Below are 72,089 nucleotides of genomic sequence, written 5' to 3'. Positions count from 1 at the left end.
CTCGCCAATATCACAGACGGAGCTGTAAATGTTTTCCTCTTTCTTGAAGGCATAGTTCAACACATTTACATTTGTTTGCAAACATCTTTAGCATTTTTTCACATGTAATTGAATGCACATAATCAATTATTGCTGTCCTCAATTCTTCTACTCTCTTTGGATAACTTTGATACACAAATGTTTTAGCCACACCCCAAAAGGTATAGTCAGACCGAGACAGACTTGGTGAGCTGGGGCCAGAGACCTCTTGTAGTTACTCTGTCTTCAAAGATTTGATCTAAAAGTTGTAGGTCCTGGTGTGCCACATGAGCAGTAGCATTGTCTTGTTGGAAAAATGAATTATTGATCTCATTTTCATTCAGCAGAGCAATAAATGGATATATGTTATCTGGGAACAATATACATTGGAAGTGATGGTAGTATCAAAAACGATTCGCCCTATAATTTGCACTTGCATTATTGCAACCCACTCTCTGATTTCCTCTACATACAATACTGTTTCTCTTAAGGCCTGTGGATTTTCTGATGACCGAATTCATGAATTTTGGGAATCAAGGCTCATCAGTGAAAAAGGTTCAATCTAAAACATCAGTTCCATGTCAGTTAACAAATCACTGAAACCATTCACAATATGCTATTTGTTTCACATGGTACATATAATGTGACTGTTGCACAGCAGCAATTTTATACCCAGCTCTTTGATTACAGCTGTATGTGCTGTTGTACAAGATGCTTTGTTCTCTGGTGATAAACTCCTCACCTTTCATTCTGTCAAAATTGTGAGTCTACCAGTTCATGGTTCATCATGAACTGAACCTGTTGTCTGGAGTTTGCGAATTAAATTACATATAGTGGCATGGCGTAAACACTTCAAAGCAAGAAAACGCAGTCTAAATTACCATCTCACATCCTCCATGAAGTTTCCTCCTGCTCAGAAAACCTCTTCCAATGAAAACACTCTCTCTATAATGTAACCATTCTCACTACACTCAGCTTACACAAGAACTAGACAACAGCACAACTAAGAGCTGCAACACACATGCAACACTACTACCCCCACCCTACCACTGCAGGTCCATGGGACATTTGCACATGAGACTTAAATGTGCTGCCAACCCTACAAGGCCAGACACATTGGGCCAGGACTTTGCGGACACACAGTATTATTCAGCTGCTCTTTTGTCATACATTTTTAGCACAGTTTTGGCTTTACACAGACATCCAGTAGCTGGATATGTAGAGCTTACTGACAATGTCAAGATCTGTTTAATACAAACATTATAGTTAAGCTGAATTTACATCCTGAAGTTCAAATATTCTGATAAATTATAATGAGGTATTTTTTTACTGTTTACTTTGAATTTCCTGCATGATGCCTACTAGCACTTTTGCACTGAAGGGAAACTCCAATCCCAACCCCTGATAGGGTTGCATAGTTTATAAGGAAATTATTTTTACTCTTAGGCTGTGAACAGCAAAGTTCATCCCAAATTCATTTTTGTTATCAACCACAATTAGTATGAAGTATGTGTATTGGAACACAAGGGTAAAATTCCCTAGGTTCTTGAAAAGGCTCGTGCAAGACTTATGGCTATAAATTTCACACAATATTCTTATTGCATCCTTCTGTAGAAAAAAAGTCATTTTTGATCTTTGTTGCACTTCTCCAATACATTATTCAATAGGACAGTCTTGAACAATACCCTGTGTAGTACATAATCCTGTCTGCGGGCCAATATCATGAGAGAGACAGAGAAAGATTTCTAAGCCTGCATCATGCATAACTGAGATTTTTGGTTAACTTCTACTTCTACATCTACATCTACGTGATTACTCTACTATTCACAATAAAGTGTCTGGCAGAGGGTTCAATGAACTTATCCATGTTGTTGGTGCCAGCTCTGTTTATCATCAATCTGGGAGCTCCACATGTGGAGCCTCACCCAGTGAGCTCAGTACTTACTGTACTTGTAACTCATTCCTGTTTGTCTGAAACTACATAGACTGTATTTTGATAAGTTTGAATGTGAAACTATCAACTGTGAACCACAGCATGTGGTTGTGTGTGAGAATGTGTGTACTTTTTTCAGCAAAAGTGCAAGAGCTCAAAAGCTAGAGTGAACACCATTTCCTGTTACATGTCTCAATGCCCCACACATAAGACTGCTATAGCTGAGTGGCTGCCTTTCCCTTATTTCACATACTGTTGCATCCAGGATTTCTCAATTTAGTTATGAAACTTTATCTTTATGCTGTACTGGCATTTAACTGTCAGTAAATTGCTTAATACTATTTGTGTTTATTCTAGATAAATTTAACCCATTAAAATAGATGGAAAGCTGGTAATATACACAGAAGCACCAAATAAATTTGTTTAGGCATGCATATTAAAATACAATGTAAACAGGCTGCTGTTGGGAAAGCCTGTATAAGTCAAAAGTGTCTGATGCCATTCTTAGATTGGTTACTGCTGCTAAAACGGCAAGTTATCAAGATTTAAGTGACTTTGAACATGATGTTATAGTCATTGCGCAAGCAGTGGGACACAGCATCTCCCAGGTTCCAAGGTAGCAATGAATTGGGGATTTTCCCATACTACCATTTCACGAGTGTACCGTGAACATCAGGAATCCGGTAAAACATCAAATCTCTGACAGTGATGTGGCTGGATAAAGATCCTGCAAGAATGGGACCAATGACAACTGAAGAGAATTGTTCAACATGACAGAAGAGCAACCCTTCTGCAAATTGCTGCTAATTTCATTGCTGGGCCATCAACAAGTGTCAGCGCGCAAACCGTTCAATGGAACTTCATCGATATGGTCTATCAGAGTTGAATGCCCAGTTGTGTACCCTCAGTTACTGTATGACACACATCTTTATGCCTTGCCTGGGTCCCTCGACACTGACATTGGACTATTGATGACCAGAAACATGTTGCCTGATCAGATGATTTTTGTTTCAAATTGTATTGAGTGCATATGTATGGAGATAACCTCATGAATCCATGGACCCTGCATGCCAGCATAGGACTGTTCAAGTTGGAGCAGGCTCTGTAATGATGAGGAGCATGTGCATTTGGAGCAATATGGGACCCTTATATGTCTCTATACGACTTTGACAGGTGACACTTATGTAAGCACCCTGTCTGATCACCTGCATCCATTCATGTCCACATGTCCAGAATAGCTAAAGAGTGGCTCAAGAAACACTCTTCTGAGTTCAGACACCTCCACTGGCCACCAGACTCCTAAGACATGGATATTATTGAGCATATCTGGGATGCCTTGCAACGTGCTATTCATGAGAGATCTCCACCCCCTTATACTCTTAGGGATTTATGGACAGCCTTGCAGAATTCATGGTGTCAATTCCCTCCAGCACTACTTCAAACATTAGTCAAGTCCATACCACACCATATTGCGGCACTTCTGTGTGCTCACAGGGGTCCTACATGATACAGGCAGGTGTACCAGTTTCTTTGGCTCTTCAGTGTAAAAAAAATGCTGCTTCCTCAGTTATATTACACAAATGTTATTTATCTTATATTGGTAGCATAATTCATTGATACCAGTGCACTGGTTGAGTAACAGGGTGGTGTCACAGTAAATTTTTCTTATGTGTCAATCAAGTGATCTGTCAAGGTCTCAGAACTTTTATTAGCTATCTTATCAAGGTCCCATAAATAACCAAATGGACCTTTTTCCTTCCTTAATTATGCCAAAACGTCATTTATGAGTGCAATTATAAGTTCCACAGGAAAGAAATTACTACAGATGCCAAACTGAGAGGCATATTCTGTCCTTGCTAACATCCCCAAAAAACTTTCACAAAGTAGGAGTTGTATGGACATTTTTCAATGGGCACTGCTAATTACGTGTTTCAGTCTTACAGGATACTATTAGTCCTACTGTGTGAGTGCAAGATGGCTCATTATGTGTCAAAATAAAGTCAGCATAGCAAACACCCACATAACTAAATGAATTAACATTTTCAGTTATGTATTTATTTTGACACCATTGAAACGTCTTTTACAGTAGTAGTTTCTGAGTGAATCCATTATATCTACATTTTATTGTTCTTATTTAGTAAAATTTGGCTCTGACAAGATGTCTTCATGACAAATGGTTGTTTCTCATCCTGGAACCTAAGTGACTTGCCATTTCTTTTGAAACTTCCCAAACCTATCCCTCTTTCCTCCCTGACGAAGCACTAAGAGTCACAAAATCTAGGCTTCATGATTTCACTTTTAAGTGTGTATCAGTAGTACAGAAATCCCTTTCCTGTAGGTAAGCAGTGACTAGCAGTTCTCTTGCACTGAATTTTTATAGTTTTCTCCAGTGAACTGTCCTTTCCACCTACAAGGTGAAACATAATTAACAGTAAAAAATGACGTGACTGAAAGTAAATGATATCTCATAAAGCATTAGTTTATGGAACTAAGTGCACTGGAACTTTTTTTCTTCTATTATTATGTACTTGTGATGGTTTTTGTTACTACTTTTGATAAGTCTTGTATATATCATTAACCTATACAACACTATTTGTACATACTTGCAACATAATAGAATAAACAGATAAGGTCACACAAGCTGCTACTTCCTCAGGTACATTAAACAGCTGATGCATATCTCAAATTGTGCCCTTTTTGCATATGTGCAAAGCAATACGTAAGTAATCTGGTAACACTGATAAGTGAACTCAAATAAGAAAAAAGTGGAAAATGAACCGTTTTTAGACCTAAAAAAAAGCTAGCATGTGAAACAAGATTACAAACATTTTGAACTGAAAACAACAAACAAATATGATACAGTATAGAACAAGAGAAATGATTTCACATCTCCAAGAAATACCTTGAAGAAGCAAGAAAATACTAAGCATTTGCAAATGTTTCACCAAGTGAGAGAAATAAGAAAGATGATTACATATTGTCAGCTAGCCATGGAAGAGGCTTAGCAGGTATTATGGCCACTGTGCCAACTAAATTAAAAGTAACAGGATTTACCCATTATGGCACACCTCCACATGAATTGCTAAAAGACTAAGAAACAACAGTAACAAAACTTCCAAATGTGTTATTACTGGTGGAGGAAATGACATAATTATATAAGAATGAAAGTGTCAGTGCAACCAGGGCTCTAAGAGATTTTTTAGGAAAACTTAACACATTATGCTGTTTATGTCATAAGCATTCCTTAAGAGGCACGGCCTGATTCAGCTTCCTGTGTAAATAAAGAAATCATCAGTGCAAACAGAAAATTCGGGAAGATATGTAGCATTTTCTGTAATGTTACATTTATTGAAGAAACAAGCTCCATGAAAGAACATTTCACACAGCATGGCCTGCACAGAAACAACTATGGTGGAAAAATTCTGTGCAAAAAAATATCAGAAAAAAATAGTAGCCCAAAAGAACAGGTACGTAGACCTATACCATGGTCAATGAGTGAAGAAATAGAAGATACAATACTGTATCCAGTAATTTAATTAAAACAGCCACAAGAGGAAGGAACAGAAGAGAAAACACACTCTGCCCTGCAAAGGAAGACAAAAGAGAGTCATCGCCAGCAGAAAAAGCAACAGCATCATCACTAGCAGAAGAAGGAGTGTCGTCACCAGCAGAAGAATCCATGTCATCACCTGCAGAAGAGTAAGTTGTGGCAGAGACCCTGGAGACAAGATCAAGATGAGGAAGAAGAACAAAGAAGGAAAAACATCTCAAAGATCAGAATTTATTGTACCAGCACATAAAAGGAAAGCAGAGAGTACAATGTGGATCCAGTAAGTTGGAACAGATAGAAGTAAGAGTAGCTGCAAAGTTACAAAATATATTTATTATGTCAGAACATGAGCTAAAGGGAAATGAAATTAATGTTTACAACATACAGGAATATTTAAAAGTTGCTAATTTCTGCAGATCTGCACATAAGGACAGAGGGGTAGCAGTCTATGTACACAGAAAATAGTGGGTATCATTACATAGTCAGTAGGCAACTGTAAAGATATGCAATTTGAAGCTGCAGCAATACAGACAACATATAATGGGGAAAAGCGTTTGATTTAGAGCTCTCCAGATCACCAAACAGTCAGGTGAATGGATTTATAAAGCAGTTGGAAGCACTGTTAGCTAAGACAAGCAGGGAAATCCTTCATATATAATTGTAGTGGGTGACCTAAATATTAACGTACTAAAAGACAACTGTTATACAAAAGGTTTTCAAGATCTGTTTAAAATATGTGAACTTAATTTAACAGTAGACAGTCCCATGAGGCGCTGTAAAAATACAGAAACATTAATATGTCATGTAATCACTAATATACACAGAGCAGGCAGGCAGTACAAGCCATAAACACTGAAGAGCACTACAGGGTATTAACTGAAATAACAGGCAACATAGGAAGGATAGAAAAAATATTTGAAGAATTTAGAGAAAAAAAAGCAAACAAACACAGATAGGCTACAAAGGTTATCAGAAACCAAGGGCTTTAGTGAAGTATATTTAATATTAAACCTAGATAAAGGATGGATATCATTCTGCAATACATTGGGACATGACATAGATGTTACACATCCATTACTATGTAGAATAATAAAGAAGTATAACAAAAATTGGGTCACAATAGAGGTAAAAAGGAAGAGGGAAGAGGTGAAAAATATTTATGAAAACTTTTGGCTAGGACCAACTCAAAAAAAATAGGGAAAAAGAAGAAACCATGCAACAAACTGATAAAAGAAACTAAGTCAAGATATTATGAAAACAATACAGAACCTCAACAAATATCACTAAGACCATTTGCTCTAAAATAAATGAAGAGAAGAAAGGTGTGTATGTGTGGAAAACACTGATAACATAGCACTTGGGAGGGAACTCAGGGATAGACAAAATGTCAGCAATACTTTAAACAAACATTACACTGAGGTTGTGGATAAATTAATAAATCAAAATTATACTTCCAAAAGTAACACAATAAACATTCCTTATGGGACAAAGTGCTATTCCTGACCTTAACAAATGAGTCATAAATCATTAAAAGAATACATAACCTGAAAACAGAAACCACCGAGGGACTAGATGCTAAACTAAGTAAACGCTGTTTGTCGGCAGTAAAGCCATTAGCCTGTTAGCCTGTCTGATAAACTTATCTATGGAGCACAGAACATTTCCAATGTGGGTGAAAAGGAGTAAAGTAGTGCCTATACATAAAGGAGGCTGAAAAAAGACCCAGGCACTTACATCTGTACTCCCTAAAATATGAGGGTCACTCCAAAAGAAATGCACACTATTTTTGTAAAAATACAGTTTTCATTCTGCATGTGTGAAAGTTTTACAGTGTGTAGATACATCCTTCCCGCTTGTTTTCAAACTTAGTTCAACCTGTTCCCATGAGTGGCGCCATCACAGCATGTCTTAAAGATGGCTGCTACACTTGACGTTCGTCAGAAGCAACATGCTGTCACAGAATCCCTGTGCTGTGAAAACAAGAAAGTGGGAAACATCCACAAGAGGTTGAAAATGGTGTATGGCGATGCTGTCGATTGCAGTACAGTTAGTCTGTGGGCAAGCAGGTTACGTGATGAAAGCGGGCACGGCAATATTGAGGACTGTCCTCGCAGCGGCAGGCCTCATATTGCACACACTCCAGACAATGAGCAGAGAGTTAACAAATTGGTGACTGCTGACAGACACAGCACAGTGAATGAATTGTCACACTACTTTGGGATAGGGGAAGAAAGTGTTTGCAGAATACTGAAAGTGTTGGCGTTAAAAAAGGTTTGTGCCATTCAGGTTCCCAGGATGTTGACAGTAGCTCACAAAGAAACAAGAAAAACAGTATACAGTGAACTTTTGGAACAGTACGAGAATGGTGGAGATGAATTTCTTGGAAGAATTGTGACGGGTGATGAAACATGGCACCATCATTTTTCACCATAGACGAAGAGGCAATCAATAGAGTGGTATCATGCAAATTCACCCAAGAAAAAAAATTCAAAACCACACCTGCTGGAAAAGTTATGGCTATGGTGTTTTTTGATTCCAAAGGACTCTTGCTTGTGGACACCATGCCAAGTGGAACCACCATAAATTCTGATGCATATGTGGTGACACTGAAGAAACTTCAAGCTCGACGGAGTCATGTTCGACCACATCAGCAAAAGCAGGATGTTTTGCTGTTGCACGACAATGCACGGCCACATGTCAGTCAAAAAACCATGAAAGTGATCACAAAACTCAGATGGACAACACTGAATCACCTGCCATACGGTCCTGACTTGCCTCCAGGTGACTATCATCTCTTTGGGAAACTGAAAGACTCTTTTCGTGGAACAAGGTTTGAAGATGATGTCTCCTTGGTGCACGCTGCCAAACAGTGGCTCCAACAGGTTGGTCCAGAATTTTACCGTGTGGATATACAGGCGCTGGTTCCAAGATGGCGTAAGGCGGTTGAGAGGGATGGAAATTATGTGGAGAAATGAAAATATTGTTCCTAAAGTATGTATCTACACACTGTAAAACTTTCAAACAAGAATAATAAAAGATGGATTTTAAAAAAAATACTGTGCATTTCTTTCGGAGTGACCCTTGTAATACAAAGCATAATAAAAGATATAATATTAAATTTTATACAAACTAGCAATTTTCTCAACAATGAACAATATGGATTCAGAAAGAGAAAATCTACCAAAACAGCAATAGCTGAATTTGTAACACTTGTAACTAAATCACTTGATGAACAGAAGGAGGTCTGTGATATGTTCCTTGATCTGTCAAAGCATTTGATTGCATACACCATGACATTTTATTACAAAAGATTCATTGTTATGGTATAAGGGGGGAAGCAGTCAACATCATTAAATCAGTTTTGGGTTGTTACTAGTTCTACAACAGATGACTTGTAAGTGAAGGTTTCACTAAATATGAAAAGTGGAAGCAATTATTTCATGGGAAAAATCTCTTTATAAATGGAAACAAAACAACAAATATGCAGATTCACACAAACAAAAAACATGCTTTGACAACATTACTATCAGGCTTGCAGATCTAGAAGTAAAGGAGACAACAGCTATAAATGTCTAAATGTAACAGTGGATAGGTATATGACATGGGAGAACCATCACATAAGTAACATCTGCAGCAGAATAGGTTCAAGCAAATGTCAAAGTCAGTAAATAGACACACTCTACAAACAATGTACTATGGACTATTCAATTTACACTTCTCATACAGGATCCTGGGTTGGGGAAATGGTGCAAATGTGCACACACAAAGGGTATTAAATATGATTACAAAAGACAGCTGTACAATCCATCACAAAAGTATCACCCAGAGAATGCTCAAGAAATAAATTCAGGGAAATAAAAATTTTAGTATTATGAAATAATTATCTATTTAGAAACCAACTGCACTGCATTGCTAAACAAAGAATATCATGAACATAATACAAGAAGAGAAAAATGGCTATCATATAGAAAGAAATAGGCTAAAATTAACAGACAAAGAACTTATAAATGCTGGACACATACTGCACAACAGTTTACCACAATGCATAAACATGGTAGAAAGTATCTCTCTTTTGAAAAGAGAATTAAAAATCCATCTGAACAATATTTGCCCTTACAGTGTTAAACAATATCTTGAAGTAAAAAAATTAAATAGTATATCAGTACACAATGCAAAGATGAACCACAACAATTTAAAAACTGTGTGTACACTCACTTCTAGTATGTGGGGGTGCATAAAATAATATTTTGTCTCAAAATGTCGATGCTGCTGTACTTTTCTTTTTCTCTCTTTCCTGGCAGTGCTGAGTGAAGACCAAGGAATTACAGAAAAATGAACCATATTATCATTGTTATCTTTTATAATATACTTTCAATGACAATTTTTCTGGAAATTCTGTAGTAACTAGTAGATATATATACCAGTCAGATTATAAATGTAATCATACATTAATTGGTATACAGGGTGTTACAAAAAGGTATGGCCAAACTTTCAGGAAACATTCCTCACACACAAAGAAAGAAAATATATTATGTGGACATGTGTCTGGAAACGCTTACTTTCCATGTTAGAGCTCATTTTATTACTTCTCTTCAAATCACATTAATCATGGAATGGAAACACACAGCAACAGAATGTACCAGGGTGACTTCAAACACTTTGTTACAGGAAATGTTCAAAATGTCCTCCGTTGGCGAGGATACATGCATCCACCCTCTGTTGCATGGAATCCCTGATGCGCTGATGCAGCCCTGGAGAATGGCGTATCGTATCACAGCTGTCCACAATACGAGCACGAAGAGTCTCTACATTTGGTACCAGGGTTGCGTAGACAAGAGCTTTCAAATGCCCCCATAAATGAAAGTCAAGAGGGTTGAGGTCAGGAGAGCGTAGAGGCCATGGAATTGGTCTGCCTCTACCAATCCATCGGTCACCGAATCTGTTGTTGAGAAGCATACGAACACTTCAACTGAAATGTGCAGGAGCTCCATCGTGCATGAACCACATGTTGTGTCGTACTTGTAAAGGCACATGTTCTAGCAGCACAGGTAAAGTATCCCGTATGAAATCATGATAACGTGCTCCATTGAGCATAGGGGGAAGAACATGGGGTGCCATCAAGACATCACCAACAATGCCTGCCCAAACGTTCACAGAAAATGTGTTGATGATGTGATTGCACAATTGTGTGCGGATTCTCATCAGCTCACACATGTTGACTGTGAAAATTTACAATTTGATCACGTTGGAATGAAGCCTCATCCATAAAGAGAACATTTGCACTGAAATGAGGATTGACACATTGTTGGATGAACCATTCACAGAAGTGTACCCATGGAGGCCAATCACCTGCTGATAGTGCCTGCACACACTGTACATGGTACAGAAACAACTGGTTCTCCCGTAGCACTCTCCATACAGTGACGTGGTCAACGTTACCTTGTACAGCACCAAGATCTCTGACGCTGACATTAGGGTTATCGTCAACTGCACGAAGAATTGCCTCGTCCATTGCAAGTGTTCTCTTCATTCTAGGTCTTCCCCAGTCGCGAGTCATAGGCTGGAATGTTCCGTGCTCCCTAAGACGCCGATCATTTTCTTCGAATGTCTTCCTGTTCTGGAAATCTGTCTTGATACAAATGTACCACACCACGGCTATTGCCCCGTGCTAATCCATACATCAAATGGGCATCTGCCAACTCCGCATTTGTAAACATTGCACTGACTGCAAAACCACGTTCGTGATGAACACTAACCTGTTGATGCTACGTACTGATGTGCTTGATGCTAGTACTGTAGAGCAATGAGTCACATGTCAACACAAGCACCGAAGTCAACATTACCTTCATTCAATTGGGCCAACTGGCGGTGAATCGAGGAAGTACAGTACATTCTGATGAAACTAAAATGAGCTCTAACATGGAAATTCAGCGTTTCCAGACACATGTCCTCCTAATATCTTTTCTTTATTTGTGTGTGAGGAATGTTTCCTGAAAGTTTGGCCGTACCTTTTTGTAACACCCTGTATATCACTGTATTCTCTATGTATATGTAAACTTTATGTAAACATGACATGTCCAATATCACTGTAAGAAATGTTCCCCAGACAAATAAGGAGTAAAGAATGTCATCACACTGTTATTTGTCATAGAACAATTGTTACCTATATGCCTTACACATAGATATCTATTTACAGTGGGCATTGCTACTTGACACAAAGTTAACAAGGATCATTAATTCTTGAATCTAGATAATAATATAATTTTTAGGTGTGGCTAATAAAATATGTTTCGAATTTTCTTTATAGTTTACAAAGATTCTCAATACGTTAAACTGTGTCAAATCAGAGCTTGTTCAAGACTTTTGCTTCAGACAACAGGGGCCCACTCTGAACTCTAGACAGAAGGGAAAGATTACACAGGAATTACGCTTCTATTTTTAGCTGTGATGACACTTTATCTGGACTGATTTTTATTATGGACAACAAATGTCATAGAGGAGTAAATGTACTGGTAAAGGAATTACAATTTCAAGTTCTAAAAGGATCCTCTATATGATGTGAAGTTATTTACTTTATACAGTACCACTGAAACAACTTGTTACTGCACCTGCATTGGCCCAGAACATAAATCTGGAAGGAGACAGATAGTGAAATTATGGAAACAATTCATCATCCTGGTCTTCAGTGTAACAAAGTGAGAGTTGTTTTGTAAGTGCAGCAGATGCTGAGCTGAACCTCTTTAATTGGGTTGTGCACATACTGAGTCCATTTTAGCTTGTGGCAGTCATGGTGAATGGTAATGACAAAAATGATGTGGCAGCATAAAAGGAATTTTGTACATTATCTAGTGGCATGAGCATAATATATATTTCTCATAACAGCATATAGTTTTTATTTGTTTGAACCTTGATAATGTCACTTTTTGTAAGATTGCAAGCTAAATTCTTTGCTGACAATCTGTTGTAGGCATTGAACTGTCACCATGACTGTTTAAGATATGATTGATGCAAATGTTTCCATGTGAACCTGAGGACTGGAAAAAATCCAGCAGTCTCATTTTGTTTTGTCAATGGACAACTGTTATATAACACATAAAAATGAAAAATCCTGAAAGGCTAGAACACAATGTATATTATGCAAGTCTTCTGGACAACTGACTGAAAAAGAAAAATCATGGGAAGAGGTCTAAATACAAAAGGAAAAAACTGCAACTTTTACCAATACAGTTAAAGGCTAATAATGTTAGCCACAGTGTCAGAAACAGGCGAGAACTGATTATCAAAAACGGATCTTAAAATAGTTCAAGTTAGTATTTATTTATACTCTTTGACCTGTTTCAGTTACCTAACTGATCCTCAAACGAAAATTGCCCATGACGAGGTGGCAGTGAAAAAAGCATTGTTGAAGTAATACACTCTGTTATACTGGGTTATTTTTTTCCACCATGTACAAACTCTAGAGACTGATCAATGAGAGGATATGGAACAAAAAATGTCAGTGAACTTATGTCCAGAAAAGCATGTTTTCCATGCTAGAGACCATTTATTCAATTGTACATTGTTACAGAGACTGCAGTCTAATACACATTGTATCATGCAGACAGTTACAGTATGTGCTGAAAATGGTTTCCATGTGCCTCAACACAGGTGTGTGTCACATAACATGTTCTGTCTCACACATTCGTATTGGCCAGGTTGCATCCAAAAAGTATCAGAGGGAGCATGAATATGCTGCTCCAGTGTCTCCACATCTGGAGCGGAGCCCGCATATGCAATACTTTTGAGATGGCCCCATAACAAGAAATCGCAAGGGCTGAGATCCAGTGAATAAGCAGGCCATGCAGCTGGACCCCCTTGTCACATTCACCGGCCAGAGAAGACACGCTTCAGATGGATCCAGACATTAACAGCAAAGTGGGCTGGAGCACCATCATGTACCAGCCACATAACCCTTTGAATCATCAATGGCACTTCTTCCAGCAAGAGAGGTAAAGTCATCTGCAGGAATTGCCAATAGTTACAGCCTGTAACGCAATGTGGGAGGAAGACTGGTCCCAAAATTTGGTCACCAATTATCCCTGCCATACATTCCAGCTGCACCGATGATAATGATCCACTGTCGCCACAGCATGGGGGTTCTGCATACTATCCCACCGATGAGTGTGACGAAAATTCAAAAACACCAATATGCGTAGAAGGTGACCTCATCTGAGAATAGGGTGTATGACACAAATCCCAGAATCATGGTTGCCTGGTGAAGAAACCAGCGACAAAATTGCTCCCAATGTCAAAAGTCTGTCATTAGTAAGTCCTGCATGTGCTGTAAGTGATAAGCATAGTAACAATTGTCATGGATAATGTTCCACTCTGTTTTCTGGCTTACCCTGAACTGGTGGGCCAACTGCCTAGTACTGACACAGTGGTAGCTTTCCACAGTGTGGCAAAACACTGTTGCAAACGTTGAATGCTGTTATTGTTATCAGTGGGAATGGGTCTCCTGATACAACCTCGTTGCCCACCACCCATTGCTGTTTGTCCTTCTGTAAGCAAACACCATGTCAGCAAGCTTTTCATGCAACTACAGAACCATTGTGTACAATGCTGTATCACATCCACTACAAGGTGAGTCAGCAAGAGAAGTGAATCAGACACAACATTAACAATTACTATGGCAGAAGAGGGCACCAGGGCATGGTGTGTGAGGAACAATACCACCCTCTAGAAGGAAACCATGCATACTGTAACTGTGGCTGCATGGTACAGTGCGTATTAGACCACAATTTCTGTAACAAGGTATAATTAAATAAATGGGTCTCTAGCATGAAAACCATGCATCTCTAGACATATATTCATTAGACCTTTCTTGTTCTATATCTTGTCATCGATCAGTTCCTAGTGTTTGTGCATGGTGGAAAAAATCACCCTGAATATCAGACAACTGTGCACAAGTAAACTGTGGTGTAATGAGACACCACACAAGAAGAGTGTGCAACAGTTGGAACTGGAAGTACTGTTGACATCTGCCCACTGCAGGAACATTGCTGCGCCCAAACCAATCACACTGCCCACAATAATCACCCCCTGGAGCTGCAGCACCACCAGGAAGAGAGGTGCGCGCTTAAGTAACCGTGCTGCAGCAGAAGCAGTCAGCTGTAAGCTGTACGGCAGTCCATGTGTTGCTAGGCAGTTCCTGCGAAACATTTGCTGTATCTTCAGGTCTTCAATTCATCATGTGAGACAGAAACAGTGGCTGATAACAGACAGTAGTTATTTTTCAGTAGAAACTGAACAGTGAATAGAATTATCAAATATGGACAGAGACTATTTGACTAGAGATTTAACTGAGTACTGTTAATTTGGAACTGTTCTTTGAATAGTACATGAAGACAGAAGACTATTTTTCTTACAATTTTAGTTCAGAGAAAATTATTTGGTTTGTGTTCATGGAACTGTAGTCAATGCAGGACAGACCGGCTAAACCTTCACTCTACAACTGCTGTAACCAGCATTACCAAAGTTGAGTAATATATTTTACTGTCCAGTATTTTTTGTTACTTCCATTGTGTATGTGCTGCCCTAGAACCCACACATTTGTCCTATGATGACGCCTTTGTTAGTATTTTTCAAAGGCAGTGAGATTTTTGTCAAATTGGCGATTCCCCTCCCCCCCCCCCCCCCCCCTACCCCCAGTCCATTACATAGTGACAAGGATCAAACATGATGAAGCTTAGTCGTTGCAACAGCCACAGCAGAAGAATTATTTTGCCAGTAAAATTGTGCAATAACTTTGCTTTCTTTCAGGAACAGGCCAAGAACAGCAATATGAAGGCGTATTCTTTTTCTTTCCAGAGTGTCCCTACCACAACTAAAAGTACCTTTCTTTTTCCAGCAGTTCTTGGACTTTCTGTGCAAAAATTTTGTTTTGATAAGCACTGATTTTTTATTTTATATAAGAGTGTTGAAATTTTGCTAATGAAATAGGCATACACAGGAAATGTCTCTAACACAGATCATACAGTTACAGGCCCAGAAAACAATGAAGATGATAACTGGAATGACAGAGCTTATGAAATGGGCAGCTACTCATGATCAGTTGCACCTAACAACACCCGTTTGTGCCCCACAATCCTGCAAATTCGAGGCACAAATGAAAGAGTGGACAGATACATTGGTCAGGTCCACATGCTCTTTGCCGCATATCATATACAAAGTAGGGAGTGCCTTTCACGTTATCTGACCACAGTTGGAGTAGATTTATATAGGCTATGCTGCAAGTTGTTCCCTGAGATGTGGCCATAAAACATAGAGTATGACAAACTAGTGGCTGCTCTCCATAAACATTTCTAGGAGCAGATCCACATCATGGCTGCTAGGTTAAAATGCTTTATGCTTCAGACAAATCTGAATCAGACAAAGAGTGGGTAGCAGACTTGGGAGGCCTGACAGATTTAAATGCAAGTGTGGCAAGTACTTGCAGAAGAAATGTTACGCAATGCCTTTGCTCAAAATGTATTAGACAGTCGTGTCAAAGACCAAATTCTGAAGTACAGAGACCATATTTGGAAACAAGTGTTAGAGCTATTAGATGCTCAAGATACTTTATATAGTGCTGCATCATGGTTTGAGTGACATACAGTTCTAAATGATTAATGGAAAATCTCATATAAAGATGTGAAACAAATACTAACAAAGAGATAAACGGGCTGGCCAGTACTTACCTCAGCTCAGTACAGCCGATAGATACACAAAAAACAGAACCGAAAATTTATGTTCATAGATTTCGGAATAAATGTTCCTTCATCAGGGAGGAGAGAGTGGAAAGAAAGGGAAGAAGGGAAAGTGGATTTAGTTACTCACAACCCAGGTTATGAAGCAACAGGGAAAGGAAAACAGGGAGGGTAGCAAGGATGGAGGCATGGTTGTCAGAGGGAAGCCAAAGATATTCTACTGTAAGTACTGTGCCAGCTTCAAACCAAAGAGGATGCATACAGAAGTAAAGAGGTATATTGTATAAAGATAAACACAACTATGTAGGATGAAAAGATATGTGAATGGCTAAAGAGGAAAGGGAAAGAGGAGAAGACTGAAGAGTAAATGAGAGTGAGGTTGTTTAACGTAGGTTCAGTCCAGGGGGATGGTGGGATGAAAGGATGTGTTGGAGTGCTAGTTCCCATCTCCACAGTTCAGAGGGACTGGTGTTGGGTGGGAGAAGCCAAATGGCACATATGGTGTAGCAGGTTCCTAGGTCCCTAGAATTATGCTGGAGGGCATGCTCCGCTACTGGGTATTGGACATTTCCTAGGCAGACAGTTCGTCTGTGTCCGTTCATGCACTCAGCCAGTTTAGTTGTTGTCATACCGATGTAAAAGGCTGTGCAATGGAGGCATGTCAGCTGATAAATGACATGTGTAGTTTCACACGTAGCCTTGCCTTGAATTGTGTATGTTTTACCAGTAGTGGGGCTGGAGTAGGTGGTTGTGGGGGGGCTGCAAGGGGCAGGTTTTGCAGAGGGGTCGGTTACAGGGGTAGGAACCACTGGGTAGAGAAGGTAGTCTGGGAATATTGTAGGGTTTAACAAGGATGTTACGGAGGTTAGGGGGGTGATGAAAGGCAACTCTGGGTGGTGTGGGGAGAATTTTGTCAAGGGATGATCTCATTTCAGGGGTTGACTTGAGAAAGTCATATCCCTGGGGGATTAATTTGTTGATGTATTCGAGGCCTGGATAATATTGGATGACAAGGGGGATGCTTCTGTGTGGTCTGGGGGTAGGAACATTGTTGTTGGACAGGGAGGAATGTATTGCTCGGGAGATCTGTTTGTGGACAAGGTCTGCAGGATAGTTGCGGGAGAGAAAAGCACTGGTCAGGTTATTGGTGTAATTGTTGAGGGATTCGTCACTGGAGCAGATATGTTTGCCACGAATACCTAGGCTGTAGGGAAGGGAACGTTTGATGTGGAGTGGATGGCAGCTATCAAAGTGAAGGTACTGTTGTTTGTTTGTGGGTTTAATATGGACAGAGGTGTGGATGTGAGCTTCAACAAGATGAAGGTCAACATCCAGGAAGGTGGCTTGGATTTTGGAGAAGGATCAGGTGAAATTCAGATTCGAAAAGGAGTTGAGGTTATGGAGGAAATTAAGGAGTGTTTCTTCACCATGAGTCCAGACCACAAAGATGTCATCTATAGACCTATACCAGGCCAGGGGAAGCAGCTGTTGGGTCTTCAGGAAAGCCTCCTCCATGTGGCCCATGAAGAGGTTGGCATAGGACGGAGCCAACCTGGTTCCCATGGCTGTTCCCCTGATTTGTTTGTAGGTCTGGCCTTCAAAAGTGAAGTAATTATGGGTGAGGATGAAGTTGGTAAGTGTGATAAGGAACGAGGTTTTTGGAAGATCTTCGGGTGGGTGTTGGGAGAGGTAGTGCTCAAGGGCAGAGAGACCATGGGTATGTGGGATGTTTGTGTAAAGGGATGTAGCATCTATGGTGACAAGAAAGGTTTCAGATGGGAGAGGAATGGGAATGGATTTGAGGCATTCTAGGAAGTGGTTTATGTCTTTGATGTAGGATGGGAGTCTGTGAGTGATAGGTTGGAGGTGTTGGTCTACCAGAGCTGAGATACATTCTGTTGGGGCTTTGAAGCCTGCTACAATGGGACGGCCAGGATGGTTCTCTTTGTGGATTTTGGGTAATAGGTAGAAGGTAGGGGTACATGGCTCTGGTGGAGTGAGTAAGTCTATGGTAGCCGTTGTGAGGCCTTGTGAGTGACCTTGGATTTTTAGGATTTTCTGCAGCTCAGTCTGGATGGAGGGAATGGGATCCTGGGTAACAGCTTTGTAGGTTGAGGTGTCGGAGAGTTGACGCAGTCCTTCTGCCACATACTCCACATGGTCAAGTACCACAGTTGTGGAGCCTTTATCTGCCGAGAGGATGACAATAGAGTGGTCTGTTTTCAGCTCCTTAATGGCACGGGATTCAGTTGGGGTGATGTTGGGGGTTGTCGGGATGTTCTTCAAGAAGGACTGGGAGGCAATACTGGATGTGAGGAATTCCTGAAATGTCTGCAAGGGATGGTTTTGGGGGAGGGGAGGAGGATCCCTTTGAGAAGGCGGTTGGAACTGTTCTAGACAAGGTTCAACACTGGGTCTAGTAATTGGGGGCTGTGTTTGGGTAGTGAAGTGATATTTCCAGTTGAGGTTCCGGGTGAATGAAAGGAGATCTTTAACCAGGACAGTGTGGTTGAATTTAGGTGTGGGGCTAAAGGTTAAGCCTTTTGGTAGAACAGATGTCTCTGGAGGAGAGAGGGATCTGGATGAGAGGTTTAGAACTGAATTGGGACTGGTGATATGTGGCATTTGAATGTGGTTATAGTTGAGATTTGGTCTGTGTGGGGTATGTGCTAGGATGGGGAGATTGAGTAGGGTGGCTAGGCTAGGTTTGTTGGCTATGAGGGGGGTTTGTTGAAGGTTCTGTTGTGGTTGGTGTTTGTGACGGATAGGGAGAGGGACCCCACTTCTTAGGTGTTGCACTAGCACTGTGGATAGTTTTTTCAGGTGGTGTGTGGCATGGAACTCAAGTTTGCAGCTGTCTTCTAGGATGATGTTCCTGAGTGTGTTCTCCAAGCAAGGGTTTGAGATGTGGAGGACTTTGAACAGAGATAGGAGCTGTTGGGAGTGGTGGTTACATGAAGTAGTGTAGAGATTCAGGACAAGTTGGGTAAGGGCTAAGGATTGAAGGTTCTGGAAGTCCAGGAGAGACTGGTGGAAGGAGGAATTGCACCCAGAGATGGGAACTTTTAAGGTAAGTCCTTTAGGGGTAATTCCAAAGGTTAAGCAGGACCGGAGGAAAAGTATGTGGGATTGCAGTTTGGCTACGGTGAATGCATGTTTCCGGCATGAATGTAAACAATGTGGTATAGGATTAGGGTACACAGTGGGTAACTGGTGGGTAGGGAAATTAAATAACTAAAGTTAAAATAGTAATCATGGGAAGGAATAAAACGCGGAAGGAAGGACGAGAAAGAAAGAAATTGTGCTGGTAATGTTCAATACCAAAGGAAGACCACTAAATAAGAAAAATACGCAAAAATTTGACCAGACCAAGCAAGTATGTCCAGATCAGGGGAAAAGAACACACGTTGCTCAAAAACAGAGATAGCGAGTGGCGATAAAAAGATCGCGAGTGCCGCAAAAACGATCGCGCGTGCCGCAAAAAAGATCGCGCGTGCCGCAAAAAGGATCGCGCGTGCCGCAAAAAAGATTGCCGGTGGTGCAGAAATGTCCCAAAAAAATTTCCTGTGGCAGAGAAAGATAGCCAATGGCACAAAAATATCACCAGCAACACGAAATCGACGGAAATGGATGATACTGGTAGGTGTGGAAGAGATTGTTGGCAGTGATGGTTGGCTGCAAAACAGCGAATAACGAAGGTTAAGACTATGGAATGTTAAATAAATAAATCAATAAATAAAAAAGAGAAGTGGACTATAAAGGGAACAAGATAATAGGAGGAAAATGAAACTAGCACAGTTGGTGACGAAAATATTTATTTATGTATATATAAAACACTGAAGAAGAGAAAGTGTGTAGATGACAGATGTAAGTGATAGCTAACAAAACGGACAAAATAATGAAGGATGTGGACCATATAGGTGATCTAAATGATTAATGGAAAATCTCATATAATGATGTGAAACAAATACTAACAAAGAGATAAACGGGCTGGCCAGTACTTACCTCAGCTCAGTACAGCCGATAGATACACAAAAAAAAAACAGAACCGAAAATTTATGTTCCTAGCTTTCAGAATAAATGTTCCTTCATCAGGGAGGAGAGAGGGGAAAGAAAGGGAAGAAGGGAAAGTGGATTTAGTTACTCACAACCTAGCTTATGAAGCAACAGGGAAAGGAAAACAGGGAGGGTAGCAAGGATGGAGGCATGGTTGTCAGAGGGAAGCCAAAGATATTCTACTGTAAGTACTGTGCCAGCTTCAAACCAAAGAGGATGCATACAGAAGTAAAGAGGTATATTGTATAAAGACAAACACAACTATGTAGGATGAAAAGATATGTGAATGGCTAAAGAGGAAAGGGAAAGAGGAGAAGACTGAAGAGTAAATAGGAGTCAGGTTGTTTAACATAGATTCAGTCCAGGGGGATAGCGGCATGAAAGGATGTGTTGGAGTGCAAGTTCCCATCTCCGCAGTTCAGAGGGTCTGGTGGTGGGTGGGAGAAGCCAAATGGCACATATGGTGTAGCAGGTTCCTAGGTCCCTAGAATTATGCTGGAGGGCATGCTCCGCTACTGGGTATTGGACATCTCCTAGGCGGACAGTTCGTCTGTGTCCGTTCATGCGCTCAGCCAGTTTAGTTGTTGTCATACTGATGTAAAAGGCTGTGCAGTGGAGGCATGTCAGCTGATAAATGACATGTGTAGTTTCACATGTGGCCCTGCCTTGAATTGTGAATGTTTTACCAGTAGTGGGGCTGGAGTAGGTGGTTGTCGGGGGATGCATGGGGCAGGTTTTGCAGCGGGGTCGGTAGGAACCACTGGGTAGAGAAGGTAGTCTGGGAATATTATAGGGTTTAACAAGGCTGTTACGGAGGTTAGGGGGGCGACGAAAGGCAACTCTGGGTGGTGCTCCGTAACATCGCTATCTCTGTTTTTGAGCAATGTGTGTTCTTTTCCCCTGATCTGGACATACTTGCTTGGTCTGGTCAACTTTTTCCGTATTTTTCTTATTTAGTGGTCTTCCTTTGGTATTGAACATTACCAACACAATTTCTTTCTTTCTCGTCCTTCCTTCCGCGTTTTATTCCTTCCCATGATTACTATTTTAACTTTAGTTATTTAATTTCCCTACCCACCAGTTACCCACTGTGTACCCTAATCCTATACCACATTGTTTACATTCATGCCGGAAACATGCATTCACCGTAGCCAAACTGCAATCCCACATACTTTTCCTCCGGTCCTGCTTAACCTTTGGAATTACCCCTAAAGGACTTACCTTAAAAGTTCCCATCTCTGGGTGCAATTCCTCCTTCCACCAGTCTCTCCTGGACTTCCAGAACCTTCAATCCTTAGCCCTTACCCAACTTGTCCTGAATCTCTACACTACTTCATGTAACCACCACTCCCAACAGCTCCTATCTCTGTTCAAAGTCCTCCACATCTCAAACCCTTGCTTGGAGAACACACTCAGGAACATCATCCTAGAAGACAGCTGCAAACTTGAGTTCCATGCCACACACCACCTGAAAAAACTATCCACAGTGCTAGTGCAACACCTAAGAAGTGGGGTCTCTCTCCCTATCCGTCACAAACACCAACCACAACAGAACCTTCAACAAACCCCCCTCATAGCCAACAAACCTAGCCTAGCCACCCTACTCAATCTCCCCATCCTAGCACATACCCCACACAGACCAAATCTCAACTATAACCACATTCAAATGCCACATATCACCAGTCCCAATTCAGTTCTAAACCTCTCATCCAGATCCCTCTCTTCTCCAGAGACATCTGTTCCATCAAAAGGCTTAACCTTTAGCCCCACGCCTAAATTCAACCACACTGTCCTGGTTAAAGATCTCCTTTCATTCACCCGGAACCTCAACTGGAAATATCACTTCACTACCCAAACACAGCCCCCAATTACTAGACCCAGTGTTGAACCTTGTCTAGAACAGTTCCAACCGCCTTCTCAAAGGGATCCTCCTCCCCTCCCCCAAAACCATCCCTTGCAGACATTTCAGGAATTCCTCACATCCAGTGTTGCCTCCCAGTCCTTCTTGAAGAACTTCCCGACAACCCCCAACATCACCCCAGCTGAATCCCGTGCCATTAAGGAGCTGAAAACAGACCACTCTATTGTCATCCTCTCGGCGGATAAAGGTTCCACAACTGTGGTACTTGACCGTGTGGAGTATGTGGCAGAAGGACTGCATCAACTCCCCGACACCTCAACCTACAAAGCTGTTACCCAGGATCCCATTCCCTCCATCCAGACTGAGCTGCAGAAAATCCTAAAAATCCAAGGTCCCTCACAAGGCCTCACAACAGCTTCCATAGACTTACTCACTCCACCAGAGCCATGTACCCCTACCTTCTACCTATTACCCAAAATCCACAAAGAGAACCATCCTGGCCGTCCCATTGTAGCAGGCTTCAAAGTCCCAGCAGAACGTATCTCAGCTCTGGTAGACCAACACCTCCAACCTATCACTCACAGACTCCCATCCTTCATCAAAGACACAAACCACTTTCTAGAATGCCTCAAATCCATTCTCACTCCTCTCCCACCTGAAACCTTTCTTGTCACCATAGATGCTACATCCCTTTACACAAACATCCCACATACCCATGGTCTCTCTGCCCTCGAGCACTACCTCTCCCAACGCCCACCCGCAGATCTTCCAAAAACCTCGTTCCTTATCACACTTACCAACTTCATCCTCACTCATAATTACTTCACTTTTGAAGGCCAGACCTACAAACAAATCAGGGAAACAGCCATGGGAACCAGGATGGCTCCGTCCTATGCCAACCTCTTCATGGGCCGCATGGAGGAGGCTTTCCTGAAGACCCAACAGCTGCTTCCCCTGGCCTGGTATAGGTTTATAGATGACATCTTTGTGGTCTGGACTCATGGTGAAGAAACACTCCTTAATTTCCTCCATAACCTCAACTCCTTTTCGAATCTGAATTTCACCTGGTCCTTCTCCAAAATCCAAGCCACCTTCCTGGATGATGACCTTCATCTTGTTGAAGCTCACATCCACGCCTCTGTCCATATCAAACCCACAAACAAACAACAGTACCTTCACTTTGATAGCTGCCATCCACTCCACATCAAACGTTCCCTTCCCTACAGCCTAGGTATTTGTGGCAAACATATCTGCTCCAGTGACGAATCCCTCAACAATTACACCAATAACCTGACCAGTGCTTTCCTCTTCCGCAACTATCCTGCAGACCTTGTCCACAAACAGATCTCCCGAGCAATACATTCCTCCCTGTCCAACAACAATGTTCCTACCCCCAGACCACACAGAAGCATCCCCCTTGTCATCCAATATTATCCAGGCCTCGAATAATCAACAAATTAATCCGCCAGGGATATGACTTTCTCAAGTCAACCACTGAAATGAGATCATCCCTTGACAAAATTCTCCCCACACCACCCAGAGTTGCCTTTCGTCGCCCCCCTAACCTCCGTAACATCCTTGTTAAACCCTACAATATTCCCAGACTACCTTCTCTACCCAGTGGTTCCTACCCCTGTAACCGACCCCTCTGCAAAACCTGCCCCATGCACCCCCCACAACCACCTACTCCAGCCCCACTACTGGTAAAACATACACAATTCAAGGCAGGGCCACGTGTGAAACTACACGTCATTTATCAGCTGACATGCCTCCACTGCACAGCCCTTTACATCAGTATGACAACAACTAAACTGGCTGAGCGCATGAACAGACACAGATGAACTGTCTGCCTAGGAGATGTCCAATACCCAGTAGCGGAGCATGCCCTCCAGCATAATTCTAGGGACCTAGGAACCTGCTACACCATATGTGCCATTTGGCTTCTCCCACCCACCACCAGTCCCTCTGAACTGCGGAGATGGGAACTAGCACTCCAACACATCCTTTCATCCCGCCATCCCCCTGGACTGAACCTACGTTAAACAACCTCACTCTCATTTACTCTTCAGTCTTCTCCTCTTTCCCTTTCCTCTTTAGCCATTCACATATCTTTTCATCCTACATAGTTGTGTTTATCTTTATACAATATACCTCTTTACCTCTGTATGCATCCTCTTTGGTTTGAAGCTGGCACAGTACTTACAGTAGAATATCTTTGGCTTCCCTCTGACAACCATGCCTCCATCCTTGCTACCCTCCCTGTTTTCCTTTCCCTGTTGCTTAATAACCTGGGTTGTGAGTAACTAAATCCACTTTCCCTTCTTCCCTGTCTTTCCCCTCTCTCCTCCCTGATGAAAGAACATTTATTCTGAAAGCTAGGAACATAAACTTTCGGTTCTGTTTTTTGTGTATCTATCGGCTGTACTGAGCTGAGGTAAGTACTGGCCAGCCCCTCTATCTCTTTGTTGACATGCAGTTCTGTACTTCAAAGCAGGCAGTGTAAATATCCAGTGCGCAAAGTACACATGCCGTGTCCAGCTCCAAGCAGCCTGACAGACCACAACTAGCTTGGGACTCATGCTAGGCAAGTTGCACATGGTGGTCAAGACCCATTTCATGACAGATGAGGAAATAATGCTAAGTTTTGTCCAAAATGTTTGAAGTCTCAGAAACGACAGGCACACCCTTGCCGTAATGAACAATGTTACGACTGTGAGAAGCACAGACATATTCAGTCTGTATTCTTACAAAAATTTAAGCAGTGAAGATCACATTTCCGTGCTAATAAAGATTCAGCCATGAGTGTGAATGAAGTTTTGTCAAAACCTGCTGGCGTAAACAGTGGCAAAATAAAATGTACGTCAATGTGTAAATCTGTGTCATCACAGAAATCATTTCCCATTCACAGGCAGGGTAATAAATTAAGTCACTAAACATTTCAAATCAAGAAGTGCAGATGCAACTCAACACTGGAGCTTCTGTAACAATTTTTGAACAGACAAACTTATGAATGGCTAGGTCATCCAAAACTGTCTCAATCACAAAGTTTCATTGATATATAAGGGAGATGATGCTCTGGTGACAGGTTTTTGTGTTTGTAGCTTTCCAACAACATACAAAAACATGGTGAAAACAGTTTCTTTTGTAGCTCTTCAGTCAAAACACAGTGCAAACATTTTTGGCATGGATGCCTTCTATCTGTTTGACTTATAGATACAAGACAATGTGTTGTCGCTGAACACTTCTGTGCCTAATGACAGTGTTTCTCAATTATATAATGAGGTTAGTGAGCTATTTCAGGACACATTGGGTAAGGCAAACAGTTTTTGCATGCATGTAACTCTGAAAGACAATGTGAGACTGAAATTCTTTTACACCTGGCCTGCTTCATAAGACATAAGACACAAAGTGGCAAAAGAATTTTAAAAAGTGGCAAGAATAAGGTGCTTTTAAGCCAACTGCTGAAAGCCAATGGGCTTCTTCCTGGGTAACTTTGACCAAACTGAATGAAAAGTTACGTTTATAGTCAATAGCAAATCCTCGTGGTTGTGGATTCTTATCAGTTGCCATGACCAGATGCAGATATGGAGGGATTAGGTGCTGGTCAGTACTTTTTGAAATTGACTTCATTGATGTGTATTTCAGCGTTATTCACAACAGCTGACAGCAAAGGTACCATCATGTTCAAAGTACTTCAACAACATTGCAGTTTATAGTCGTATGCCAGAAGAGCATAGAATATTATCTGAAGTGCTTTCCTCTGCAGGATTCTGATGTCAAAATATTCATTATTTCAGACAGATTGCATAATTAAGTCCTGTGACATATGCTCAAGGAATTTGTCCATCACAAGCACATCCCAAAGCCATTTTTGACGTACAAGAGCCTCCCAATATCAAAGAAATGCATGCAGTTAGGCAAACCATCATATTACATTTGGTTTATTCCGAAATCTTCACAAATTACAGCTCCACTGCATCATCTTCGTAAGAACAACATTCAGTCTGTCTGGTCAAGAGAGTGTGTTACTCCTTTCAGGTGACTAAAAGATGCTTTGTTGAGTGTCAGTTGCCTGACACATTTCGACCCGTCCAAAACAGTAATTTTGGAAGTTGACAAATCATCCCATGGAATAGGTGAAGTCTTGTTCCATAGAATTAAAGGTGCTGACAAACGAATTACATTTGCCTCTAAATTGCTCACTAAAGCACAGTGCACTTATTCCCAATTAAAAAAGGAGAATTTGGTAATCACATATGGCGTAAACAAGTTTCACCAGTACTTGTAAGTGTGAAAATTTTACCTCATCATGGATCACAAACTGCTGGCTTCACTGTTCAGTCTGTCCTGCCCTATCCCACAGTGCACAGCTCAAAAGTTACAGTGCTGGTCTCTCATTCTGCTTAATTATCAGTATGAGATTCTCTGCTACGATGCCGAAACATTCCAACAGTGACACACTGTCCATTTACCTGTTGGAAGTGATCCAGTATTCGACAAGTCAGAGTACTTGTGTTTTTATGTAGAGGTGCAGGACACAGAGGAAATACAAAGAGTTTCTAATGATGTAGAGTAGGACTGGTCAGGAAACAGCTGTGGATCCAGATTTGCAAGTTTAGGTTCAGTACATCAGCACTGGTTGTCCACAGACAATGAAAGTAATTCAGAATTTGTTGGTTTATCAGTATTTTGCACACCAATATGGTCTTTCAAATAAGTAACGTGTGATTCTTCTTCACAGAGAAACAGATCAGTCCAGAATGCCCATACCCAGATCATTACAAACCGAGGTTCTTAATTTGTTGCATAGAGGTCATTGGGGCATTGTCAGAACAACATAACTTATCCAAAGCCATTGTACTTGAGTCAGTGTGGACTTCCAAATACTATAGTTAACTGAAAATTGTCAGTCCTGTGCATAACATCAAATTTTTGTTGGCCTAAACCCAAAGTTCCATGGCAAAGACTGCATGTGGATTATGCTTGTCCATTCTGGAACAGTAGATGTTTAATAGTGGTGGATGCTTTCAGGAAGTTTCCATTTGTTGTAACCATTCTGTCCATGACTGCTTCACAGACACCCAAAGTGCAAACTTCAATTTTATGCACTGAAGGACTCCCAGAACTTACTGTCTTAGGCAGTGGACAACAGTTTGTGTCGAATGAGTTTAAACATTTCTGTTATACCATTGGCATTCAATGTATCACAAGTGCCCCATTCCACTTACAGTCTAGCAGAGATGCTGAACATTTTGTACATACTTTTAAAAGCAGCTGAACGGGCTTCACGCTTCCCCGTCAGGAACAAGCTCTATAAATACAGGATGTTCAAAAATGGGCTTTACAACTTTAAAAATTCATATAAATTTATTGAAAGAAAATATGGAGCTGGATTTAGGGGTAGTTTGTAGGTAAACACATCAAGTTTTTTATCGTAAACTAAAGATGTTTCACGTGGCTTCAATTGGTTATCCTGCACACACCCCATTGGAAGTCAGTTTCTTCCCAAACTTGCTAAAAAAGAGCAGAGCAGTGTCTGGACATAACGTTGTCTCACTCACTCAATGACATCTTAAGATGTGCTTGGATGATCCGATGATTTCCCATGTCTTACCAAGCACCCTGTTTCTACAAAACATTTATGCCACTCATAAATTGTAGACCTACTTGGTATGGAAATTACACTGAACTGTTGTTGCCAACTTCAATTCTTCAAACCAAAACACACAGTTAGCATGCTTAGGTCCAGTGAAGGCAGCCATCTTTAACACAACTGCTGCTAGTGCTCCTTATGGTGAGATTCAGCACTAGCGAACTACATGAGACAAAAAATTATGTATTTCCCTACAAATTGACACTACATCACATCAGAGATCCACCACAAGACAAAAAGATGTTCAATGAAGATCAGCAGACCTCGGTTATATGTGTGCACTTTACAGTCTGTTTTTTAGTTGGTATTTTGAGGCATTTGCTAGGCAGATGCTGGGCTGCAACCAGTGCCGCCCCATCAACCATAGTTCAAGTGTATCAAATGCTACAGGACCCGAAAAAAGCAAGGATGTTTGTGGGGAGGAGTGTGATGTACTGAGATACCACACAAAAAGAGTTTGCAAGAGGTGGTACCAGAAATACCATGGATGTCCATCGACAGCAGGAACATTGCTGCATGCACACCAATGAGAATCACACCCTTGGAGTAACAGTGGTACCAGGAAGAGTGATGTGTGTTGTCTAAGTCTTGCTAGGGAAGTTCCTGCAGAACATCTGTCATCTCTTTTGAGTTATCGAGTGAGATAGAAACAGTGGTCAATAGACAGACAGTGGTTAGTCTTCAGTAGAGACTGAACGGTTAATAGAATTATCGTGCATGGACAGAGACCACCTGCCTAGAAATTTAACTGAGTACTGTTAGTTTGGAACTGTTCTTTGAATAGTACATCAAAACAGAAGTTGTGTGGTCAATGCAGGACACAGAGCCTAAACCTGCATTCTACAATTTCTGTAACCGGCATTATCAAACAAAGTTTAGTAATATATTTTACTATTCACTATTCTGTGTTACTTTCTACACCTACATCTACATGGATATTCTTCAAATCACATTTAAGTGCCTGGCAGAGGGTTCGTCAAACCACCTTCACAATTCTCCATTATTCCGATCTCGTATAGTATGCAGAAAGAAAGAACACCTATATCTTTCCATACAAGCTCTGATTTCCCTTATTTTATCGTAGTGATCATTCCTCCCTATGTAGGTCGGTGTCAACAAAATATGTTTGCATTTGGAGGAGAAAGTTGGGGATTGGAATTTCATGAGAAGATTCTGTCACAATGAAAAATGCCTTTCTTTTAATGATGTCCAGCCCAAATCCTGTATCATTTCAGTGACACTCTCTTCCATATTTCACGATAATACAAAACGTGCTGCCCTTCTTTGAATTTTTTCGATGTACTCCATCAGTCCTACCTGGTAAGGACCCCACACTGTGCAGCAGTATTGTAAAAGAGGACGGACAAGCATAGTGTAGGCAGCCTCCTTAGTAAATCTGTCACCTTTTCTAAGTGTACTGAGAATAAGCCTTCCCCACAACATTTTCAACATTTTCTATATGTTTCTTCCAATTTAAGTTGTTCATAATTGTAATTCCTAGGTATTTAGTTACCATGTAACCGAAGTTTAACAGATCCCTTTAACACTCATGTGGATGACCTTACTCTTTTCATTATTTAGAGTCAACTGACAATTTTTGCACCATTCATATATCTTTTTTAAATCGTTTTGCAATTTGTTTTGATCTTCTGATGATTTTATCAGTTGATAAATGACAGTGTCATCTGCAAACAACCTAAGACAGCTGCTCAGATTGTCTCCCAAATCATTTATATAGATAAGGAACAGCAGAGGACCTATAACACTACCCTGGGGAATGCCAGAAATCATTTCTGTTTTACTCGATGACTTTCCGTCAGTTATTATGAACTGTGACCTCTCTGACAGTAAGTCACAAATCCAGTCACATAACTGAGGTGATGATATTCCATAAGCACGCAATTTCACTACAAGCCACTTGTGTGGTACAGTTTCAACAGCCTTCCGGAAATACAGAAATACAGAATCAATCTGAAATCCCTTGTCAATAGCACTGAGTACTTAATGCAAATAAAGAGCTAGTTGTGTTTCACAAGAATGATGTTTTCTAAACCCATGTTGACTGTGCGTCAACAGACCATTTTCTTCAATGTAATTTATTATGTTTGAACACAATATATGTTCCAGAATCCTACTGCATATCGACGTTAATGTTATATTACCTTTCTTGAATATTGGTCTGACCTGTGCAACTTTCTAGTTTTTGGGTATGGATCTTTCGTTGAGTGAACAGTTGTATATGATTGTTAAGTATGGAGGTAATGCATCACCATACTCTGAAAGGAACCTAAATGGTATACAGTCTGTACCAGAAGACTTGCTTTTATTAAGTGATTTAAGTTGCTTCAGTACTCTGAGGACATTTACTTCTATGTTACTCATATTGGCAGCTGTTCTTGATTCGTATTCTGGAATATGTACAGTGTCTTCTTTTGTGAAGGCATTTTAGAAGGCTGTGTTTAGTAACTCTTCTTTGGCAGCACTGTCTTTGATTGTATCTCCATTGATATCATGCAGAGAAGGCATTGATTGTTTCTTGCCACTAACATACTTCACATACGAGCAGAATCTCTTTGGATTTTCTGCCAGGTTTCGAGAGAGAGTTTCATTGTGGAAACTGTTGTAAGCATCTCGCATTGAAGTCCACACTAAATTTCAAGCTTCTACAAAAGATCGCCAATCTTGGGGATTTTGCATCTGTTTGAATTTGTCATGTTTGCTTCGTTGTGTGTGTATGGGGTGGGAGGGTTTGCATGCACTATCATAGAACCCATGCATCCAGCCTACCAGGACATCTTTATTCAGCAGGAGTGAGATTTTCATCAAAGTGGACACCCCCCAGTCCACAACATAAACAACACGTTTTAAAACTCAAATGAATTAATTTCTACTGTTCCATGTTGGAAATATGTTATGAGATAACTCACTGAAATCAATGGAATGGTAGTTTAAACTGTTCATATATAATTACTTTAGGCTTACTTCTGTGTGTTTTTATGATTGTTAAGTCAATAAAATGCATTGTAAAGTATGAAATCTGCCCATTTACACAGGATATGAATGTTCGTACCTAATCAAGCCACTATTGTTGGAATTTTCCATAGTTTTCACAAATTCTTCTTACTAACAGACCATGGAGGAGAGCATCTTTCCATATTAAAATTAGTGTAACTGAATCACTGCTTAAGTTGTGTATTTGCTGTTGTTGTTGTTGTTCAGATACTCTGCAGCAATTTCACAGTTCCATATTTTTTAAAATAATTTTCAGATATGTTGGGACAAATTGTATAACATTGTGTCATTGACTCAGATGTCAAATTAATTCTAGTACAGAAAAGTAAATACTGATGTACAGATTTTAGATTTTTTTTGATGAAGATTTAAAGTCAACATATCTATCATAACAGTTCTGGTTTTGGCAACTGTACATGGCATAATGTTCAGTGATGTATTAAAGAAATGTTTTTAGTTAAAAAGTACTTATTTGAATAAAAATTGTATAAATTTTATTTGTGAAATGACTCTGCTCCATACATCTGCATGTTAGTAAGAGCAATGTAAATCTTTCTCAGTTTTAAAGCTTTTAAGATTAGAATAATGTTTCACACCCTCAGTTTACTTGTAAATACAAATAAATACAAACAACATACATTCTCTATTATGAATAATACTATTGTGTACAAATCAATGATTTATCCAGTAAGATGTTTAAAGAATTTGGAGCAAGAACTATACACAATATAGCAGTCTATCTTTCATTTTCACCAAGTATGAGAGAGAAGTCCAACTTACAGAAGGTCAGACGCTGTTTGGAAAATTTTTCTCCTAAACATTTTTGCAGTATCATGTTATTCCATGTCTTAAAAATACATGCAGTTTTCCAATTTGTTATGTTCATATTCACTATTATAAAAGTACATGTCACTAGACACTAATATAGTGATAAAAAGATACCTGTTCCATTGGTATTCATACTAAACACTACTGTAAAAATGGTTAAATATATTTAACTTTCATTTTCCAACTTCAGCACAAATATTTCTCATGGAAAACTTCCCTCTTGATCTTATGTATAATATGGTCAGGGGCATCATATTTTTCACTAGCAAAATATTTTTCACTACCAAAATATTATTTCTTACGATTTTTTCATGTCAAATGAAGTGATTCTTAGTCCAGGCACATGCACTGTTTTGTTCAGAAAATACTTGGCTGTATGTAGTTCAAATACACAGTCACTGTACAAAAACATGCATACTTAGTAATAGTTTTCATAATATTACTTTTATGTATTGTACTCTTTCAGAACATTGTTCTGATAGTTAATATTCTGAAATAAATTACTATTTAACCACCAATCTCCTTAAAATGCAAGATCATGGCATATTTGGTATCAAATCACAATTGTGTAGGAAAATCCACTGATAAACCAATAAATAGATGAGTCAATAAATTAAAAATATTTAACACAAAAAAGTAAATCTCTGATTTTATAATGACTAGAATAGTAGCAGAAGTACATCTATGCAATAAATAAATAAATAAACAAATGAACTGACGCTCTGCAAAACTGTCTTTGGTCACATATATAATCAGCTTAAAATTCCATTGCTCATATTGTAGTCCTCTTCAGATGGTTCTGTTTTGATCTTAACTTCCACTTGACTTAAAAGATGACTGTAGTCCATAGCTTCTGGTTCACAGTGCGGTTCTTGTTTGATTTTCTGCTTCACCTCTTTGATATTTATTCTTTGTGAGACCATTTTGCTCCATCGATCCTGAAATAGATTACAATTCTTGTGATACCTGCTTTATTGTGTTTATTTGCATTCCAGTAATTGGTAATAATATGATATTTACTTTCTGCAACTGCATTTAGTTTGTATGAAACCAAAGAAAATAAGCATAAACACAAAGTGTTTCAAACAATAGGAGCAACAGTTATCCAAACTAATATACCTTAATATTGTAATGAAAGAGATTGTTGTTACCCCTTTCTTTCTCAACACTGTGATGTTTATGATTTCCTTTGCAGTTACAATGTCGACAACATGACTTGCACTCCTTTTTTATTCTGCAACAACAGATAACACTGGTGGTTAGAATGAAATAAATACATTAATATGGTCATGCACAGCTTACAATGAAAGAAATTTACTTCTGTTTCTTTGATGTAACTTTCTGATGAAAATTTCTCATATGTTTATTGTAATCACTTTTATCTATGTATATGCAGGAGCAAGCATCACATCGTAGACAATCTTCAAGCCGTATTTTTGTAAGTCCAACAGGTTTCTTCTCTGAAAGTTAAAGAAACAAAAAAAACTTTTAGTACAAGTTTTATCTTTGCTCTACCTTTATAAAAACATACATGACTAAAAAGATACATATTAGAATTTTTATTTCAAACTCTCTTCCTTTGGGCAATGATTTTCATTCACATTGTTTGCTCTAAAAAAATAGTACAGGTAAAAGCTAGCCAGTGTCTAAATTCAATGTGATCTCTGCCTCTGAACTTATATCATTCATTCATTTATTCCTTGTTCCATAGATCCCATCAAAAAGGAGAGCATTCAGGGATGTGGAACAAGTCAAGGTACTCTATACAAGGACATTTATACCACAGAAACTTAACCTTCCCAACATTAATAACAATAAACTACCACTATGCAGTGCTGTTTAATACTATTTGTGCTGCATCACCTGAACATATACAATTTAATATATGAGGGCCAGGCCAAAAGTGAAAAAACTGTTGCTTCATTAGTTATATAAATAGCTGCCATTTATATTGTATCTTGATATTTAATTGACTACATTTGTATTTTTTGAAGAAGATAGTTACACACAACAACGGAGACCTGTTTACAATATATTAATACTTGTCATGGGACTTTATAATGATTGTGTGTCTTTCTCAGGGCTAATTAACATGTAAGAGATTTACTACACACAATTTTACGATGTGACTAAAAAGGATGAGATATTTAGAAATACAGGTCAACAGAAATACACAATTAAAGTTGAAACAATATATGAACTTTAAATTTCTGAAAAGTTAATGAAATTCTGACAGGATGGGAGTTACCAGAAAAGAGAATGAGCAGTCAATAAGTCAAAAATGAAGGATATACGAGATGAAAATAAAATACACATTATTCAAAACTGAGCAACAAAAGGGAAAAAATCAAGAAGTAAATGGAGGAAAACAAGCAGCCAATGAAAGAAAAGGCAAGATAAATCAGAGAGTAATACACAAGTGAGAAAATTAGAAGTATATTAAGTGAAAATAAAAGACGGAAAGAAATACGGTGAGCTTTATTGGTGGTGAGCATGAAGCAGATACTGTAGAAAAAATTACTACCTGTAAGGTCTCAGTTACTGTTGTTTAGGACAAGAATTCAAATAGCATGTGAAATGAAGATAGCAGCAAGGCAATGGCTATTGTGTTGCACAGTGTGCTTTGCGATAGTATATTTTATGGTGGCATATGAAGTTGAAGAGTTGGTGCACATCAAATGGTGTATGCAATTGGGTATCGCTGTTTAATAAGAGAGGTTTTGCTACTAATGGAGCTGGATTGGGAGTGGTATGTCAGTGCATAGGACAAGTTTTGTGTTAGGCTGGTCACAAGGAACTGAAGCGTACAGCAAGGTAATGGATTGAGGAGAAGCATATGTTCTAATCAGGATGTTGCAAATGTTGAGAGGGTGACAAGAAACTACTCTAAGAGGTGTAGAAACAGTAATTGGGTGGCCATTTGGCATGTCTGCGTACTCGTGCAAGAAATCAGAATCTCAGCAGATGCATTACCCAGATTCCCTACAAAGCTAGGTGACCAGATGAAAATATCATCTAGTGTATTTGAATACAGAATATTTTTGGTAAAACCATCCTGCAAGTAGAAAACGCTTTACAACACAAAAAGAAGATGATGCTATAATTCTTTAGGATGCCTTCCTTATATCTGCTGGAAGTCACAACATTTATGTTAAAAATTATACAGAACAGAGACCAGCTCTTTGCAAAAACTCAGATGTTCACATACCCAATATCAGCCAAAAACTGCAACAAAATATAGGCTATTCATGCACAAAAATGTAGCAAAATGGACAAAATTATTCCGGGGGAAAACATTACAACACACTACCTGACTATATTGAATAAATGCAAAATATAGTACAATTCTTATCAGGTGTATCTCACAAATAAGTACTAATGTAGTGTTAAACAATGCATATGTCAACCATCTGTGAATACTATCAATCTTCAAAGACTTTTGTGACTTCTTCATATTAGTCAAGCCACTGACATATGAGAAACCCCTTCAAGTGGTGGAACGTGTGGAAGGTGCACATTTTATGGTGGGTAGTCCATTCCCTCCCATGCAGAGAATCTAATTAGTTCTTTGAGTTTGAACAGCAGAATGAGGATGTGTGTTTTTGTGCAGTATCAAAATTCATTACCTGTAGGCCATATTGTTTATTCACTGCTCATCAACGCATGCCGAAGGATGAACATACACATCTGAAGTTATCTGTCATTCTTTGTGGTATCAAATCAACTACATAACATCAAACCCATCTAAAAACATGACTGCCATAATCCTGCTTGTGGAAATTGTTTGTTCGACTTTCACATTAGCTGGGAATTTTTATGTCACTATTGCGTTTACTGTTGCTTTGCTCTTGGAGTTGACGCAGCTGTGTCTCGTCCTCATTGTCAATCTGGTCCACATCACCTCTGTCCTCATTGTCTTGACTCAGAAATTTCAAAGCACAAACCATTCTCCTATTTAATATTCCTCAACAAGCAGCCTGGGAATGCATCACACATACAATTTTTTGAATTGCAAGTTTGCTAAAATGATTCTGTATGGCACTGACCTTGAAAGTAATGGCAATTTTGCAGTGAAAAGGTGAAATACACCACCAGTCCTCATAAATTTTTGCAACAACTTGTGATGAAGCAAGCTGGGATATTCTTACTTCCCCTCTTGTTTTGCCATCTGCCTCCTTAGAATTCGTTTTTTTTCCCCCAATTTTAAGCAATTACTATTAACATACGTGAGTATAATCTGCATTTTCATGAAAGAGAAAGGTTGGCCCTCAGTTTTAAAGATGTAATTTTGTGCTTACTTTTATGTATGTAATTGACTTTCTAATTTATTTTGACTATTCCTAGTTAATATCTTTTGCTATAAGGTGAAATCAGCAATTGTTTCATAACTTAAATTCTATTGTTAACTTACAAATGTAAATTCTGTAATAATTATAAACATTTGGAAGATGAAATACTTGTAATCTTACAGTATCTATTTCACTCTCTTCGAAAACATGTTAGCAAAGCCAGCCCTTAATTAATTCCAAAGTAATTAACAGTTTTATCAAAAGTATTGTTTGCATAAAGATATTTGTTAATTTAATCATTTAAACAAATGTTAAAAGGAATGAATTTTTTGATGTGTTCATTTAATTTAGTGAGTTAAATTTTAAATGTGATTTCTATCAAAGAAACATCGAACAATGTGCAGTTTCAACACCTATTATTGTCAGGATATATAAGGGCCCAACTTTTGGTCCCAAGATAGTCAGTCCATGACCGAGTTTCAGATGAGGAACCTGTGTTAGTTAGAACGACAACAATGCATCAACTTAACAGTGAAATAAGTGTTACACCAATAGGCTGTGTGTAAAAATGACGACATTTTCTGTTTCCATATGTACCTGTTTATTCTTCAAGAACTGTGAACACTGTGGTTAGGTTTTTACTGTTCATACATGTTCACATGCAACCTATTAATGAGGCTTATCAAAAGTTAAATAATAGTGTACTGGCCATATAACTGTCATATCGGAGGCTTGTGAACACTGAAAGTAAAAGACTGTGAAACGCAACTGTGCATCTGTTGGCTACATCACTTACAGTAGACAGTAGCTGGACTTCCACAACCCATTTTTCAGCCAGTACGTTGACACCGAGGACAAACAAGTGAAGAATTAAAGAAGGCGAACTGCTAAAAGTTGTGCCCACAAAAATAATTTGTGATTACAGAAGGCTAGTTCTACTGTGGCTCATTATGAACATTGTCCAGTCTGTTGTAGAACAATCTTACCCATTAATACAATTTGCTTTTAGTCATAGCATTGGACTGTACCTGCAGTAATGCCCACCAGTAAGCCATTCCTGGTAGAATTCAGTTGAAGTAACTGGCTAAGTTTTGTGATTTAATTAGTGGAGACAACCCATCACCCAATCACATGTCTACTTTATACTACATGTCCTAACTACATTCCCTCTTTTAAGTGTCAGTAAAGAAGCATAATTATCTATATGCATAGCCTTCAAAAACATGGTGAACAAAATGGCATGAGACAAGACTGCTAAGGCTTAGCATGTAAGACCACTTTCCCCCTAAGGCAGTTCACAGTCCTGGGTGTACCAAAACCAGGGCCATAATTCAACACAACACTGGACCATTTAGATGACCAAAACAATTACACTATCTGCAGTCCAGATTTTATTTTCAAAAACAACATGTAGCATTTTGATCATGATTTATAGGCAACCAAAAGTGATGAGGCCCATATTTTTGTATAAATGGTACCCAACTAACAGTGCTTCCAGAAAGAAATGCACAGTGTGAACACCTTTGTGAAATGAGGAATTCCAAGGACATGTGCACAGTGACTGTACACTGTTGCTCCACAATAATTAGCAGGTGTGATTGACCACATGTTCTGAACAGTGGTAATTAAAATAACAGAATTTACCTAAGGACTGATACTACTCCAGAACAACTCTTGACTAGTCAAGTCCTTGCCACTGGTAATGACATGGTAACAAAAAACTTGCAACTTTAGTTAGCATCTACAAATGGCACACAACATACCAGCTCACAAAACCAGTTTCTCCCATTACAGTCAGTCAGTCATTACTCTACATCTACCACATAATTTTAAATTTGCCAGCAAGATATCCACCACTGAGGACTGGGAAATGGTAGATAACATATGAAGGTTGGGATAAAAGGCATTGCAACAACCTTTTTTTCCATACAGATACCAGCCTGCCTGGAAAATAAGGCACATGCAAACAAAAAGATGAGATGGGAATGACATGAGTGGACACTGAAGATCATGTAAACATTGTGCCTCACATATTAAATAAGGTAGTGTAAGAACATTATTGATTTCATCATGCAAAATGATTACAGCATAACACACAGACAGATGACACACAAAACTAAGTCTAAAGGCCCTGAAGCTAGTACCCAGTAACATTCACCACAAACTGCCAATGTGGTGGGGCACTGAATACCATCTGTGTCACCATCTACCACACTGTGTGTGAAATGGGTCATCTGTTGTCTCACAGTATTGGCAATGTCCTCTAGTGTCACAAACTGCTTCCCATGTAGTGATTCCTTTACCTTTCTTTTGAGGTCAAAGTCACAGAGCAAAAGATCAGGAGAGTATGACAGGTGCTCCAGTTCTTTCCACCTACAGCATTACAGCTGTTGCTGAAAACACACTATTTTTTTATGGTTTTACATTGTCATGCAGTACAATTGCATTGTCCACAAGATCTGGACTTTCTCCCAAATGCCATTTCGTACCCGTCACACCAGGAAGTCCCTGTAGTATTCTGCACTCACTCTTCTGTCATGTGGAAGATAGTGGCACACAATGACACCCCTGACATCACACGTGACAAGATCATCAGTTTCATGGGAGGAAGGATTCTGACGGAATTTCTGTCACCTTGGTGATCCAGCATGTTGCCGCTCTGTGGCTGATGTTTGAGTTCCCATTCATATGCCCAAGTCCAAAATTCATTGATGGTGATTATTCATGATAGGAAGCGGTCACCATTCTGCTGTCAGTGTGCTAGGTTGTCAGACCATATTCCATACCACATACACTGTTAAACTTCCATCAGCTCATGCGGTACCCACCATGATGTGATTTTGTGCAGCTGCAGCTCTGTCAGAAATGTCATGTGGATGGTGGGTTTCTCGACTCCAACTGCCCTCTCTAAATCTAGTAGTGTCCATCATCTGTCTTCCTCCAGGAGCTGCTCAATGACAGTGTGTGCCATATTGGTCAGCACAATGACAGATTGCTGATGACTAGTTGCCATATGTACTTGCTGAAACTTTCCTATCTACCACGCTACTGTTTGGTATAGAAGGGCACTACTCCCGAGGGCTTCCAACAATTCACTGACATTCCTTTGCATGTGTTACTTCCATCTCACTGCATTCTGTGCTACCGCTGCTGCAATCATAGAGCCATCTGTTGTTGTGAACACACTACATGCCTGCATAGATACCACTCTACAAATAGTTGTTTGTGATCTGCTCACATATCTGCAAGAAAGAAATAGTTTCAATGTCTGCTGCCCCAACTCTCACAGTAATTCCCCAACAGAGCACTGAAAAACCTGATTCAAAATGAGGCACCTGGAGTAGACAACATTTCTCCAGAATTACCAAGATCCTTGGGAGAATGAACCATGACAAAAATATTCCACTTGGTATGCAAAATAAAGAGCTCTGAAATATTTTCAGACTTAAAGACAAATGTAATTATTCCAAATCCATAAGAAACAGGTGCTGACAGGTATCACCATTACCATACAATCAGTTTAACACACCATGGTTGCAAATTCTAACACAAATTATTTACAGATGAAAGAGCAAATTGTGTTTCAGAGAAATGAAGGAACAAGAGAGGCAACACTAATCATGCAACTTATGTCTGAATGCAAATCTACATTTATACCATTTTACATTTAGGGAAATCTTTTGACAGTGTTTCTGGAATACTCTCTTTGAAGTTCTGAAAGTAGTAGAAATCAAATATGGGTAGCAAAACGTTATCTACAACTTACACAGAAATCAGGCACCAGTTGAAGGGCATAAAAGAAAAGAAGTAATTGAGAAGGGAATAAAACGGAGTTGCATGCTAGCCACTATGTTACTCACTCTGTTCATTGAGAAAGTTGTAAAGGAAACCAAAGCTATATTTTGAACGTAAATTAAAGTCCACAGAGAAGAAATATCAGCTGTAAGATTCACTGATGACATTTAAATGCATTCAGAGATGACATAGGACCTGGAAGATCAGCTGAACAGAATATAAAGTGTCTTGAAATAAGGTTATAATATGAATGTCAACAAGGGTAATGAAATGTAACCTATTTAAACCTGGCAATGGGAGGGAACTGGATTAGAGAATGTGATACATAAGTTTCATTATTTGAGCTGCAAGATAACTGATCAATGAAGCAGAGAGGATATAAAATATAAAGTGGCAAGAGAATGAAATGCTCTTCTGGAAAAAAGAAAGATTTGTTAACATCAAATATATACATTTTCAACATGAAATTTTTAAGGCTTTCATGGCCACTTGTTAATAAATTGCCTGTTGACTCCTGTCTCAGGTTCTTCAGCTGACATTTGATGATTTTTCCGATGTTTCATTAGCATAACTGCCAGGCTTTGTTAAAGCTTCACTCCTCATAGCTGGTGGTGGGCTGGAGAAATGGACTATGAAGCTCTGACAATGCCAACCACTCATGCTGGTGAAATGTAAGAAAAATCGTCAAACAAATTTTGGCCAAAGAACCTGAGACAGAAGCCAAAAGACAATTTGCCATAAATTTTCAGTTTTAGGAAGTCTTTTCCAAAGTATTTGTCTGGAAGCTATTTGTTCTGTATTACTGCTGGTAATTCACTTGGACCCATAATAGAATATGAATAGAATATGAATCTGAATAGAATATGCATATTGAGAAGCTGTGTCCAGAATGATATGTATAAATTAAAGCACCTAGTTAACAAAAACCAAGTGTTATTAATCTCCAATTACACATTATTCCATCCATATTTGAAATATTTACTTTTCTGTGGAGTGTTTTGCCTGGTGCATAGACAATGTTCGTGCAGGGGGGGGAAAAAAAAAATCACTCACGACAATCTTAAGTAGACAGGCAGTTATAATGGAAAGACTTCATTAACAGTATTTTTGCTCTACATTAAAGTCCACCTTCGTTCATTAAAAATACACCATAAGTAAGCACTGACCTTGACTACAACTCAAAAGTAAGCACTATCCATGACTACCACAATCAAAAATGGAAATAACATAGATGTAGCATACACTGCAACCAAAAACAGAAATAACATAGCTTTAAATACAGTGGTGTAAAGCTGTACAATAAATCACAAATTTCTGTCAAAGACTAACCCAGTAAGGAGTTAGCTAACTTCTTCATTCATGGATGATCATAGTTGTGAACTCTCACTATGACGCAGGCCAGGTCAATTTTAACTACAGTACACTTTCTAAGTGAAAAATATGGCAACATAATAATAATAATAATAATAATTCATTCATAAATTCTTCTGTGGAGTTGCAGGAGATGTCAAGGAGCTACGATTGCAGTTTTTGTGTGAAGTTAGTTTTATTATCCATTAAATTCTTTACATCACTGGATAGGTGGTCAAAGATTTTTATGACTGAATACCTCTCTCCTTCAGATGTAATCAAATTAAATCAGGCAGTCTCAAAAGAATTAAATTTGGAAATGAAAAACTGAAAGTAGTTGACGAGCTTTGCTATTTGGGTGGCACAAGATATAAAATATAGATAGACAATAACAATACTTTTGACAAACATAAATATGACTGTTAGCGTGAATTTTTCTGAAGGAATTTTTCTGGAGTGTAGCCTCATGTGGAAGTGAAATATGGACAATAAGTGGTTTATACAAGAAAAGACTAAAAGTTCTTGAAATGCATTGATACAGAAAGATGCTGTAGATTACAAGAATAGATTGAATAGCTTATGAGAAGCTACTGAATTGAATATGGGAAAAACGAAATTTGTAGCACAAATTGATTAAAAGAAACGATCAGTTGATTGGACACGTCCTGTGGCATCAAGAAATAATCAGTCTGGTAATGGAGGAGGGATCATGGGGGAGATGGGGTGGGAGGGGGTGGGTGTGGGAGGAGATGGGGAAATCGGGCGGGTAAAACTGTAGTGGGAGATCAAGCTTGCATAGAGTAAGAAGGTTCTGCATCTACATCTATACTCTGCAAAACAACATGAGATGCATGGCAGAGAGTACATCCCACTCTCCAGTTATTACGGTTTCTTCCTGTCCCATTCACGTATGGAGTATGGGAAGACTGACTGCTTGAATGCCTCTGTTTGTGTAGTAATTACACTCCTGGAAATTGAAATAAGAACACCGTGAATTCATTGTCCCAGGAAGGGGAAACTTTATTGAAACATTCCTGGGGTCAGATACATCACATGATCACACTGACAGAACCACAGGCACATAGACACAGGCAACAGAGCATGCACAATGTCGGCACTAGTACAGTGTATATCCACCTTTCACAGCAATGCAGGCTGCTATTCTCCCATGGAGACGATCGTAGAGATGCTGGATGTAGTCCTGTGGAACGGCTTGCCATGCCATTTCCACCTGGCGCCTCAGTTGGACCAGCGTTCGTGCTGGACGTGCAGACCGCGTGAGACGACGCTTCATCCAGTCCCAAACATGCTCAATGGGGGACAGATCCGGAGATCTTGCTGGCCAGGGTAGTTGACTTACACCTTCTAGAGCACGTTGGGTGGCATGGGATACATGCAGACGTGCATTGTCCTGTTGGAACAGCAAGTTCCCTTGCCGGTCTAGGAATGGTAGAACGATGGGTTCGATGACGGTTTGGATGTACCGTGCACTATTCAGTGTCCCCTCGACGATCACCAGTGGTGTACGGCCAGTGTAGGAGATCGCTCCCCACACCATGATGCCGGGTGTTGGCCCTGTGTGCCTCGGTCGTATGCAGTCCTGATTGTGGCGCTCACCTGCACGGCACCAAACACGCATACGACCATCATTGGCACCAAGGCAGAAGCGACTCTCATCGCTGAAGACGACACGTCTCCATTCGTCCCTCCATTCACGCCTGTCGCGACACCACTGGAGGCGGGCTGCACGATGTTGGGGCGTGAGCGGAAGACGGCCTAACGGTGTGCGGGACCGTAGCCCAGCTTCATGGAGATGGTTGCGAATGGTCCTCGCCGATACCCCAGGAGCAACAGTGTCCCTAATTTGCTGGGAAGTGGCGGTGCGGTCCCCTACGGCACTGCGTAGGATCCTACGGTCTTGGCGTGCATCCGTGCGTCGCTGCGGTCCGGTCCCGGGTCGACGTGCACGTGCACCTTGCACCGACCACTGGCGACAACATCGATGTACTGTGGAGACCTCACGCCCCACGTGTTGAGCAATTCGGCGGTACGTCCACCCGGCCTCCCGCATGCCCACAATACGCCCTCGCTCAAAGTCCGTCAACTGCACATACGGTTCACGTCCACGCTGTCGCGGCATGCTACCAGTGTTAAAGACTGCGATGGAGCTCCGTATGCCACGGTAAACTGGCTGACACTGACGGCGGCGGTGCACAAATGCTGCGCAGCTAGCGCCATTCGACGGCCAACACCGCGGTTCCTGGTGTGTCCGCTGTGCCGTGCGTGTGATCATTGCTTGTACAGCCCTCTCGCAGTGTCCGGAGCAAGTATGGTGGGTCTGACACACCGGTGTCAATGTGTTCTTTTTTCCATTTCCAGGAGTGTATTCTAATCTTATGCTCACAATCCAAAGGTGTCTGATACATAGGGGGCTGTAGTATAAGTAGTTCACATGGATGTAGGTTGCAGTAGTTTTTCAGAGATTAAGAGGATTGCACAGAATAAACTAGTGTGGAGATCTGCATCAGACCAGTCTTCAGACTGAAGACCACAACAACAACCAACCCTCTTATCCTACCTGTATCACACTAAGTAGTCACTTCTCCTTCTAGTATTGTATTTATGAGTGTTACTGATGTTTTCAAACTGTTATTGACTGTCACCAGTAAATTTCACAAGGAAGAAAACATACTATGAAGCTGTTGTCAGTGTGTCCAGTTGTTTCAAAACCTATCAAAGATATTATACTGTGGAAAGCATATTATCTTATCCCATGCTTCCCCAATGGCAAGTTATTCCATAATCAGATGCCTTTGAAAAGCAATTCGAAAAATTGTTACATGACAGATGTATGTACAAGTAACACAATTATAATAGATGTAAAATATTTTAGTTTCTGTATGAGTTTAAGCTGTACTGATGTAAAGTATATACACTATGTGATCAAAAGTATCTGGTCACCTGGCTGAAAATGACTTACAAGTTCGTGGTGCCCTCCATCAGTAATGCTGAGATTAAATATGGTGCTGGCCCACCCTTACCCTTCGACTCTCACAGGCATATGTTCAATCAGGTGCTGGAAGGTTTCTTGGGGAATGACAGGCCATTCTTCAAGGAGTGCTCCACTGAGGAGAGGTATTGATGTTGGTCACTGAGGCCTGGCATGAAGTTGACGTTCAAAAACATCTCAAAGGTGTTCTATAGGAATCAGGTCAGTACTCTGTGCAGACCAGTCCATCACAGGGATGTTACTGTCGTGTAATCACTCCACCACAGGCCATGTATTATGAACAGGTGCTCGATCATGTTGAAAGATGCAGTCGCCATCCCCGAATTGCTCTTCAACAGTGGGAAGCAAGAAGGTGCTTAAAACATCAATGTAGGCCTGTGCTGTGATAGTGCCATGCGAGATAACAAGGGGCTAAGCCCCCTCCATGAAAAACACGACCATACCATAACACCACTGCCTCTGAATTTTACTGTTGGCACTACACACGCTGGCACATTCAGGTGATGTTCACTGGGCATTCGCCATACCCACACCCTGCCAGCTGATCGCCATATTGTATACCATGATTCATCACTCCACACAACGTTTTTCCACTGTGCAATCAACCAATGTTTACTCTCCTTACACCAAGCGAGGCATTGGTTGGTTGTTTGGGGAAGGAGACCAGACAGCGTGGTCATCGGTCTCATCGGATTAGGGAAGGATGGGGAAGGAAGTCGGCCATGCCCTTTCAGAGGAACCACCCCGGCATTTGCCTGGAGCGATTTAGGGAAATCACGGAAAACCTAAATCAGGATGGCCGGACGCGGGATGGAACCATCGTCCTCCTGAATGCGAGTCCAGTGTCTAACCACTGCGCCACCTCAAGCGAGGCATTGTTTAGCATTTACCGACATGATGTGTGGCTTATGAGCAGACACTTGACTGTGAAATACAACTTTCCTCATCTCCCACCTAACTGTCATAGTACTTGCAGTGGATCCTGAAGCAGTTTGGAGTTCCTGTGTAATTATCTGGATAGATGTCTGTCTATTACACACTGCAACCCTCTTCAACTGTCGGCGGTCTCTGTCAGTCAACAGACAAGGTCAGCCTGTACATTTTTGTGCCATATGTGTCCCTTCACATCACATCAGAAATAGTGGACCTAGGGATGTTTAAGACTGTGGAAATCTCATGCATAGACGTATGACACTAGCAGCACCCATTCATCAGACCACATTCGAAGTCCTTGAGTTCCACGGAGTGCCCCATTCTGCTCTCTCACAATGTCTAATGATTACTGAGGTCACTGATATGGAGTACCTGGCAGGAGGTGGCAGCACAACGCACCTAATATGAAAAACGTATGCTGTTGGCAGTGTCCGGATACTTTTGATCACATGGTGTATGTACTCTGTAAATTCATCTGGTTTGCAAAGTAAACTTTTACTGATCTCTAAAAATTTTAATTGTAATAATGATGTTAATTTCAGTGAGAGTTGACAAATAACAAAAGCATTCTATCCTGTCTATCATTGATGTCACAATAGTATGACTATCTGATGACTGCTGCCTTAGTCTATAGTGTCACGTTAATCCTGTGAAACAAAACATAGCCTGTACTCACGAGGAAGACCCAGCTGCTGCTGCTGCTGCTGCTGCTGCTGAATGGGGTGGGACACTGCTGCAGAGGAACTGCTCTGGCCTGGCTCATGTACAGTAGTCACTACCCGTGTACAGTCCTCAGTTTTCTGCCCATCTCCCTCATGGACTCTGATATGCAGCTGCAGAATCTGTCCATGTGCAAATGCCTTTTTGCACTTGGGACACTGATGGAGTTCTGAAAAGATTTAAAACATTATTTTAGGATAAATTTTCCAATGATAAAAAGGTGAGTTGACTTGGCAAGATGATTTAAACTGGTGCTGCAATTTCTCAAGTGTGAAAATGGTCTCCAGAACTCATAATCATTCTTGTTTCATTTGGTAATGTTCAGTATGGGCAGAAAACCTAACTCATTATTTTACTCCAGTTAGTCAGGTGTCTGCTATTTTATGTTGTTATATATACATAAATAAATAAATCTTTGTTGTTGTACTGACCTGCAGAGAGGATTTTCTGATTACTTTCTCTCAATTCTAGAATACTTCCTAATCTCTGGAGCAATATATCTAACGTCAAAAAGGTACCATTTATTGTACAAGAGTGTTCAGTAAGAATGCTGCAAGTAAGTTGACAGCCGAACATCTGGCAAGAGCCTTTTCAGGGAACCAGGGATACTTAAAATAAAATGCCAATACATACTCCATAATGGCATTTGTGGTTAATAATATGAATGAATCTAGAATTAACTGTATCCATCAGAGCCATAATATTAAAAGTCAGATATTTTCCATGTAGACTGTGCGTCTCTGTCTATGGTTCAAGACAAAGTTTTGCATCTGACCAAGAAGTACATAATATGTAGACAGTAGACATCAGGCTAGAAACTGAAAACCTGCTACATTCAAATATAAAGTAAACCATAGCCCTACTGCATTAGCCACTCCCTTATACTTTATAGGAATACTGGGACACAAGGATGTAAATTCTGCTTAACCCTAATGTCCAAATTAAACAACAAGTTTTAACTTTGCCACTACATCATTGATGAATAGTTAAAGGCAGAAGCCGAGTATTGTAGGAAGCATAGTAGAGGCTTTTTGTAAAGCAGCTACTTGTCAAATGGTTCAAATGGCTCTGAGCACTATGGGACTCAACTGCTGAGGTCATCAGTCCCCCTAGAACTTAGAACTAGTTAAATCTAACTAACCTAAGGACATCACAAACATCCATGCCCGAGGCAGGATTCGAACCTGCGACCGTAGTGGTCTTGCGGTTCCAGACTGCAGCGCCTTTAACCGCACGGCCACTTCGGCCGGCAGCTACTTGTCTCTTAATATATAAATGCATAGCAAATGCTTTATGTTAAGGAAAATATGGCATCACATTCCTTCAGATAAGTAAGACAGCAACTATGAGACAACTTAATACTGGAGAAATCGGTAGTATGAATTGAAGGTTCACATATTAAATGCCAATACTTTCTCAATAAACAAAAATCTCAGCAATTCTGAGATAAAAAGAAAATTTTTGTAAGAATGTGGCTACACAAGGGCTGTTTTTGACTATCAGAGGTCCGTCAGAAAAGTATCTGACATTTGGCTGGGGAGAAAAATTGGCTTACATGGAGTGTTGGACACCTAATCACCCATGAAGTAGTTCCCTTTGGACTCTACACACTCCTCCCAGTAGTGCTGCCATTGTTGAAAGCATGGCAAAAAAGCCTCTTTCGGAATGGGGTTTAGCTCATCTGTTGTGTCCTTTGTCATCTAAAATTGCATTCCTTTCAATGGCCTCTTGAGTTTGGGGAACAGCCAGAAGCTGCAGGGGCCATATCAGGAGAGCAAGGAGCCTGTTGAAGCACAGGAATCTGATTTTTCACCAGTAACGTCTGAATCAAGTGCAAGAAATGTGCTGGAGCATTGTTGTGATGGAGGTGGCAATTTCCTGTTGACCGGAAGTCCGGCCACTTGTGATCAATAGCACCGTGTAGGTGATTGAGGAGATTCCGGTATTCTTTCATGATTCTTTGACCGTGTGTAGCGTACTCATAATGTACCAGATCGCGGGAGTCAGAAACAGTCAGCATCACTCTGATTTTGCTGCACACTTTGTGGGCCTTCTTTGGTCTTGGCGATGAGGAACACTTCCACTGTGATGATTGGGATTTGGTTTCTGGGTTGCACCTGTACACCCACGACTCATCATCAGTGATCATGGTGTTCACAAAGTCGGGGTTACTGTTTGTGGAGTCCAGCATGTCCTGCAAGACTTCAACAAGAAGTTGCTTTTGCTCTGTCATCAGCAGCTTTGGGACAAATTTTTCCAACACTCTCTTCATGGCCAAATCTTTGGTCATAATGGAATGTGCAAAAAAGTGCTGATGCCCACCTCTTCTACAATATCTCTGATAGTCAAATGACTGTCCCTTATCACCAGAGTATTTACTTTAGCAATGACCTGGTCGCTTCAGCATGTTAATGGCCAGCTGGAATGTGGCTCATTCTCCACCAATGTGCAGCTGTCTTTAAACTGGTTGTACCACTCAGTAATCTATGTGATGCCCACAGCATTGTCATCGAAAGCTGTTTGAATCTTCTGAATGTTTTCCACCTGGCTGTTGCAGAGTTGGACACATTTCTAACAGACCTCATATACTAGCAAAATTAAAACTTGTTGTTTAATTCATTTTTATTGTCAAGTCAATTGAAGACTGGCTGACTACAGCTAGTTGGAAGAGACCTACAGAAATGAGCACCTATAAAGGAGACTGCATACAGAATTCTTGTGTGATCTGTCCTTGAGTACTGCTCAAAGTGTCTGTGATAGCCACCAGATCAGATAAAAAGATAATAGCAAATCCATTCAGATGTAAGTTCCAAATTATCAGTCTGATTAGATTGGCACTATAGTCCAATCCATGAATGATGGTGGTTCACGCATCTCAAGACACAGACGGGGATTGCATTGTTGCCATTTTCAAGCAATAGTTGCAGTAAGCACATACACGTGCTCTGCACTTGAAGAAAGTGTGTACACTGCAAATTACATCTCTCACTTGCTTATGGAGAATTTGTCACTTAACATCACAGTCAGCTGTGACAAATCACAACAAATGGAAGAATAAGTCACTAAATAACTTGCTATGATCACGTTCAATGCTTGCATTGAGTATAACGTTCAAGGAACAGCAGTGAGAACACTGCTGAGCACTCATTGGTTGTCAGAGAAAGCAGGACATAGATGCGCGGAATACCCCTGACCTTGATTGCCATCATTCGTGACTCCAACTACAGTCGTAGGATAATGTTACTATACTTTACAGAAGTAGTCTATGGTGGCTGCTTCTATTTGTTAGAGGATAGCTTGACTCATTCCAAATCTCTGAAGGCTATCATTCAGAATGAGATGCACAGAACTAAATGTGTGAATGAATGAATGACTATCCACCTTAATCATTCTAATTACGTGACTCTAGAACAGACTAAAGAACTGCCTGTAAGAATAAACAGTGGGTACTCTAAGGGATTCTTTTTGCCTCTTAATCTCTGTCATAGCATTATTCTTTTTTATCTTTTGCTCTGTTAAACATGTTTCACTTTTGTTATTTGAATTTCACTTCCTATTTCCAAAAAGTCTGTCTTTTCATTTAGTGAAAAAATATTGGTATATAAGAACTTTAACTCATACTGATTTCTCCAGCATCAGTTGTCCCCAGATACTCTCTCACTTAACTGAAGAAAGGTGATGCCATATTTTCCTTGCAATGTGACAGTGATTCTTAATTTTTGTTTCAAAGTTGAAATTAACTAACAATAATCTCCTAGATAAATGTAGATGATGGCTCCTACCAATGTCAACTATGTAACTTTCAATCCCTAACAGAGGTTAGAGCATCATGGCTGTAACTGTATAATTTCTATTTGGTGGAAAGACTGACAGTTTGTTGTAGTTGGAGTCACAGGTGATGACAGGTGAGTTTAGGCTTGGTCTGCACACCTATGACAAGCATTCTCCAACAGTTAATGAGCACTCAATATAGTTCTGACTTCTGAGCACTGTACTGTGAATGTGATCATTGTGAGTAATTTAGTGAATTTTTATTCCATTGGTTGCAAGCTGTCATAGCTGAATGTGGAAGTAACTGAAAAATTCTATGTAAGCAAGTGATAGGAATAATTTGCTTTCTTCGGGTGCAAAACTTATGTATGAGCATAGTGCAGCTGTCACTTGGAACTGGCAATACTGCAATCTCTGCCCATGCCTGACCTGTGCAAACCACCATCGTTCATGAATCTGCCTATAAATCTGGATAAATGTAAGTTGATGGTGATGAGAAGGAGAAACATACCAGTAACATTCAGTTACAGTATTAACCATATGCTTCTTGACTCACTCACGTGGATTAAATATCTGGGCATAGTGTTGCAAAACAACATGAAAGTGGATTGCCTACATCAGGTCAATTGAAGGGAAGGCTAATGGCTGACTACTATGAATTGGGAGATATCTGCAGAAGAGTACAACACCTATATAGCAGAGAATAGACACACTTGTGTGGCCTGCACTGGAGTACTGTTCAAGTGTTTGGGGTTCCAACCTGGTCATATTAGAGGAAGACATCAAAGGAATTCAGAAGTGTGTCACTAGATTTTTTCATTGATCCATTTGGCCAATAAGAGTGCTACAATCATGCTCTGTGAGCTTCGAGGAATCCTTACAAGAAGAATGACAATCTTTTCAGAAAATGCCAGCATTTGCAAAAAACTGCAGAATGATCTGAATGCATTTAATACTCACCTCAAGAAAGGAGAGAATAAGGGAAATTAGATCATCTTTCCTGTGTTCTGTGTGTGTGGACAGAAAAGGAAATGATCATAAATCATAGAAAGTACCATCAGCCATGGTTGCAGAGGATCCATGTTGATGTAGATGTAAACGTAGACAAAAATGTAAAGAGTGGTCGTACATATATAATGTGAAAGTGAGTTAGTGGTTCAGGGACCTTCCTCTGTTTAAGGAGATGATTTGGGCAGGATCATCTGAGAAACCAAGTTAGATAAATGTTTGCTATTACTATGCTATCAATACATAATAAGCATTCAGTTGCATATTAGTTGATTGCTTTGATCTGGCACAACCTCTCTCCTATCCAGGCATTGTAGTTTGATCAGCAGGTGAGAGAGGCAGGACTCTGTTGAAGAAAAAGGCAACAACAGAAAGGTATATGACTTTTAGGAAAACTTTTTATTGTTCCAGGAAACAGGATCACCAAGTCTCGAAATTCCTCTGCATCACAATAATCCCTCCAGACCACAACAGTTCATTCAAAAATACAGGGTGTTTATAAATGAATATCAGGGTTTTAACACTTTATAATATTTATTATATTAAACTTACAGTTACATATGTTACGTCAAATGAAAGAGTAATTCAAACAGTTTTACCAAGAACCTTATAAATGTTCAATGTGAGCACCATTTGTCACACGGCACACATCAAGTCTATAGCCAAGTTCTTCCCAAGCATTGATAAGGGTGTCTTCAGTGATAGTAGCAAACAGCTGCTTCAATCCGGTTTCTTAATTCAGGGAGGTCTGCTGGTAGCGCAGTCACATACACACACGATCCTTGATGAAGCCCCAAAGGAAAAAATTGCATGGTGTTAGGTCAGATGAACATAGAGGCCATGCAAAGCAAGCTCTGTCATTGGGCCCCTTACGGTCTATCCAGCGCTTGGGTACAGCGGACTTCAACCAGTCGCATACTTCACTATGCCAGTGAGGTGGCATACCATCTTGCTGGAAAATGAAGTTTTCTGGCTCATCTTCTTCCAGCTGAGGGAACAGCCATTGCTCTAGTGTATCAAGGTAAGAAGTGCCAGTTACAGCAGGTTCACAAAAAAGAAAGGCCCATAAACTTTCCGCCGGATACAGAACAAAAAACAGTCACTTTAGTGGAATCTCGTTGCACTTGTATCACTTTGTGAGGATTTTTGGAGCCCCAGATGCGCACATTGTGAGTGTTAACATGTCCACTAAGGCGAAAGAACAATTCATCACTGAAGACAACATGATCCAGAAAATCTTTGTCATGAAACAACATTTCATTTGCAAAGTTGGCACATCATCCATAGTCTGCCGGCTTTAGAGCCTGTAATAATTGTAAATGGTAAGGACGTAGTTGTACACATTTTCTTAAAACTTTCCAAACAGTCAACACGGGAACTTGTAATTCACAACTAGTCTTCCGGATTGATTTCTTTGGGTTACGAGTGAACGACTCTCTCACTCGCTCAATAGTCTCTTCACTAACTCTTCGTTGTCCTGTGCTCTTCCCTTTACAAAGGCAGCCAGTATCATCAAATTGATGATACCATCTACAAATGTTATTATCACTTGGAGGATCACACCCGAACTTCAGCCGAAAGGCACGTTGCACAGAAACTACAGATTCGGTCTTTGCAAACTGCAAAACATAAAACACTTTCTGTTCACTAGTCGCCATCTTTGCTGCTACCACCATCTAGTGGATTGCAGAAGAAATATTGAGTGCTGCACATGCACACTGGTGCCAAACACAACTGTTTGAGTTCCTCTTTCATCTGACATGTCATTTATAACTGTAAGTTTAATGTAATAAATACCATAAAGTATTAAAACCGCAATATTCATTTATAAACATCCTGTAGAGATCAGACTTATTGTTATTTAAATGTGCCTTCATTCTAACTAGGAAGACAAGGATACACAGTGCCAAAAGAGACATACCAATTTAATGGGTCATACAGAGTGAAATCAACAAGAATACAAAGAAAGTAGTGTACAGTTCTATAATACATTTAGCAACTGAAGGCCCAGTGGCCTCTTCATGTCCTTATAAAGATGCTATCCACAGCAGATGTCACTGGGGTAGTGCTTGTACACACATGGCTGATATTGTGACTATTTGGTGGCTGGTAGTTGCAGGCATGCTGTTTGAATGTCAGCATGCACTGTGCTACCCACAGTGGCCGTATTTATGGGTGCTGTGGGCAGTAGGTGGATTACTACACTCCTCCTTCCTTGAAGGAAAAGAGAAAAGGTGTTTCCGTCCACAATTATGTGACTGGATAGATGTCTGTGGCATCAGTGGCAGTGCTGGGGGCTGCATCCAAAGGTGCAAGAAGCAAGCCTTCTATGGAGAATAGCTTTGACACAGCCTTGACAGTTGTGTCTCCCATCACCGATGCATGACACAAGACATAATGAAATCAAGAAAAAGCATCAATGGCCAATAACTATAATGTATCTAAAAAGGACCTCAAAATCAATGTGGCCTCTTTCCTAAAGCTGTGTAGGGACTGGTCACAAAAAAAAAAAAAAATTGTAAGAGAGAGCCTCCAGTGACCCTGATATAGTTATTGGAGGACCTCTCACCACAGACTCACTGAAACAATGACATAGGGAGTACATCCTTCCATAGATAGGAGAGTAACACCATAAAAGAGGCAAAGGCAGTAGAGCAATGCATAAAAATTCTGAAGAAGGTCCAATTCTCTGCCAGGAGGACACCCAATTCACCGATGTTGTATCATGCATATGACCTGCCAAAGCACCAGATCTGCCAGCACACCAGAGGCAATATGGGTAATGGTGATAGGACAGCCATCCATTGTGTGCTTTGCCTTCGTTTCTGCTGGATGAATGAGGACTTGGGGCCCACGACGAGCTGGGACAGAGTGTCCATATTTACATGTTGTGATGTGGGATGAAAATTGATCTCATAATTGTACTGGGACAATAATAGAGTCCACTGCTGAAGATGATGAGCAGATTTGTCTGGTAAGGCTGACAGTGGGTCCAACAAGGAAACCAAGGGCTTATAGTCAGTATTTAAATGAAATTTTGCACCATACAGGAAAGGCACTGACAATGGCAAGAGTTTCCTTTTCAACCTGAGAATAATGTTGTTGAGCCAAGTTGAGTGTTTTCAAAGTAGAGGCAATAGGACATTCAGAGCCATCTCAAGGGCAATGGGCCACGTCTAATCCCTCCACATAACGGGCTGCGTCTGCAACCAGGAACTGATGCTTGTCATGTTGAAATGTCACAAGAAACAGCACAGAGGGAAGATAATCCTTAAGCTGCACAAAACCACACTCACAAGCTGCGTACCAAACAAAAGGAGTAGCTTTCCAATGCAACAGATGCAAATGGTTGGTGATAGCAGCTGCTCTGGGAATAAATTTGTGATAGTATGCCACTTTGCTTAGAACAACCTGAAGTTCTAGTGGATTAGGTGGATGAGGTAAAACTGTAAATGGTGGTGACATGTTCCATGGGGCATACACCCTGCTGGGAACTTCCATGACCCAAATACAAAATGGAAGGCTGAAAAAAGTGAGACTTGACGAGATCACATTTAAGGCCCACAGTCTGTAGAAGTAAACACTGATACAGTTAATGCAATGAGCCACAACCATCATCATGTCTTCTAAAAAAACGTTGAAAGATGACAGGCACACTAGCGACCCCAAACATTAGCCACTGATACTGGTAGAGGCCAAAAGGTGTATAATCACAAGCAATTGTTTTGATGGTTCAACCAATGGAATCTGAAGATAGGCTTTAGCCACGTCGATTTTTGAAAAGCATTGACTCCCAGCCAGCTTTGCGAGCATCTCCTCTGGGCAAGGCAGGGAGTAAGTGTCTGTGACTGTGCATTCATAATGACCCTGAAGTCACCAACAGAGCCAAAGCTGACCAGATGGCTTCTTTACAATCACTAATGGCATAGCCCATTCACTTGAGGAAATCGATCTAATTACTCCCAATGAAGTTAAACGATCAAGTTCCATCTTGACTGGCCACACCAAAAAAAAAAGGAGGGCGAGGGTGGCTGGAGTTAAGCCATTTGCACAACCTAACCCTGGAGCAAACAGATCTGTAGACTCAGAATGCGAGGAATCCCGTTCCTGATAAGGCACTTGGTCTGACAACAGATGAAGTGCATCAGCAACAGCAGAACCAAAAGTAGGGAAGCATCAAACCCAAACAAATTTTCAGTATTCGCATCATTGATCACCAAGTATGTAACAGAATGGACAACTGACTTGTAGCCTGCAGGAATCTGCTGTTTATTATAGCGTACTGACTGAAGCTCAATGCATGCTAACTGTGGGAAGTCTTTCCTGGCGTACATCAATGAGTTGAGTAGGGACATGGTCACTGTGTCAATTTGTAAAATTAATGGTTTATCCATCACTTACATTTCAACAAAAAGTTTGTTCTGGCCTGCAGACAATGAAAAACACAGTGAGAAAACAATATGAGTATCGATGTCTGTTGAGTCCTGCAATGACTCCTGAGTGTAGAGGTCGACATACCACTGCTATGTGACTTCCTTTTTGTTTACATTTATGCAAGAGCGCCACTGCTTGCGGTACTCATGTTGTGTGAAATACGATGTGCATGAAGGAAGTGGCATTCAATTGTTCTGCTGCCACTTATATGTTTGTCAGCGTTGGCCCAGTTGGCTTATTTGTACTGCAGCTACCTCTTCCCCCAGCATGCTGGTCTTCATGTACCAAGAATGTGTGCTGTCAACAATGTCAACACCACCCCAAGCCTTTGATTGGTGGCTCATGATGTAAGAACCCTGGATCAGCTGTGCAATATTCAAAACCTCTTCCAACGTAGAGTTCTCAAACTGAAGGGCGCGTTGACACACCTTATTTGAGCCAAACAAATGATCATGTGTCTGCCCGTGGTATCCACGTAAGACTCCTGAGACTTAATCATGACATACCAACAATTAAGACTGAGGCTGTGAAACTCAGCCACCCAAGCTTGATATGATTGCCGCAGCTATTTGAAACAACAGTGGAATTCAACACATGTAGCAATTGCGTGCACACACTTGTGGTGATAGGTGGGCAATAAGCTACACATATCATCAAAAGAAAGTGACACTGATTCACACATGTAGTGACACATATGAGGGGGTATCTATGATAAGGAATGTGCCTTAAAAATTTCTTTGTTGACCACTCGGAACACCTGAAATGTTGGTGAAGCCACATATCGTAAGCGCCTCAGTCTTTCACAGATGCATTATAGATGGAAAACGGCAGTGGGTGAACAACAAGCAGCTGAGCCTGATTCAGCACAGTCAACAACCATTCCAAGAAGGCTGTATGTTCCTGCTGCTGGTGCAGAAGTGAATGAAGTAAATCGCCCATGAAAGAACTTCACAGCAGAGAAACCACAGAATCCAAAACATGGGAAACTTTGATCCTCACTCATCAGTACTTGTGTTCTAAGTACGAACACAAGGAAAAACATGGCCACAAAAGAGATTCAAATTTATTGGGTCACAGAATGGCATTGACAAGAATACAAAGAAAGTAGTGAACACATCTATATCACCTTCAACAACTGAGAGTTGGAGGCTCATGTGTGTCCTTATAAAAATACTATCTATGGCAGGTTTTGCTGGGGTATTACTGTGCACGCACTGGAGACTTGGTGATGGTTGTCAGTGACCGAGCTGCCCTGGTGGCCCATTTGAATGTTAGTGCAGACTATATTGCTGTACTGCCCACTGTGGGCAGTAGGTGTAGTAACAGTCAGGTTACTACAGCCTTCACACCAACAGCCTGTACGACTGACACCATGACATAGTGTATCTACAACTTGACAATATCAATTGAAACATGGAAATTTGCAGTGGTGTGGATCCTTTAACATTCCTTATAAACTAAGCCTTTTCCCACATTAATTTTTCTAGACATCCCTTTAACACACAGCAGTTACACAAGGACAGCCCTTCTCACAAATGTAGGGAGCACATGGTGCAGTTAAGAGTTTGCTGGAATTGATTATGTACACTGAGGAGCCAAAACAATATGACCATCTGCTTACTAGCTTGTTTGTCCATCTTGAAATGAAAGACATCACTGATTCTGCATATCAGGCATCCGACAGTTTGTTGGTAGGTTTGTGGAGGTATGTGGTATTAGATACCTATGCACAGGTCATGTAATTGCCGTATATAACAGGCCACTGGTTCGTGTACCCATTGATGGCACCCGACAATGACCCAGTTGGGTTCCATAGGATTTATGTCAGGCGAATTTGGTTGCTGACTCATCAACAGGAGTTCACTATAATCTTCAAAACATTGTAATAAAATTCTGGTTCTGAGACACAGACAGTTATACTGTTGAAAGATGACATCACCCTCAGGGAAGACATCAAGCATGAAGGGATGCAAGTGGTTTGCATCTGTCAGTGTCTCTCCAATTATTACCACAGCTCCCATACAAGGGTAGAAGAATGTCTCCCTTTATCAGTTGTAGGATTAATGGTTCATCTGTCACTGACACTTGAACAAAAAGCTTGTTCTGGCTTGAAGACAACGATGAACACAATGATAAAATACTGCTCCCACTAGCCTGTGTCCGTAGCGCACTGCATGTTTCTAGCCACCATTCATCTCGATGACAGCACTTGTGGAGATGATCATCAACCTACTGTAACAAAAATGTGATTCACTCGAAGATCTGACAAGTTTCCATTGAGTAATGGTCGAATCCTAATGGTAACATGCCCACTGCAATTGTAATTGATGTTAGATCAACATTTGAGCATGTGGGGATGGTCTGCTGTGGAGCTCCACATTCAACAATGCATTATGAACAGCATGCTCTGAAACACTTGTGTATGCACCAGTATTGTACTCTTTTTGCAGAGATGCCACAGATCACCATCTATCCTACTTTACAGAGGCAACAAGCCTCCGAACTCCACATTCTGTGCAGAGTTGTTGATGTGCAACCACTTAGCACCCACTGGTAGTTTCACTGTCCTACATCTTTCCATAGATGCTCACAACAGTATCATGTGAGCATTCAACCAGCTCTTCTGATTTTGAGATACTCGTTCACAGGCTCTGTCTGCGTAATAATAATCTGCCCTTTGTCAAAGTACCTTATGTTGATGGATTTCCTCATTTTCAGCCCATATCTTCACTAGGGTGATTAGCCATCCGTGTCTGCTCCGCTTACATATTTTTGTCACCATGTCATGTGCCCACAACGCCACCAGGTGGCGTCCAACGTCGCGGTGGACAGTGGTCATAGTGTTCTGTCTCATCAGTGGATGTTAGTGTGCAGCCTGCCACCTGGTAAGCCAGGTTGACACATGTATTTTGTGATTAGCTGCTAATTATGATCCAGGGCGCCCATACCCATGAATTAAGGAGGGGCCGCACCCCACCCCCTCCTAGCTCACAAAGAAAGGAAAAAATATGGGTGTTATTCTTACACCAAAATGATTGAAAAGTCGGTATTACACAGGTATTTAACAGCAACGAAAATGAATCTTTTTTATGGCTACCTGCAAGTTGCTATTCATCTTCCAAGATACCGAAAATACTCCAGGCCCCAGGTCTTCCCCCTCTCCACACCTCCCCTAAAAACTATCGTGTGGGTGCTTTTGATATCATGTACTGGTTTCCAAGCCCAGTTCTTGCCATTTCAGCATTTGTGATGAATTTGATGTGTCCCCATTTTGACACCAGTCTCAATGTATGTTATCTTGATCAGTTTTTCAAAACCCCACAAATGTACCCAATTTTAAATTAACTATTTCTTGATGTTTCAGGATGCATCCTATTAACAACTCCCCCTTTTAGTCAAGTTGTGCCATATATTTCTTGTCTCCTTCCTTCATCAGTTACTCGATCTATCCACCTAATTTTCAGCATTCTTCTGTAACACCATCATTTAGAAGATACTTTCTTCTTTTTACCTTTACTGTTTACCATTAAAAAGCTTCCATGTTCTTCTTCTCTGTGCTGTTCATCATAAATGTTTCACTTTCATATAACTCTACATTCTAAATAAAAACTTTCAGTCACTTCTTAACATAATAAACTTAGATTTGACATTACCGCTTTTCTCTATCTCAGAAAAGCTTTCTTGTTTCATCTATCTACATATTGTATCCTCTTAACATCTGGCATCATGTTATTTTTCTCTCCATATAGCAAAACTTATCTACTTCTTTTCATCTCTTATTTCCTAATCTTGTTCACTCAGCAACTCAGTTAATTAGACTACACTCGAATACCCTTTACCTTACTTATATTTATGTTCATCTAATAATCTTTTCTCAACTCTTTTCACGACACTATCATTTTCATTCAAGTGATCTTCCAAGTTATTTACTGTCTTTGTAACTGCCAAACATTAAAATTTATATTTCTTCTCGCTGAAGTTTAATTCTCTTTCCAAAGTCCTCTTTGGTTTCTTTTACTACTTGCTCAATGTACAGACTGAATAATATTGTACATAAGGTGCAGACCTATCCCTCACAATTCTCAGTTGCTACCTCCTTCCATACACTTCAGCTTAAAACTGGTGTCTGGTGACAGTGGTACAATGTTGGAATGTATGGGAAAAAGGGTAGACATACTTATGGTCCAGGTTCCGGTCACCCGCATGTGACCACCACAAGAAATGATCACTGTATTGTGCACCAAGCACATTATAAACCCTTTACAATTCTGCCTGTGATCAGAGAACAAGTAATGGACTCCTAGCACCATTCTGAGTCATTCCGCACACACTGGTAGGAGAGTAACAGCAGCTGGATTAGTGAATTACCATCCTGTCCATAGGCAGTAACAGTGCAAACAGCGGCTTTCAGAGTGATGCTATGGCAAGGAAGCATGGACTATGATGAATGGCATCATATTGTGTTCAAGAATGAGCCACAGTTCGGCACTACTGAGGAGACCTGTGTCAGCAAATATGATGGCAACATGGAGAGTTGTCCCTTTCTTCTAGTATTTAGTAGAGGCACAGTGGTGCTATTCATGGCATCATGGCATGAGGAGCCATTGTATATGAATACAGGTCATGGGTGACAGTGACTGAGACAACTCTGAAGGCACAACAGTACAACACTGACCTCCTGCATCCTCTCGTCTTACTTCTCATGTGACAGCACCGTGGTGCCATTTTTCAACAGAGTAATGTTTATCCACAACTACCACGTGTGTCTAAGAACTGTCTCTGTGATGGTGAGGTATGCCCACGACCATTAAGATCCCCAGGTCTGTCACCGACAGAATACGTGGGACGAACTCGAGCATCAGCTCCATCCCAGTGCCCATACCCACATTATCAAGAATCAGTAACAGCAACTGAGGGTGAGCTTGCCTCAGAACAGGATACAATGGCTTTACCCCTTACAAATTGAATCATGGCCATGGGAGATGCAAGGTCATACTGGTAAGTGGACTCATAATGCCAAGTTCTTTGGAAATTTGACTATTTTGTAAGTACTCCAATGACATCACATACCCCCTCAACATGAGTACTATCATTTTGTTTCCCAATCTCCTTCTGGGTACTTCACTCTTTCTGTCAGGTAATGTATAAAAAAATACCACCACGGGACTCGCACCTCATTCCTCCAAGTACGAGATTTACTTTTGTGCCAATTATAGAACTCTCATCACTCACTTCGGACTCATCAGTGTGACCAGTTGATGAATGGGGACGGGGCAGGGGTAGCATAGTCGTAGCCACAAATCTATCAAAAGACAATTCAATTTCCAACCTTGGCTGTCTTACAATCACAGCCATTTATTTCATATTATTAGCCGATTTTGGCAATGTGTCATTTTCAAAGTATGCCTGTCACTGACGTAACAACTTTGTATACACCAATACAGCGTGACTGTCTGAAATTACGATTATCTGAATAAACACTTGAAATGGCAAATCGCCAAAATTAGCTGATCGTGAGCAATGAACAACAATGGTCATAATACAGTTAAGGTTGGAAATGAAGTTGTGTTTTCCTTCATACTCATACTGAATTGATACCTCTGTCTGTCTTGTGAAGCAGAATGAGAATTCAGTTAATATATTTTTTTTTTTCTTGGTAAGGGGGGCAGTGGGTTACATGCCGTCCTGCCCTTGCTGGACATGGCCTAGACCATACAATACGAGGTGCTATCCTAAATTTTCAGGACTGGTGCTGCCATCTGTTGAAAACCTTACCTTTGGACTAATTGTCACCATGACCCTCGAAGTAGTTCCCATTTGCATGTACATACTGGTCCCAGCGTTTCCGCCACTGGTCAAACATTTTCTGGAAGTCCTGTTCTTTGAGTGTGTTTATCACCGCCAACAATGCTTCTTGAATCCTCTCTACTGTCGAACTGACGGCCTTGCAACCTGAGTTTGTTTTGGGAATAACATGATGTCGCAAGGTGCCAAATCCAGCGAGTATGGTGGGTGGGGGTACAACCGCCGTGTTGTTTTTTTGTCAAAAAGGCCCTGGTGAGCAAGGACGTGTGACAGGGCGCATTGTCTTAATGCAGCAGCCAGTTCCCTTGACGCCAAAGTTCAGGCCGTCATTGCCACACATTCTCATGTTGCTGTCACAAAACGTCACAATAGTATGCGGAATTTGCTGTTTGGTTGGGTGGGATGAATTCTTTGTGCACAATTCCCTTGGTATCAAAGAAAATGATGATCATGCTCTTCACTTTGCTCTTCACCTGTCTCGCTTTTTTAGGTCTTGGAGAGCCGGGCTCTTCCACTGGGATGATTGTTGCTTTGTCTCTGGGTCATAAACGTAAATCCACCTCTCATTGTGACAAGAAGGTTGGATCATCAGGTGCAGTCTGACGAAGGTCCGTGTACACTGTGAACATTCTGATTGGAGTCAAGATCCTTGGCACAAATGTTGCGGCGACGCAATGCATGTCCAATTCATCAGTCAACATTCGTTGACATGTCCCATAACCAATACTCACTTCATCTGCAAGGTCTTGAACGGTTTGACGTCGATTTGCACGAACCAATTGTTGATGTTTGGCAACAGTGTCTCGCGTTGTGAGGCTAACGCGCCTTCCAGTGTGAGCATCATCTTCGACGTCTGTACGGCCCTGAACTGAGCATGCCAGGGCTCATTCTCTGTCCCCCAAACACTTGTCTCGGTAGCACTTTTCCAAAGATTCGCACACAATTTGATACACACGCACTGTTCTGTTCGTGGATCCATTGTAAAATCGCCACACACCAAACACGGAGTATTACAGAAATCACTGTGGACACGCAACACGTCCTTCCAGCTGAATGCCACTCCGCACACTGATTCATCAGATATGCAACACTTGCCACCTAGCGGTGCAAAGATACTACTCCTACTTTCCAGATGGCAGCACCAGCCCCGAAAATTTTGGATTCTAAGTCGTGTATAGGAAAAGGTATCTGGAAGTATTAGTTCTGCACTATTTAGACCGGTTTGGCGGACGTGTCTGTTGCTTTATGACTACGGCCCATTATACACGAGAGACTTTCTCGTCTTATGTGACAACTTGTGGCAACAGGACTGGTTTAAGGCCAAGCGATACAAGTCAACACTTGGAGTGCTGAAGTGCAAGATTTGTGTACCGTGTGTATCACGATTAGCAGCAGCAACTGACATACGTGCACCTCGATCCGGTCTTGTCTGGCAAATGAGTCTAATGCAGCGCCCCTGGTTTTTACTTCTCTTGTGCAGCTCGCCACCTCACTATGAAATGAGGGGCAAGCCTTCTGGCGAAAAGCGCGAAATGTAACAACAGAATGTAGGAAAGAGCTACGGTAACAAAATATGTGACCTATCAAAGCAAAATTCATTGTTGCGTTGTTGAGAATCGTCACATGCTAAATTCTCCATACTCCTGAGAACTCAAACAATAGAAAGAAGTGTTATTATTTTTCCCTTAAACAGATGCGAATTTTTCGGTACTGAAGTTATTTTGATTAAAAAATTGAATTATGTTTTATTTATACATAGCCTAACATTTTTCCTTGTCTAGGCGCTATAAAAACGTACGTAACTTTTGCTTACAGATATTTCGTCCCTCTTGTGGGAGAACATCAGAAGAACATTCGTGCAACCTTTTCAATGTGTCATAAAAACAAAGCAAACAATAAAATAAGGACTAGAAGACACAAAAGCACAAAATCCTTTCTCACAGCTTGAGTGAGCAGGGCTAGTGTTGGTTAACTTTGATGTTAGTAGACGACGTAACAGTCCTCTCTGTATCTGCACATGCGCAGTCTGCAGCACATTCAACATTTTAGAACTCCATACTCGGCAGAGTCAGTTGATCATTTACATCACTGGCCCACACGCGACATGGTTGCCGGCCTAGTGATAGCACGGTCTACACGCAAGCACGTCACACGCACTCACAACGAGCAGTCGATTTTGACAGAAAGTTGTTCGAGTAAAACGGACTTAAGTGTGCGGAAATTTCTCTAGTTTTGTCACGCCGACCTTGTACGATGCTATGGTGCTAAGCATACGGCAACTTTAGACCCCTCTGAAAATATCCAGGCGAACACTAGTGCTGCTAAGCGCACATGCGTGATGCACGATGCCTCTACCTTAGGACCTGGCTGAGCACCTCTATCTTACTGGAGCCAAAGAAATCGCCTGTAGCAGTCACCAATTAATCACAGAAGACTGGGGTGTCGTTCTTAGACCGTCAAAACAACCTTAGAAACAAATTTTGTGTGGAAAGGCAGATGTGATTGGTCACAGTTACACTATTGAGGAACGCTTAGTGACAGGTGTGTGGATGCACGAACGACAACATACAGGGCACACACTAAGAGATCATGGAAGCGTTCCAGAAAAGACTTAATAAGGCTCCAGCGCGAAACGCAACATCTCTGGAGTGGAAAAAAGGCGCGTTTTCGCTTTTAGCCGTGTTGAAGACAGGCCGAGGAATGTAAGGAATGAGACGAGAAAAATGCATGCCGGAGTCACTGCTTCTATTGAACTATCTCCTGTGTAGGCGACACTTACACGCGCTTCAAAACTCCGTATACCGAGAACAACAATGCGAGATCACATGAAAAAAGGGCTGTAAGGTTAGACATTTTCGACCGACGTTCGTAACGGCAGTTATCAGATACAGACCGGAATGGGTGCGTTTTTTTGCGTGCCAAGCTTATTAACTCACTTTCGAAATACAGTGAACCGTGCCAAGATTATGTTGTCAGATAAATGTGCCATTTATCATGGTTCACGTGCTAGAAATATTGTCGTTTGGGCCACAGAGAATTCTCAATTGCACGGTCGAATTACAAAAGAACCCTCACGTAATGATATGGGCAGCGATGACATCACATCTGCTTGGACCATGCTTTTTGGAGGGACTGTGAATGGCGCAAATTATTTAACATGTTACAAACATTGTTAATATCTCAGCTTCAGGAACGCTTATGGTTGCAGGAAGACGCAGTGACTCCTCACTATACTCTTTTCAGTGTGTGAGCTCGTAAATGAACACTTTCCAGGATGGTGGGTAGATCATGGTTCATCAGCAACACCTATTCCCTTGAAATGACCACCAGAAGTCCTGACCTCATCACATCTGACAACTCGTTATTGGGAGTCATTAAATCGCATGTATCTACACGTCGTTATGCTACAAACGAAGAACTGCGCAATGCTGTTGAGCATGCATTTCGCTCTGTAACAAGGGACATGCTCAAAAAAATGTCAAGAAGAACATGAAGGGTTATGGAAACGTGTTTCAAGCATGTAGGGGAACATACTGATATATTTGACACTTAATACGTAGTTAAGTACTTGTACAAAAACAAATCAAACCAATTAGCGTTCGATAATAGGGGAAGGAGATTTCTCCCCTACTCTTTATTATTTTATCCTCATCTGGGGTGAGATGAAGACATTCACTTCCTTGGGGCTACGTGATGAAGGGAGCCAAAAATAACGCGTCACAGGAAGTTTGAACGCTAATAAACCCAGAATGTTCGACGAAGGCTTTGGAAGACTCAAGCCTCTTTGAGAACCTCTGAGAGCTCTAACCGTAACATCGTGACAAACAGCGAGTAACCTGCCACTTCACTTCTATCGCGGTCTTCTGACGTCTTTGCCGTTCTTGAGCATCAGAACTTACTTGGAATTCGTGGATCACATTAAGAGCACTACTACTTCGCTGTCAGCGAGAATACTCCTAGGCTACATACTTACTCATCTACAGAAATGTTGGATTTCTACATTAATTCGATGTCTCCATTCTTTTATACATGTATTACGCTTCACGTTCCATCAGATCTGCAAGAGACGTAGCACTGTGTAAGCGGTAAACGTTAACTTCTTGCTTGTAAATTAGTAGTCAACAACGGGGAAAACAGCAAAGTGGGCCGTCAATGGACGCAATTCAAAGGCTCGCGAAGCAGTCACTCACGGGCAAAATTTACTCGTACTGTGGAGATACAGTTTCCCAATCCCTGTCCATTAGCCATTATGTATCTCGACTATTTCAAATTGATGCCTGAAAGATTTCTTGAATAAGGCCAATCAAATTCACAAATGTAGTTGCAGATAAGAAGCTACCAATAAACGTTAATATGCAGAGGGTACTGCAAAACCCTATAACGTAAAATTAAGGCAATTACAACAACAAATGAAAACTATTTTAGGTTTAATTTTCGTAGATTAATTATCACATAAGACATATTCAAATTATACAGATTTAAATAAAGGAAACCCATTGAGGATGGCACAAAGATGATGAACCATGTTTGGGTCTACATAAAATAACTGTTTTGCGTAACGGGCGGCCGTTGTAGCCAGTAATTTTTATCTGTAAACACGGCCAGTGCAATAGCAACAAAACCTAATGGTTAACACAGAGCTAAAGTTTATATGATTTCCTTGTCTTTTGTTACGGTATATCTTGGCACGTTCTTCATCCCTCATGGTTCTCCTTCCTGCACACAATGGCCACATGTATGAGTGAACAGACGGAGTAATCCCCGCAGAAATGTCCGTACGAAATATAAAGATCAGCTTTTCACATAAAGGAATCAGAGTAGCCCGAAAAATTATTCGTATGAAGCCCGTAAGACTGAATATACGACAAGCAACAGATAAGCAGTTGGCAGATAAGCAGTTGCTTTTATAAACAGAAGAGTAATGTCTGCGTGTTTTGCACTACAGCGAAATGACCTGTCTGATATGTAAATCTACATCAAAATGAAGGGAGCAGATGTCTCACTGACACCGCAGTGGATGTCCCTCACCATCCAGAAAAGGTCCTGAAGATTAATCTGCGGGCTTTGATAACTAAAATACCTTACCGTAACACGTCTACTGAATTTGTCATGACGTAATTTTCTGTTTCCAACACTGTCTTGAGTTACCAAAGGCCCACTACAGCTGCCGTCCAGAAGCAGATAATACCTGGCGATCACATTATTTTACTGATTATTCGTTAGCATTTGTTGCTTATGTGTAAGGGATAAACACAATGTTCCACAAAAGACGTTTCGCCTTGTGAAGGCAGCATCAATGTCGAGTTTTTGTTTACTCCAGCTACCCATAGGGAAAGCGTAAATGGAGTTATTCAATTTCACTTGTTGGTTGCACTGCAACATTGTAATGGTAATGGTTCAAAAAATGGCTCTGAGCACTATGGGACTCAACTGCTGAGGTCATTAGTCCCCTGGAACTTAGAACTAGTTAAACCTAACTAACCTAAGGACATCACAAACATCCATGCCCGAGGCAGGATTCGAACCTGCGAGCGTAGCGGTCTTGCGGTTCCAGACTGCAGCGCCTTTAACCGCACGGCCACTTCGGCCGGCAATGGTAATGGTGCAACATAGTCTGTTACTAGGTGATATGTATGAGAAACAAGAGCGACTATAGGAAGAAATGCGTTTGGTATCAAGTTTTTCGCATAACATGTAGGCCTATACAGGGCGAGTCACGAGTAATTGTACATGCTTTGAGGATGACAGTGATTCTGAACCAAAAAATCACATGAACATATGTCCTGCTCTTAATAGGTTCCGAGGAATTAATGACAACAGTGGGGAACAGGGCAAATGCAGGCTGCAGGCGATGGCAAATGAAATGTGACCTAATGTTTTTTTGCCGGCCGGTGTGGCCATGCGGTTCTAGGCGCTTCAGTCTGGAACCGCGTCACCGCTACGGTCGTAGGTTCGAATCCTGCCTCGAGCATGGATTTGTGTGATGTCCTTAGGTTAGTTAGGTTTAAATAGTTCTAAGTTCTAGGCGACTGATGACCTCATAAGTTAAGTCGCATAGTGCTCAGAGCCACTTGAACCAATTTGAACCTAATGTTTTGTTTACTTGTAAAAATTTCCTCACAAAATATGTTCAAATAGTCCCCACCATCAACTCCGTAAGGCACTTTGCAGCTCTTACAGACAGCTACTGTGTTGCTGATCTGACCTCGTCTGCACGGTCCTTTATTTACTACAGCACATGCACGTAAAATACGAGCGAAGTGAGGTGCACATTGAAATGGTCAGTAAAGACAACACTACGTAGCCTAATGTCGCTTTGGTTGTATTCGCATTTGAATGCTGGTGAAGAAGAACATTCAACTGACGCCCGTGATTTTCAAACAGCTGTATGTCGGATAAGGTTAAGAAAAGGGCATGTGTTCAGTGGAAGATTTTTTTTTGCGAATCACCAATATTATTACTAGCATCAAAGAAATGAACACGGCAAAAACAATAATAATCTTAGCGTCACACACACACACACACACACACACACACACACAGCCCTCGAAGCCTGGAAGCCATTTCCTCCCCACAGTACGCAAGTATTTCAAACACAGAACCTTTTTACTTCTGCCAACAATGTCCTTAACAGACATTTCGTTTTAAATTGTTCGAGATTGTCGCTTATAGGCTGACAACATTTCTACTATTCATGAGGAATACTCAGTCTTTTTAAAAAAAGCTGCAACTCCACAGACTTCATTGATATTTTTGGGCGTTACAACTGCTTCAGTTTATCATCAAATAGTAAACGAAAGACACGGTTTATTGATTTATACGAGAATAGCGTTTCAGACTAGAACTACAACCTAAATTTTATTCATTTATTTGTTAATGCCATCTGTGACAGTGTGCTCGTAAAACTAATAACTGTATTGTACATACTGCTAGGTCTGTACGTCAATATACTGACTTGACGCGCTCTCTTAAACGCTTTGGACTTCCAGATAAAAATAAAATATGGTGAGTACTAGCAAAAATATCCCTAACGTCTGTCAACAAATTTTAGTTACATATAAAGAGACTCTTTAACGAAGCTACTATTTCTACAGTCATCTATTGATCGCCGGGATTTACCTTTCTCTGGCAAGGAAGCATCGCGTACGCCATCCCCATCAACATTCAGTCTCGAATGCTCTGCGCCGTAGCCGGCAGCTGCTTCGGTCCCAATCGCCATGACTGTTTGCTTGACTGCGAATCACACATGAAGCACTGCGCAAACACACCGCATGTTGTAAAAGCACATGAGTCTAATGCTGCGGGAGATGGGCCCCTGTTACCTGCATACGAGCGGCATTTGTTTACGCCGGCCTCACACAGCTGACGAGTGTGCGCGCGGCGCAGTTGCCCGAAATGCACTTGCGTCGCCGAGGCTGACGCTTCTGAGAGCGGCGCCTGCTGAGGCCAATCGATAACACATCAGAGCCGGGAGCACGCTGGCTTGGGGGAGATGCCCCTTGCAGCTGTCACCGGCGAAGCGTGGCTGCAGCTTTAGGCATGCGCTCACAAGTTCCGCACACCGCTGGCGGCAACATTCAACACACTTGCGTAAATGTCGGCGGCGGAGAGCAAAGAACTTCAGCGCCGCCGCCATGCTTCGTGCGAGGCGGGTGCGCAGAGATCCGGAGCAGCTGGTCTATTTTTAGGGGCCCCACAACAGCGCCTGCCCCCCGCGTTCGCTGCACGGGCCCTAGCACAGCCGTATCAGGTGACTTGGGAGGGCTTCCAAATATGTCTTCAGAACTCGCTACGTCGCCGACTGGGCCCGCCTGGTCTACTACTGTCAAGAACCGCCCAAAGCACCATGGGGTGTCTGACAAGAGATTAGGACGGCAGTTATCACTGAAACGACCGGTTTTTATTTAACCATTTCTATTCCACGCCAGAGTAACCAATTTTTAAAACCGCCCAAAATAACTGGATTCTGAAATAACCGATTTTCGGTTGTTTGTTCCTAATTTTTCCCATGACAAACGTCGAAATTGTACAAATGCTGAAAAATGTTGATTCCCTCAGTTTCCAGATACGTGTAATCAAAATACTGAATTAAGCAGGCAAATAAATGAAACCTCTGTCCGTCCACCGTTCACTACTCTTCTCGAAAAGTGGTTGATTATTACAAAAAGTCACCAGTATTCTCCTAACTGATCCCAATTTTTTGAAACTGGGCTCAAAAGTTGTGTTGTAATCGGTGATCGTGCCATCATTTGGGCATTATGAATAAGTTGAAAGAACTCTGTTTTTCGTTTTAACTTGTCCGTTTTCAAGGGCTACAAGCAGATAAAGGCACAATATGTAGATACAGGCGTCAGATCAGCTACTTTTGTTCTTTATTGTATAGCATGAATAAATTGTTGTTAAGATTTTAATTTATTACTGTTACCACAATTTCCTTCCTTCCCTATTACACTACTGGCCATTACAATTGCTACACCAAGAAAAAATGCAGATGATAAACGGGTAGTCATTAAACAAATTATACTAGAACTGACATGTGATTACATTTTCACGCAATTCGGGTGCATAGATCCTGAGAAAACGGTACCCAGAACAACCACCTGTGGCCGTAATAACGGCCTGGGCATTGAGTCAGAGCTTGGATTGCGTGCATAGGTAAAGCTGCCCATGCAGCTTCAACACGATACCACAGTTCATCAAGAGTAGTGACTGCGTATTGTGACGAGCCAGTTGCTCGGCCACCATTGACCAGACGTTTTCAGTTGGTGAGAGATCTGGAGAATGTGCTGGCCAGGGCAGCAGTCGAACATTTTCTGTATCCAGAAAGGCCCATAAAGGACCTGCAACGTGCGGTCGTGCATTATCCTGCTGAAATGTAGAGTTTCGCTGGGATCGAATGAAGGGTAGAGCCACGGGTCGTAACACATCTGAAATGTAACGTCCACTGTTCAAAGTGCCGTCAGTGCGAACAAGAGGTGACCGAGACGTGTAACCAATGGCACCCCATAACATCACGCTGGGTGATACGCCAGTATGGCGATGAATACACGCTTCCAATGTGCGTTCACCGCGATGTCGCCAAACACGGATGCGACCATCATGATGCTGTAAACAAAACCTGGATTCATCCGAAAAAAATTACGTTTTGCCATTCGTGCACCCAGGTTCGTCGTTGAGTACACCATCGCAGGCGCTCCTGCCTGTGATGCAGCGTCAAAGGTAACCGCAGCCATGGTCTCCGAGCTGATAGCCCATGCTGCTGCAAACGTCGTCGAACTGTTCGTGCACATGGTTGTTGTCTTGCAAACGTCTCCATCTGTTGACTCGGGGATCGAGACGTGGCTGCACTATCCGTTACAGCCATGCCTACACCCTATATAAAATAACTGTTTTGCGTAACGGGCGGCCAGTGCAATAGCAGCAAAACCTAATGGTGAACACAGAGCTTAAGTTTATATGATTTCCTTGTCTTTTATGTTACTGCATATCTTGGCACGTTCTTCATCCCTCATGGTTCTCCTTCCTGAAGTTATCTACGGAACACAACGACCGTATGAATGAGTGAACAGACGGAGTAATCCCCGCAGAAATGTCCGTACGAAATATATTACGGTCAGCTTTTCACATAAAGGAATCAGAGTAACACGAAAAATTATTCATATGCAGCCCGTTTGGAAGTTACTCATTTTTTCCACACGGGGAACCGCTTACAACAGCGGTTTGTGCAGGTATTCCTGTCTAGTGCGGGAATCTGCGAATGAGCGCCGTACCGCAAAGTCTAAAGTTCACACACGTGAATTTTACTCACTTAAACCACAGAAAAAGTTTCAAATCGTTAATTTTTTAAATAATTTGCAGTTCGTATCGACAGTTAAACTGTTGCAAATGTGATTGTCACACAAATGACTATCGGAGGAAAGAAAATCAAGGAAATGTATAATATTGCATTACAGACGACTTCCGCGAACCGAGATTTTAATTTGTTGACACTAAATATTTTATAACAGTTCCTAAGGCACAGTTGTTATGATAATTTTTGAATAATGTATATTTGGTAACAATGAAACAGTTCCTCGTAGTCGTCACAAAAATGCGAAGTTGTAAGAAAATGAAACGCCTCATCCGAGCAAATAAACGTCTTCCATTGCTCCATAGTGTTGATTTTATGGCTTCTGTTACCGGCTTTTGCTTCACAAATGTTCGTGTTGTTTTGGTGCTGACAGGGAGTGCGACTTATACACTCCTGGAAATTGAAATAAGAACACCGTGAATTCATTGTCCCAGGAAGGGGAAACTTTATTGACACATTCCTGGGGTCAGATACATCACATGATCACACTGACAGAACCACAGGCACATAGACACAGGCAACAGAGCATGCACAATGTCGGCACTAGTACAGTGTATATCCACCTTTCGCAGCAATGCAGGCTACTATTCTCCCATGGAGACGATCGTAGAGATGCTGGATGTAGTCCTGTGGAAAGGCTTGCCATGCCATTTCCACCTGGCGCCTCAGTTGGACCAGCGTTCGTGCTGGACGTGCAGACCGCGTGAGACGACGCTTCATCCAGTCCCAAACATGCTCAATGGGGGACAGATCCGGAGATCTTGCTGGCCAGGGTAGTTGACTTACACCTTCTAGAGCACGTTGGGTGGCACGGGATACATGCAGACGTGCGTTGTCCTGTTGGAACAGCAAGTTCCCTTGCCGGTCTAGGAATGGTAGAACGATGGGTTCGATGACGGTTTGGATGTACCGTGCACTATTCAGTGTCCCCTCGACGATCACCAGTGGTGTACGGCCAGTGTAGGAGATCGCTCCCCACACCATGATGCCGGGTGTTGGCCCTGTGTGCCTCGGTCGTATGCAGTCCTGATTGTGGCGCTCACCTGCACGGCGCCAAACACGCATACGACCATCATTGGCATCAAGGCAGAAGCGACTCTCATCGCTGAAGACGACACGTCTCCATTCGTCCCTCCATTCACGCCTGTCGCGACACCACTGGAGGCAGGCTGCACGATGTTGGGGCGTGAGCGGAAGACGGCCTAACGGTGTGCGGGACCGTAGCCTAGCTTCATGGAGACGGTTGCGAATGGTCCTCGCCGATACCCCAGGAGCAACAGTGTCCCTAATTTGCTGGGAAGTGGCGGTGCGGTCCCCTACGGCACTGCGTAGGATCCGACAGTCTTGGCGTGCATCCGTGCGTCGCTGCGGTCCGGTCCCAGGTCGACGGGCACGTGCACCTTCCGCCGACCACTGGCGACAACATCGATGTACTGTGGAGACCTCATGCCCCACGTGTTGAGCAATTCGGCGGTACGTCCACCCG

General features: G+C 41.2%; 1 protein-coding gene across 1 annotated transcript; it reads right to left on the bottom strand.

Annotated features, from left to right (window-relative positions):
• Nucleotides 1-31,393: 31,393 nt before the first annotated feature.
• LOC124787838 (zinc finger and BTB domain-containing protein 17-like) lies at nucleotides 31,394-68,374 on the bottom strand. The gene is made up of 5 exons (XM_047254785.1): nucleotides 67,873-68,374; nucleotides 45,692-45,904; nucleotides 32,957-33,098; nucleotides 32,758-32,872; nucleotides 31,394-32,576 (listed from the first exon to the last, which is right to left on the bottom strand). Exons 1-5 carry the CDS (start codon nucleotides 67,970-67,972, stop codon nucleotides 32,391-32,393), a joined length of 756 nt encoding a protein of 251 aa, XP_047110741.1. The 5' UTR covers nucleotides 67,973-68,374; the 3' UTR covers nucleotides 31,394-32,390.
• Between the last annotated feature and the right edge of the window lie 3,715 nt (nucleotides 68,375-72,089).

Source organism: Schistocerca piceifrons, chromosome 1, assembly GCF_021461385.2.
Source record: "Schistocerca piceifrons isolate TAMUIC-IGC-003096 chromosome 1, iqSchPice1.1, whole genome shotgun sequence".
Lineage (NCBI taxonomy): Eukaryota > Metazoa > Arthropoda > Insecta > Orthoptera > Acrididae > Schistocerca > Schistocerca piceifrons.
The sequence above is the reverse complement of the archived record's forward strand: the minus strand, read 5'-3'. Positions and strand labels throughout refer to the sequence as shown.

What these genes read in the sequence shown, in the direction of transcription:
- LOC124787838 (XM_047254785.1), bottom strand. Translation starts at nt 67,972, where the DNA reads ATGGCGATTGGGACCGAAGCAGCTGCCGGCTACGGCGCAGAGCATTCG. An exon ending in TGCTTCCTTGCCAGAGAAAG is followed by an intron (nt 45,905 to 67,872) that starts GTAAATCCCGGC and finishes AAATCTTTTCAG; the next exon opens with AACTCCATCAGTGTCCCAAG. An exon ending in GCAGCAGCTGGGTCTTCCTC is followed by an intron (nt 33,099 to 45,691) that starts GTGAGTACAGGC and finishes TTTAACTTTCAG; the next exon opens with AGAAGAAACCTGTTGGACTT.